The 72,089-nt window shown below is 34.1% G+C and overlaps 1 long non-coding RNA gene across 1 annotated transcript; it reads left to right on the top strand.

Annotated features, from left to right (window-relative positions):
- The first annotated feature begins 52,630 nt into the window (after positions 1 to 52,630).
- LOC128555388 (uncharacterized) lies at positions 52,631 to 60,522 on the top strand. Its single transcript, XR_008370027.1, has 2 exons — positions 52,631 to 54,688; positions 57,630 to 60,522. It is a non-coding gene; the product is annotated as an uncharacterized LOC128555388 (long non-coding RNA).
- The last annotated feature ends 11,567 nt before the right edge of the window (positions 60,523 to 72,089 follow it).

The following is a 72,089-nucleotide window of genomic DNA, read 5'->3' as shown; positions in this document are numbered from 1 at the left end:
TGAAAGCCATTCTTAAGCCTTTCATAACGCTGAAATAATTTTTAAAATCGGACCACTATTGAAAAAGATATGGCAGTTTGAAATTGAGAAAAATGGCAGATAATGGAGTCCGTCATTTTTAGTGTGTATATGATGTCATTTACACACTGCTGAATTCTTTATTTAGCAAATAACCTTTTAAATAGCTTGATTTCAAATATTTCTTTAGTGTAAGATGTAAAAATGGTAATTCCTTTCAATATAGCTGGTAAAGGTAGAGAAATTATTTTACAGAAATAAGTAAATACAGTTCAAATATGTATCTAGAACTGAATAAATCCGCCATTTTGTTTTTGTTGCCATGCAAACAAAATGACCGCCATTTTTATCAAATATTTAAATGCTCATAACTTTCTTATTTGTAAGCCAATTTTGAAAATTCTTTCACTTCTTTAAATGATTTAAGAAACCCTAGCAGACGAAACTATCATGAGGACAATGCCTTTTCATCCCTCTAAACTGGCTTCCCATCCAAAGCGGACAAAAAGATCGTTCCCAAGGCCTTTCGGTTTAGAGGGGTTCTACCAGTATTATTCCATTTTTCAGTCAGACAAAGACAATTTAAAGCGAAATCCCTTCTTCACCAGACATTAGATGCTGCTGTTCCATTTATTTAATGAGGGACGCTTTGACAAAACAACTGTCTGTACTTCCATCAATCTGGACATTTTTGTGGAACAGTATCATGCTGTTACGAGTCCAGGGCATCTGTAATATTCAATGTCACACAAAAGAAGACATAATCCTCGCAAATCGGGGGGCATATTGATAAAATAACATAGTTGTAAAAATAAAATATGACAAAAGACATATAATGTCTAACACATATATGTGTTTGTCCTAGATAAGGCTATGGTTTAACAATTAGCATTCACGATACAACCTATAATATAACTATAATGCAGCATGAGTTTCGATTCTTGTATTATGACAGCCTACTAGTCTAAGAATGAATTGTATCTGATAAATTGTTCAGATAAACAAGACAGGATTGAATCATGATTCTGAACATTTCCAATTTATAGCAACATTCATCACCACATGAAAAAGAAGAGTAACAGAATTTTTCCCTTGGGATCTAATCTGAATAATGTGCAATCAGAATAGGCAAGTACATAAATCGTGTGACAGATATCTGTTCGTTTTAATTAAGGACCCATTCTGTTTAACAGTGACAATATTTCGTCAACAGTATCGCTGAAGAGAAAAATTCAGGACATAGGAAAGTGTTGCTCGTTGAATGCTTATAGTACAAAAATAGAAACTATCCGAAAGTTTAAACAATGATAAATAAGGTTTGAACTGAGTGTTACCAACAAAACCAGTATGTTCATTCAAATAAGGCTACTTGCGATAGTTAAAAGCAATTAATATTTCTAAATATTCTGTTTACAATGTTGTGTTGTCATATAAATACAACAATGCAATATAAAAACCACCTGTCTTGTTTTCTTCTGCTTTAATTTTAAATCTCAGAGAGTGAAACACATAGTTAAACATCCCTTTTATTTATGTTGCAAAACAAACAAACAAAAACAACAACAAAAAAACAACACAAAAAACAACAAGAAACAAGAAAACAACAAACAATTGCGATGTGGTAAAATATGTTTCGGAAAGTCGACAATTTTTATATAGTTTCAAAGCTATGGTTTTTATAAATTGTCATGTACACATGGTTTTCTGTGTGCTTAAGTAAATAGCATGCCTTTCACGTGTTGATGTTTTGGTCCGCGCAAAGTCTACTCCTCAATTAACGCAAATTTCATCATTTGTACTGCCACGTGACCGAACTTGTTTGTAATTGTGTTGGACTGATAATTTATATCATGCAGAAATTAGCTCGCTAATGATTGTTAAGATAGGAAATTTCATTTTTATAAACATTTTAGTTAAAGCACGGATTATACTAAAACTTAAAATAAATGAAAGCATTCTGTAGGAAACGCCGATAAGGTACTAACCAAATAACACAGATCAGGAAGGAGACGTAAACTTTTTGATGATATGAAATTCTTACTTACATAATGACCGATATTATTCAGCAATAGGATCAATGGATTATCAAGGGAAATAAAACGGTTCTGTATGCATGGTCAACTGTAAAATGTTATGTCACTTTATCTGACCCATATGATTTGAATGTCATTTGGCTTGGCTGGAGAAGATGCTCGAAACAAACATCAAGGTGATTGATTGTCCAATAACATATCGTTGCGACACGACGATTTACGACATGACTGTTCTATTTTTGGATAATGGAGACCTCAAATTCTATTGCTTCTTGCACCCATGTATATATTGCACACTAATAAAAATTCTATTAACATTTAACTTATTCGTCAAACTGTAGTGTTTATTTTATGTAACAGTCCTTTTAAAGGTTTTCATTTTCGGTTTCGGAAATAGGTTGACGTGCTAAACTATGTTCCTGAGATATTAAAAACAAACCTGAGATGTGTCCAAAACTAATTGTAGTATATTATGAATATCAAGCATATAACATCATCAATATTAATCATATCATATTATCAATATTCATTTATTATTCTCTGGCCACTGCTACTAGGTAGTGTGTAAAGGAGTATGAGACAGAGTTAAAGTTTTTCCTATAGATACGGGAACTGATAGAAAATATAAAATATGAATAAATATTCGGTAGCCATATATCTTTATCTTTCTTCGTTGAATTGTCAATTTTGATGCACTACTAAACTTTCTAGCAAGGCATCATAGAATAACTGTTAAGTTAAAGCCATGAAAAAATTTTCATTTTCTATATCGATGATAAATAGTTGTGAACAAATGTCTCTCATATTTTGTCTACCTGGTCAGTTCTTGGGATTATGCTGATACCATAATAATATTCATTTTTCTTATAGATAGCAATTTTGACGCTGAACTGACAACTTTTAAAATTGATTTTACATCGGTATCTTTCAAAGGCTGTTCTACTGCAGTACAATAACCACCGGCTTTATTTTTAACTCGCATAACATAAATGTAAGAAATGTTTTACCAAGAGATGTGCCGATCACTCTATACTTGGAATATCAGCATCTATGTCAGGTTGTATTCTGCTTCTTGTAGGGTGTCTGTAATATCAGTGCCTGGTTGTGACAGGTTTCAATTTAAGGGGATACCTGTAACTTTACTGTCAAGCCAGAATACATTTGCACATAATTACTGTCATACACAGCTATGGCTGCAATCTGATTTTGACACATCATACGCAGATTTATGTAAGATACTATAAACTGAAATGTTTGATAGATTACAATATAAAACTAGACAACAATCACAACAATAAGTCAAATTCATATAAAACTGTAAGCCGTGGTGGAACCAGAATCTGTTTAATGCTAGGAATAACCTTCAAACAGTAGAGTATAAATTGTTGAGTTGTAACAAAAGAGCTCTATCATAATCCAGTTTTCTGTTTTAGTGTTACACGTTTTTACCACGGAAAATGTACATATTGTAAGTTTGATGGTAAAATTCATGTTTTGACGATTTGTCACATATTTTACAAATTGTCATATAGCGAATTGTCATGGAAATGTATAATGCTGTAAAAATTCCCTTTTTTTTTCTTCAAGTGACTGAGTAAAATCGTTTTATCTCACCTTTGGTCTAGTTCTTGAACAAAATATCTGAATATCCCTTTAGTACTAAGTTTACATTTTAACGGAGTGAGTTCTGTACATACTCTTACTATTGTTTAGATATTCACAACAAAGTCACTCTTTTGAATTGTAAGCGGAACTCAGTTACATAGATATATATTCGTTCGTTCAGTATCACTAGAGAGAAAATTTTTATGACTCTCATTTACGCCTAAGGAGAAATATTGCCCCATTTGTATTTGTTCTTAAATGTAATATCGTCTTATTCATTCATTCATCTTTTTACTGTAATAAGGCTTTCAAGTAGTCGAGTGTTGTTCAGCTCCGAAAGTTGCTGATCTTCTAGACATGAACACAATAAGTGTCAAGATTTAATTAATTAAATTGCAGCGAGAGTGAAAACCTTATGTTACTATATAAATGTCTGCCTTGAATTAAGCAGGAAACCTCCCATTGTTTTAAAGATAATTCTGTTGAAACCAGTTGTCATATATGTTGCCATAGGATACACAATTCCGGGGGAAAAAGTTTTATAGTTGCTTTAATCTGTCAAATATTTTATATTTACGTCGGCGAAAGTCTTTAATTTTAATTCCATTTGTCAGATCACCCGAAAAGATAGGCCTCTCGTTTTTAAAAATCAAATACTCAAATTATTTGTGGAAAACAGATAGATCGATTCTGCTTTTCGAATTTTAGAGAAATGAAATGCAGCATTTTAAAGAGTTTGCGAGTTTTTTTACTCTCTGATGTTCGTTCTCCTACTAAACCTCACGCCGTTGGAAGTTGACAAACTTGATAATATCATGCACTGGGTCCATCTGTCTTAATCAGATCAGGTAGAAGATGATAATATGATAATTGGCATATACTGTATTTTTAAATTTAGTCTGCCAGATGTAAACAGTGCGGTTTCAAATACTGATAATACATCAAGAATGATATGGAAATGCAAGATGTCTCAGAGTTTACCACAGTGACTATTAACAGTTAAATACCATATCGCAAAAATCATGAAGTAAGAAAATCCGCATCACAAAGCAGATCCTTCACACGCATGTAAATCTTATATAATATATCAGCACTTTTACATATATACAGAGTCATTTAGAACCAAACAAAGCCTCAGTGACAATCTTATTGCTCTTATCAAAACCAGAATGCTACATTGCGGAAAATAGAAAACATGGAAATCGTGCTTTTAATAAATGAAAACGAAAGGATCTTGACGTTAAAGTATGTTTAGAAAAGCGTGTTGTCGTCACAGCAGCAGAGAGACAGCTATCCTGAATCCTGTTTGACGCCATCGGCTTTAGATATTTCGTCGTGACCGTCATTGAAATAACATTAATATAACATAAATTGCCACATTGTCTGGAACGGAAGTGGAAAAGCAAATAAATTCAAGAATTCACTGATAACCTGCAGATAAAATAACGAGTTTGATACAAGGTTATTGGTCTAGCCGTTTTTTTTTTTATCTGAACTGATGTCAGTTGATTAAATTTTAAAGGCATACTATCAATTGAAACACATCAGTCTGTCACATATTAATTTATTTTGACATAGCTATTACAACAAAGTAGTTACAGCATCAAAGGCTAAATATAACCAATAATTCAATTGAAATGAAATATGTGATTCAGTGATTAAGTTCTGGTTAATATCAGATAAAATATGTAATAACGGTTAGTAGTTAAGAAATAATAAATATGTTCCTATATTTTATCAGTTAATAAAATATGGGCAGGAGTTTGGATGCGTAATAATTAAATCACGAGTGCGTAGCACGAGTGGTTTTATTATTCACACCCAAACGACTGCCCATGTTTTATTAATTGATAAAATTATTGGAACATATTTATTATTTCGATTCTAACAACGCAAATAATTCCCATTTTACAGTACTACATTTTCAGCGTAATAGGTCATTCGGGTCATATGCTGTTACAATTTACCCCCTATGGTTAGAAAGTGTTGCATAGCCAATGGAACGTAAAGATATTTGTTTCTTTTTTGTCAGAATTTTGAGAAGTATTCATAAATTAGTAATCTAACAGCTCGCAAACTAATTATGAACAAAATCATGAAATTAGGCGAGTTGACCCTGTGTTACGAGTGACGAGCTTAACTTTTATACGACGTCACATCATTATGACGTCATACTTTATGTCATACATTTATGACGTCACCGCTGAATCATAATTAAGCTAATTGAATTCTCTCGTAGAGATCAGAACGTGTTTTACGGACCTACACATAAGTCAGTATGACTTTTTATTATATTTGTGTTTTTGAAATGCTGTTTTCAACCGTTTGGCCCTGAAATAATTCGTATGTAATGGAACTGAAGTAGAATCTCTTATGTTACAATCTTAGGAGGGGTGAAATGTAACAGCCAACCATATTTTGTCGTAGATTCATGTATAGGCGATTTCGCTATATGTTTATATAGCAATTGCTGCGGATCGTGTTAGAATTAATGTTTACAGCAACATGTTTCTAAAACAAATATATTTAAGGAGACAAGTCATAAGAATCTAGGTTCAAATACCAAGACTAACTGGACCTTCTTGTTGGAAGTACATTACGGTATAACAATTGAGATGAAAAAAAAATTTCACTACATTCTTTGTTTATTTTGTTCATCAATCTAACAAACCATCACAGTTAGGTTCGCTGTGCCGGTAACCGGTTTAATTTAAAATGTGCCAACACGACCCCCACTGCGTTCCTTTATTTGTTAATTTTGCGTGTGTTTTCTATCTTTTACCTTGTCTATGTATTTTTGTGTAGATCGTCATGGCGTTCCAGATATCTTTTAGTATATTTCTGCTTAAATATTGAATATATATTCATTGTGGTGTATATATGTTACAGTTACTAGTAACCGTCTGGTATATGTCTGTTGAAAATTGTGTATATTCTTGGTAATGTATACATCTCTTTCAGATATCTGACTGGTAAGTTTATGTTGAAATATTGTGTATATTCATGGTAATGTATATATCTCTTTAAGATATCCGACTGGTATATTTCTGTTGAAATATGTTGTATATTCATAGTAATGTATACAATTCTTTCAGATGTCTGACTGGTAAATTTCTGTTGAAATATGGTGTATATTCATAGTAATGTATACATCTCTTTCAGATGTCTGACTGGTAAATTTATGTTGAAATATGGTGTATATTTATAGTAATGTATACATCTCTTTAAGATATCTGACTGGTATATTTCCGTTGAAATATTGTGTATTTTAGGGTGGCGGATATCAGCTTCAGTTGCACTATGGTCCTTTGCAATACTTGTACTTTCTGTTTACATTGCTCTGAATATGTTTGCTTATTTCCTTTTCTTTAATATATTACCTAAAAGATTTTTCCCGTCTAAGACATGTTTATTGGGTCGACACAATATATTTTTTCCCGTTAAATCTCGGATCTTTTTGGATTAGGTCTGTTAACCCCTTTGCTTAAGCTCACACATCTAATCTCTAACACCCAGACACTATATATCAAGAAACACATCGCCTTTTACACAAAGTTTGACAGGAAGAATCCGAATTAATGCAGTCAGTTGGAATAGGTTGATTACTAGAATTGTTATGTAAAATAAATAATGAAAGAATATAATGTTATAGAAAATTAGCTTTTAAGACTCAACAAAGTTAAATAAACTTGCCAAAGTTTAAGGATTTCCTAGGTCAGGTAGACCTCGAGCAAATTCGTTTAATTGTCTTCCTGATTTTACGTGACAAGTTTACACGTTTCAGCTTGTCCTCCAACCATACCATACGTAAATGATTCAAACACCAAGTTAGTCCAATTAAAGAATGCTGCTCTAATATGACACTTCCTACCGCTAGCAAGTCTACAACGTCAGTTGACGGATCAGGTGGAGGACTCTATGATTAGTAGTTCTTAAATCCCACCAGGACTGAGCTATTTTGATTTCCGTCTTCTGGCCTGTTCCGTCGGGCCCTTAAGGGTGTTTCCCTTGTTGCTCTGTCTTCTGCAAAGGCATTTAGTACATGCGTTTAAGGTTCTTAAGGATTGCATTTTTATATTATATCTACAAGTGCATCTTTGTGTTTTACATTACGTACCTTCAGTTGCCTTTACGTATGTTAGGGTTTCACCTGGCGGGGATTACTTTTATTTACACTGTCTTGTGACTTTGGAACATGGTGGGGGTAAGAGTGAGGTTAGGTGCACCATAAACCGGTTTAAGCTCCCCAGTGGTGGTTTTGCCACTGACCGTTCCAAGGCGGTGCCCCACTGTGTTCCTGTATTTGTTTGTTTTGTCCTTTTGTGTTCATGTTTGTGTATGGTGTGCAAGAGTTGTTCCTGTGTGTCTTTGGGGAGGCTGCGTTTTTTGAACGTGGCTTTCCCTGTTGGATATTCTTCCTTGTTTTTTATTCAGTAATGGAATATGGTTCCCTTGCTTTTTGTTCGTTCGTTTTATATGTTATATATGTTGATGGTGTTTCTGCCTTCACATAACCCTTTCCTCCTTTATGCGCCCATGTTTAATTTACTTACAGAAATTTACTGACCCCCCCCCCCCGCCCCCTCCTTTCCCTTTCCAACCCCTTGGTTCTCACTTTCCACCTTATCCCGAAGATTAATATATTTCATATGATTAAAATGTACATTTACATAGATATTTGAACCGGCTCATTTGCTATATTTGTCCACTACTATTTTTGTTTGAAGTTGATCTACTTGTGGCTCTGGCTGTTAAACTAAATGCTTCCAGAGAGTTTATTATTACCTTTAAATATTTGATATCAACAAGAAATATTTATCGATTTGTTTTGAATACTGCCCTCAACCATACCATTTTCATTTCTGTAAAATGAATAAGATTTTTATCAACTTTTCTTCCAGTTACCCTGACAACGCGTCTAGAGCAGAAGATAGAGAAACCATAATAATGCAACATTCTGGGAATTTGTTACGATTGCTCAGGTTATAATTCAACATCAACATTAAAATTAATGGGGAAACATAATTATTGCCTTTTCTTTAGGAGAATGTTTGACCAAATTCTTTGGTGACATGTTTCTCTCAAGGATACGCCGGTCTTGTGTGAGGCAAGAATAAATCTTCGGTAGGTTTTGAATAAAAGAACACTGACGTTCATAGTTTGCAGCTTAGACTGTCTAAAAAAACGATGCAAGTCAACACATGTAATAGAATCAATGACATTAAAGGAGAAGAAAATATAAAACACAGAAATGTTCATATCATTTGAAAGGGGTGACGCTTTACTTTATTTGAGGTGCGACACAGCATTATGACAATGCGACACAACATGTGGCAACCACGAATTCCAAGTAAATTAGTCCCTTACAGAATCTAATGATTGCACAGTATACTTATTTTTAAATCAATCTTCCCTTGAATTCTGTTTCGCAACATTGTTTTGTTGCCATTGCGTGTGTTACGGATTCATCTGGCGGGGTTTACTTTTATTTACACTATCCCGTGACTTTGAAACATAATGTAGGTAAGAGTGAGGTTAGGTACGCATAATAAACTGGTTTAATACCCCCGTAGTGTTTTTGCCACTGACCTTTCCAAGGCGCTGCCACACTGTGTTTTCGGAACGTGGCATTCCCTGTTGGGTATTTATTCTTGTTTCTTGTAGCTTGATATTAGAATTCTGTCAGAATTTCGACATACCTATCCTGATTTTCTGACAAGCCCATATGAATATAGAACTAGGTTTGTCATTTCGTTGCCTAAATTATCGAAAAGTATCACTTACAGACTGAACATTGCTTTGCGACCTTATTATGTGACAACATAGCAATTAATTGTGATTGAGACGTTTGATGGTCTGTATTAGGTGCCTTATAGGAATTTGAAGTTATATGTTGAGACTGTATTCTTACAACTTTGAAAAAATACCTCAATCTGTACGAACATCGTTCATTATGTACCATCTTGTATTTATGTAGATTTAGTCAAGAATAAGACCAGTCAAATTTGAATGATCAGTTACGGCATAAACTACATTGTATATAACGTGCTACTATTGATATTCAGCTAACAGGCGGTGATAACCACTGGGTTCGATGTGAACACATTGATGATTTTGCGTGTAACTACATTTATTCTGCCAAAATGAAGTTCATTATAAAACTGATTGCCACAGTGAGTAAAACATCAAACAATTAGTCTGTGTAATCTATTCCCAAACTGTTTTTAAATCATCTTACACACACATTCCCTGAATAATGCTGAGAATTATGGAAAATAACGGAATCACTCTTGTAAACATCAAGTTTAAAAAGGGTCTTTTGCTCGTAATTAAACGTAAAACTTTGTCTTAATGTTAACCAAGAATATAATACTTATAATACATAGAGATTATGGTAAATTTAGTGATATATGATTAATAAAATGATGTACACATATTTTTAATGTAAGTGGAACTTAGTAGAACAGTCGCTTTTTTTACGCTGCACACACATTAATATACATTGATCTGATCATGTGATATAAAATCAATGGAGGAACGCTAGAACTAAAAAAGTGTAAGTATAATCTAAATAACTTTCAAACATATAATTGAAACTCTATATCTTGGACTCGTTTATATCGAATTCTGACTATATAAGTCCCGTTCCAAGAACAAACACATGCACAAAATACTATCTTAAGTCGAATGTTGGTTATCTCGAAGTAAAACACTCGATCCCTTGGAGTTCGAGATACCGAGTTTCAGCTGTATCTACTTTTGTAAATAAGAGCCAGACAATGTTCATGTACTGTCAAAATATAAATAAAGTATTTCTTTTTATATCTGTTTTGGGTTTCTGTTGTATACGACATAATGAACCATTCGAATTTCTACACAGGTAAACAAATGGAAATAGGTTTGTTATTTTGTAATGGGTTGTAATTTTAGTGTAGTAAGGTTACTGACACAAGTTGTACAATTTGAAAAAGGAGCTCGATTATTGCAACATGTTTTAGAGAGATGTAGGCGAAAACTGGAAATGGTAGTTCATCTCCATCTGACACATTTGTCACAAACATCTGTATTCATACTGTCCACAGATTCTGTTTTTGATAAGATCAATCGAATGCATCTATATACAGATCATACCGATATGACCTCTGATATTTTAGCACACCAAGCAAACAGATTTTTGTCAGTCAGAAGCAATATGAAATTTATGAGATGAGGTCATGTAGTTGACTTGTTGTACCATTCGATTTTCTACTGTTTTAATAATACATCACTTTATAAGCCCTGTAATGAGACCTCTCTATGTGTTCTCCACACATGGCGAGTTAGTAAGTATATGCTTTAACGAACATGTAAAAAAAGTTTGACAAAAGTTACTGATGGAATTGTTAAAACATCTGGATTATGTTTCTGTTTACAATTTCAGTTAGCGTAAATAAATCTATATGTAATAATACACCACGGGTCGGAGTATTCCATGCATGCTCTTGTAACAGAATCATTTCAGTCAAACTGTAACATAGCTGTTTTTAAAAGCTACATTAGATCATTGTTAAGCAATCCGGCTATTTAATGCCCAAATTGAAAACTTCCAACAATTATGTTTGTTTGATATTTCTGCCATAAAGGTCCATGCAGACTTATGTTTCCTTTGATCATATTTTTCTATATTACGAAAACATTCGGTGCTAATGACCATCCACCGTTGATTAAAATAGTTTGTATATAGGAAATCTGCATGCATCTAAAATCAAGAGCTGTCTCTGCTGCATAAAAATAAATCAATGTCAGTTGAAAATATATTTTCAGTAAATAAAACTGAATTTAAAAACAATTTGATATACTAATCGAAAGTTCGAATGCCCCTTTGATGTCTGTGGCAATATATTTCATAACTGTAACAGTACATGTACCAAATTACTTACATCTTAATGCAGATACGTTATTTATAACATTTCAACAAAATCAAATTCTTCAAGTACACGACTTCATTCATTTTACTACCCCAGACATATTCAAAAATTCATAACAAGTACATATGAAACTAAAGTTTTTATAAAATGAGCAAATATCATATTTAAGGATGCAGAGCTGTAGATATTGACACTGATATTAAATATGAAACAATTCTAAATTATAGATATTTATGTGCATCTTGTGAATTTTTGAAATTAGGTTGAGGCCGTAGAATAAATAAAATGGCATCATAACATCACTAGATTTGACTGAAACTTCCGTATGTATTTTTCAAAATGATTTTGAAAATATAAGAGAGATGTAAAAATATACTGTCAGTTATAAGAAAAGTACTGAAAATTACATCGAGGAGGCATTAGAAGTTTCGTTAATTGTATTTAATGACATTCACATTAATATCAAGACTCTCTGATCATACATACTACTTGCCTTTTACATGTACATTGACATGTTAAATTTGGATCATTATCTTAAATCAGAATTAATGTACTTTTTTCTGTTTCTTCTGTCCGTTTTTTTTCGGTTTCCCAATTCAAATCAACCACTCAACACTACAATCCAATGTTTTCTTTATTCTTAAGAACTTCAATATATTAATTTTCAAAATAAAATTTCAAGTTTTCAAAAGAAACGATTCTGATATTATTCTTTCAGCCAATTTCCGATACCAAAACAATACAAAGATAAAATATTATGTTTGGCTTTATTTGATGGTCTAAAGTTATCTACTATCTATGCATTACTTCACATGTCAAATGATAGAGTTTGCAAAATTAAAAAAAAAAACAACAAAAACATTAGTTTATTAATGTTTGGTAATAAAATTGACATTATCAAAATGATATCTTACGACTGTTCTTGAAGAGGTAACTTATATCGAGATCTTCGAATAACATTACCATATTCAGGAAAATCCCTGGTACGTATTGAACAGATTAAAAAGTATTCAAAGCCCTTTACAAATAGAAACTTTTAATGATTCGAATGAATTATACAATGCATCTATTGAAGACAATTATCTTATTGGCACTAAGTATACATTGCAATGCTTTATGTTAAATTTTATTTGAATTTATCAACTTGTTTCTTTTTCTATTCTTCTTTAAGTATCATATATTTTATCTTAGATATTTTTCGATAGATAAACAATTAGAATTATCAATCAAAACAGTATAGTTTTGTAATCACAGGTCACGTTGTAAAGTATAGAGTTGTTACAACGAAAACTGCGCAATTACATCATGCATATGGCCTTTACCAGAAAGGTCATTTTAACACCGTGCCAAGCTACTCTTTAGCTAATCTGACCGGTGTTCCTAGTGGCCGTATTAACGTATATTCCGCTCTTCCAGCATTACAAATTATCGTATAAGTTTATGTATGTATTCTCGTATTTAAGAACATGTTTCAATCATGCACAGACCATTGTCACAAATTCTTATCCGAAACTCTGATTTCTGTTATATAGGAACTAATAATTGTATTCATGAAGGCTTGTGACAATGTAATATTCATTAAATTCCCAGGAGAACAATAGCTGTTCCTTTAGTAGTCACAATAACGAAGACAGAATGGCGTTTTAGTAATGACTTGTTATCTTTCGTAACTATCTGTATGATATATGAATTATTGTCAACTTACACATAATACAAATGATAAACATATAGCTAGGCGCATTCACTACTGGATGCACATACCATTAAACATGGTTTAAAACCCTGTAAAATATCCATTAAAATAGGAAAAACCATTAATTAACCCCATTAATTCTTGCATCACTTTATTTAACATGTTTCACAATATTAATGGGTTACATGTTAAAATACCATTGAAACACCCATTTTGACCATGAATCATGCCGTTAAAAATTTAGTTTGGTAGGTAAAAAAGTTAATTGCTTTGAAAAAATAGTGAAATTCTGTATATTTTGAATTCAACGGGATTATTCATGGCCCTTAAATTTGATTTAATGCCAATTAAATGTTCAGGTTCTGTACGATTTCATTTAAGAGTAAAGTTAATGGCCCTTAACAGCAATTTGATGCCAATTAAATCCTACATTCTGTAAAATGTGATTCGTATATTTTCAAAAACACACAAAAAATATTTTTTGTTTGTTTTGGCTTGCACTCATCCCATTAAACACCTATAATTCCAGTCCCATATTGTTCTAAAATGGACTTTAATCACAATAAATACATACTACGCACACATTGTCTATAATATATCATGATGTTATATTTAGTTGCATTAAAGTTATTTCCCCTTGATGCAGTTACGCCATTTTTTTTTCAAATGTTTGCCAAATTGTGTTCCTACAAAAAATCTGATGTATTTCAAAGAAAGTCGGATGAAAACATATTAATTTACTTGATAACATCAATCTACATTATTTTGGTAAGGGTAAATATGTATTGATGCATGCCACTTTTTCTGTGTTTTGTTTTTCCTGTCCAAATAATCAGCATTTGTATAAGAAAGTGGGTGGGGTAAGGAATTTACATGAGAAAATGTGTTCAGACCAATTTAGATTTTCAAATTTTCCAATCCTTGAGTAGAAACTAAGGTTCATAGAGAAGTGAACAGTACACATGATTGTGAATATTTACAGTCTGATTTAAATTCATTTGGGGCATGGGCAGATCAGTGGCTTCTTCGTTTCAATGAATCAAAGAGTGTGGTACGCTTTACTTGGGGAAGCTACTTGTGATGCAATCCCTTAAACATTTGCTCTTAGCTGCTTAAGTGCATGCACCTGAGCTCAAAGTACTGAAGGAGAGCTAAATTGTGATCGCCAATTGTGCCCTGTCATTGTCATCAACAGTCGCTTTTTGAATACACCTGATGCCTAATGTCTGTACCAATAATAACTTGGTCAGAATGTTTGTCAAGATAAAAATGTTGAATAGTTAAAACTACCAACATGGTCACTTGATCTATTGAACCGGTACCTGTAAACCCTTCTCAGTACAACACAATGCAATACAATATCCATTTATTTTCTCATTTCATATGAACACATGACAGAATGAGGATACAATATGACAAATGTTTGTACGAGGCTGTTACATGTGTTAACATTACAAAATAATGAGAGAAAAAAGAAGAATAAAATATTCTAGCATTTTACAAAACAGTACATATGTATAGATACTATTACGTGTGTAGTAATACGTAGTTCAAATCAATACGGCAAATATCAATATGAAATTGTTTATCTTAAGATGTCTAATTCTGATGGCAACTTTTCATGGCCCTTAATTTGATATACCATTCAAAAATTACAAACTCATCAAAATTGAATTTGACATATTTAATGAGACCATTAATCAATTTTTGATAATAAAAGGCCATTAACACAGTATTAAAAAAAATTAATGGGCCCATTAGTATTTACTAATTAATGTGGAATTAAGGGGTACTTTTTACATGCTAATTAAAAATTTTCATGGAGTTTTAGGAGCCAATTAACTTATTTTAATGGTTTATTTTAAGCAGCTTTTCATGGCCATCAAAGTCATTTTAACAAGATATATTTTACCACGGTTTTAATATACTTATTTCATGGCTTTTTAATATATGGCATTAATTGTTTGTTTGTTTGTGTTGGGTTTAACGCCGTTTTTCAACAGTATTTCAGTCATGTAATGCCGGGCAGTTAACCTAACCAGTGTTTCTGGATTCTGTACCAGTACAAGTAACTGCCAACTTCCCAACATGAATTATCAGAGGTGGAGGACTAATGATTGCAGACACAATGTCGTTTATCAAATAGTCATGGAGAACAAACGCCACGCTCGAGGATCGAACTCGCGACCCAACGATCCGTAGACCGACGCTCTACCTACTGAGCTAAGCGGGCGGGTTCTATATGGCATTAAAACTATGGTCATGAAAATCCCATTAAATAGTAAGAAGTAATGGGTGAATTTTAATGGTGACCTGTTAAAAGTCTGTTAAGAACGTTTGAAAAAATTAAGGCCAATTCCATGACCCTGTTAATGACATGTGCATCCAGTAGTGTTTGTTGTAATTAGTCTGGTGTATTGTGATGGTGATTTGTCCCAGTAAATTATTTCTATCTATAATAATTTAAACTGTGAATTTGCACCCCACAGATTTAACGTATAGACGGAAAACTGTTGTAAATTGAAATATTCACCGTAATGCACACTGAGAAATTCAATGTATCACTGTGATCAATGTTTGCTTTCAGAAAGAGCAAATATAGCGTCTGTGGTCCGAATCAATTAAAACACACAAAAATGTCATAGCCGATTTTTGTTAGACTTGTATATATGCAGATGTTGAAGTATTTGCAATGTGTAGTGCAGTTTGGGCGTGTATAAAAAGCAGGAATGAATCCATCTTTACTGAGTCAATTTGGTGGATTTGTGGTCAAAAATGCACACCCGTCTGTACTGCTAAGCACTTTTGTGTGGTGCATCGAGATGGTGATTTCTTCGTACAAAATCTGTTTATCCAGTTATCAACTAAAGTGTTTTGTGACTTTCGGGCCGACATAGACATTTCGATTCATCGCTCGACGAAACAATGATTTTTCATCTAGACATAGCATATTTTTCCCTTTTACCGTCTTCATTTTTCTCAGCAGCTATTTAACATTGGGGTATAATGGGGATGGTAGATTATCAAATCAATTAATATGTAGAAATTAAAGCGTGAAAGGGCCTTTGACGTATATCGCCACATCTAAAATGCCGATTCTACTTTCTTTCTAGTACACGATTGTAACAGTTTTCATTTTTTTGTCAAATCTGGTCAACTTTTTAACTAACACGTCCAATATCGTATACATTTGTTTGACCATCCTGAAACGCTTGTAAGTGTCATGTGTATTGAGCCTACTCTATATATTTTGTTTTTTCGTTAGATGTCTAGTCTTTTTAGATTAAATCTGTTATCCTGTATGCTTAAGCTCACATATCTTACTTTCAAAGTCTACTCTCTGGCACATGGGCAATATATATCAAGAAAAACATCGCTTTTCACACAAAGCATGACACAAGCAATCCGAATTAAGGCAATCGGCTGGAATAGGCCGATCACTAGTATTGCCGTTGTAAAATAAATGATGAAAGATTACGGTGTTGTAGACTCGTGGTCGGTTAGCCAAGGCCAGGAAATTTGTTAATGGTAACCCAGATATCAGACGAAAGGTTAAGAAAACCCTATCTGACTGCACAAGCAACAATGAGCAAAATGTTCATGCTACATACATCTTTGATGTATCTTACATATGCGGATGTCTCTAAATAATATTCTTGTACTTATTACATGTTGAGTTCTGCTCAACCCGGGGCTAGAGGGCGCGAACGGTAGCTTGCATTTTCACTACCGTCCATGAACAGGCTCAGCCAAACCGAGCCTGCAACATTTTCGTTGATGTCGTGGTTCTCCACTCTTTTTATCCTATATGCATGTACATTTTCTGTGTTACTTTAACGTTTATCTATCCTGTTTTAAGTCACTTTTTAAGATTAAGTCTTTAGGTATATCACAATGTGAAATCCTTAATAAAACATTTCAGTGGGTAGACCTTTAAGAGTATGCTAAAGAATTATATATACATCTCTAGCCATGATCATTTTATTTGTTTGATATTGGTGAGCAGGGAGTAGGGAGTGTCACATAAATAATATTGTCGATACTGTTATACTTGGTATAATCATAATTAATATTTTAAGTAATGTGTTTTGCAATCCGTGTTTTGATGTAATATCAGTAAATGAGCCTCATGTTATTGCTACAGAATAAATCATATCACACAAAATAAGTAAGAAAATATTAGACAAAAGGCATAGGCCTTGCAAGCATGAACATATACAGGTGAGCATTTAAAATTAATCTATCCTGTTTTCCAAAACTGACTTTTCGAAACCTCGAATACATCAAATTATAATGCCGTCATGAGTGGTACCATTTATTGAAATATAATGAGAAAAAAACTGACCCGTAAATCCATCTGACGGTGTTAGTGTTATTTATTTAAAATCGTAATATTCAAAAAACATATCTATTTGACGAAACACGTTTTGGACTAAGTGTTGATATATTTTCTGGTAGTCCATTCAACTCTACTATATTAGGATTAGGCTTGTAGTATTGCTATGGGGCGTAAGGGGTGTCTCATATGTCATTAACTCACACGGACAGACTGAGTCTGCTATATATAGCTTGGTTGCGTTTAACGCTTTCACTTAACTTACTTTTTCTTGGCAGCCGTCGTAAAAAGATAATATATATTCTCTTAAGCTTGTATATTAACTTGTAACCCATACTTAGAGATGTAGTGTCATTCTTCTGTCTATGATAAACGTTTATTCCAAGCCGTTTTTGCAAAATAATTATGACAATGTTTTGAATATGATGTAACCACCAATATGTTTTTGATAATTTTATGATATCAAATACGTTACTTTGAGAAAGTGGTGATTTTGTCCGATTTCTAATATGGACTTATTTTCGAAATTTGGGACCTCTGAGGCCGGGTGGTAAAGGTCGGTGGCTTTGAATCACTTGCCCTTCACCAAATTTGGTTCAACACTGCATTTTGGATGTAGAATTCTTCATCTGAGGAAGCCACGGGCTTACGGAAGGTCAATGGTTCTATCCAAGTGCCCTCCTATGCCTGACAAAATGCCTTGAGGGGCACCTGGGATCTTCTTCCACGAACAAAAGATAGAAAAGTCCCTAAAATACCTGTATCGTGTGAATATAACTCTAGACCCAACAAAATAAATAAAGAAAGAAACAATCTTTTCGACGGTCATAATTTTTCTCTCAGTATTTACATCTTTACTGTTTCAGAAATGTCTGCCAAAATATCTACGCTAATTACACCCCCTTTGCCAAATGTTTCCACAAACATTCTGAATAAGTTGCTTGATTTAAAAATAATCTAAAGAAACCTCTGCGACAAGATATATCCTAAATCGAATTTTACGGAGATGAGATGTTATTACAAACTTCGTAAGACTTCCGGACAAAACTATTTCCGACCTTAAGGACGCTCGCTACAGTTTCGTAATTTTTTTCTCAATAATACGTTTTGATGAAATGTTTTGTATTAAAAGATCATGTTATGGTGTATTGAAAAATGAAATAAAAATACTAGGTCACCAGCTTTGTTTCAATTTAATTTACCCCTAGATATGGTGCTATTTTAAACATTTTTCAAAATATCTGTAGTCCTAAAATATATTTCAGTAAAGTACAATAATCAGCTTAAATTTGATTATCTAAGCATTTTTATAACGGAAAACAATATATCTTTTTGAAACATGCTCAGAGAAATCAAAAGAACATGATTTTGTAAAGAAAGGGCTACTTGTTCAGCAGACCCAAGGACTATTTTTACATATTTTTTGTCAGTTTTAAGTTGGTACGTCTGCTATTTTATCGAGTTTCACATAATAGAATTTAATCAAACTCTGCACATACCTTTGGTTATGTCTACCTAATCTAAAACAAAAAGAAAATTGATAGGTCACCATATTAGATTTCGCTTAAATCAAATTACAACGAGGTGGGGTGTGGCGGGCATTTATACAACCCAGGTTGGTACGAAATACTCTTTCAGTGTTTGAGCAAATGACTTAGAAATATATATATATAAAATTATCAAACGGCAGATTTCTTAATAAGCGGATTTTAAGGTGTTTTTGAAGCATTTTGATGGCATAGAACGACGAAAGTTTCTGCCCTTTTTTTAACAAAACCTATAGTTTACGAATGTACGGTACGGGATTAGAAACAGCTGTGACTCAATGCAAAGTTTGAGCGCTGGTATAAATAACAGACTCCAGTATATGTCGGATTGAAGCAATTTGAACTAAAAGTACTTTAAATGTATATATTTTGTAACCATGGTAATACTTACCCTTACCTTTAGTCAGTATATTATACATTTTGTACATTAAATGCATGCGAACATACAATAATTTGCGAACTTTTGCCGTACGCGACATTAGATAATCACTTCCGGGCATGCGCAGAAGACCGCACCAACTTTGCAGTGAGCTACATCGATTAGAAACACAACCAAATTGGCACGGTGTTGGGGTAAATATCGACCCGTGCGGAAAAACTGTAGCGAGTGCCTTTAAATAATTTTTATTTGAAGAGACCGTGGCTGTATTGTTTTTAGACACGCTGCATGTTTAGTAATAAAATGAGTATTATATTTTATCAATATGTAATAAATTATTTATTTGTTACCAATACAAAGTTTGGATAATGTCTGAAAGTAAGGTTTTGTATGTACTAGTATTCAACATACACATTAAAATGGATTAGAAGAGTTAGTTAACGCATACTTATATATCTGTAAGTTTTAATATTTTCCAACCCTGTAGGCTCATTTGATATATTTGAAAACTGTTAATTTCATGACTACATTAAATCATAAAATTGCTAATTTAAATTCAATTACCCGTCCAATCTCACTTTGATTATGCAGCATAAATATTTTAAAATATTTTTACTTTCTGATAACTGAATTAAATTCACTTTTAATCAGTCATGTGTATACCGAAACATTTACTATTATGTACAAGAATTCGTTACAGAGAATTATTCTGCGCTAGAAAAAAAAGCAAACGGTCAATTGTCCAAGATGTTAGACAAGGAATACCTTTTCTAAATAGGCAATTATTTGTAATACCAATCACTCCTAGAAAAAAGACAATTATCGTAGAGAGGCTTTCTCTTGTCGTACAATCATCATACCAGATAACTGTGTAATTTAGTAGCGCCGATCGTATTCTTGGACGTCATGTAGGTCTTGGTTTTAATGATGTTCGCTGGACTATTAAATCGAGCTGCTAACAACTCTCTCATTGACTTCAGTGATAGTATTCTGGGTACAAGGAAAATTACCACTGAAATGAACAGCAATGCTTTGTAATCTAGAAATGATGAAAGCAATAACTGAAATTGCACTACATATTTATCGTTAGTTATTCTATCGGGAAGTATTAAATCTATATAGTTCAAATAATTTTAGAGGGAAAAAGGCATAGGCTAGAATACAAAAAAAGAACTAGCATGGCATTAACATTTCATCTTTTCTCGACATGAACGTGAGATTGTTTTCATTGCCTAATGCTGTTAAAGTATCTGCGAGTGCGTGTTTGGGGTGTGTGGTGGTGAAGGGAATGCAGATGTGTGTGCGTGTGTGTGTGCGTGCGTGCATGTGTGTGTGCGTGCGTGTATGTGTGTGTGTGTGTGTGTGTGTGTGTCGCGTGGGGGTGGGGTAGTGATTTTTACAGTTTTTTAAATCATAATATTTGATAATGTCACATCCATTTCGATTGTGTGAGAATGTAGCTTATGATTTGTTTGAACTTTTATTCATCATGACCACAAATAAATGCTTCAGTGCGTCTTCCCATGAAATGCGCGAACTCTGCTGTTCACAACGGTTTTCAATTCACTTATAAAGTCATGTCACTGGCGACAGTACACACACTCGAATAAATCTCATGTGTGTTCAAAGGCAATAATGTTCAGTCATAGTGGTAAATTAATGATGACAGCAGACATGTAATGGTATGCAGCTCTAGCAGACGAATATTGCCGTTATTAAAAGAAAAACATCAGTGACATGACATTGTACAAATGAATCGACGAAGGGGTTAAAATGTCATTATACCCATTGCATTTAAGTTTCAGCAAGAAATGAGGAACTTTTGTCTGTCTCCTCCCTCAGGATATAATATAGACCCTTAAAAATATCATGCTTTTAAACGTAACAAGAGTGCCAGAATGTCACAATATACGCCCGTCACAGCAAATTTCTTTACACTAGCACCTGTATTTGCAAATGGAATTTTAATTTTGTGGTTGTTCAGTACTAATAGTAATTCTTTTGTTTTTCTAAATACACATAAAAACTCCTTACCAGGTAGAGATACCTTAAAATACACCTAAAATTTGAAAGTAACATCTATGTTGTACCACAGAAAAGTGGTCTTGGTTTTTCCCTACTGTCAATTATAAAAAAGTTACAACATAAGTTATTTATAGCAACAACTAAGGGAAGTTTATCTTTAAAAAAAATTGAAAGTCCACACAAAAATCCTTACCAGGTAGAGATAGGTCAAAATACACCTCAAAATGGATGTAACATGCATGTTGTACTACAGAAAAGTAGTATCAATTTTTCCCTACGACTAGTAATGAAAAAGGTACAATATAAGCTATTTAAAGTAATAACAAAGGGAAGTAATTCTAAAGAAGGGACCTGCGCATGACACTTCGTCTCATGATGGTGTACAATTGTGCCAAGTTACATCAAAATCCCTCCATGCATGAAGAAGAAATGCTTCGGACAAAGTCATTCTTGTATCTGACCTTTGGCCTCTAAGTGTGACCTTGACCTTAGACCTAGGGACCTGGTTCTTGCGCATGACACTCCGTCTCATGGTGGTGAACATTTGTGCCAAGTTATATCAAAATCCCTCCATGCACAAAGAAGAAATGCTTCGGACAAAGTTTTCACTCTTATATCCTTTGACCTCTAAGTGTGACCTTGACCTTAGATCTAGGGACCTCTGCCTCATGATGGTGAACAATTGTGCCAAGTTTCATCAAAATCCCTCCATGTATGAAGAAGATATGCTCTGGACAAAGTCATTCTTGAATTTGACCTTTGCACTCTAAGTGTAACCTTGAATTTAGACCTAGGGACCTGGTTCTTGCGCATGACACTCCGTCTTATAATGGTGAACAATTGTGCAAGTTTCATCAAAATCTCTCCATGCATGAAGAAGATATGCTTCGGACAAAGTCATTCTTGAATTTGACATTTGACCTTTAAGTGTGACCTTGACCGTAGACCTAGGGACCTGGTTCTCGCGTATGACACTTTGTCTCATGATGTTGAACAACTGTGCCAAGTTTCATCAAAATCCCTCCATGCATAAAGAAGATATGTTCCGGACAAAGTCTGTGGACGCCGCCAGCCCGCCCGCCCACCAGGGGTGTTCCCATAATACGTCCCGTTTTTCAAACGGGCGTATAAAAACTAAACGTTGAAAGAGAATTTTCCAAAAACAAAGCCATAGTTCATTCCCGAAAACGCCATTGACGATGCGAACATGTTAATGATAAACATGCCTGTCGGTGGAAAAGTGTCATGGCGGCGTTTTATAATTAGACGAACTTGATGTCGAAATCAACAATGGCGTGATCTTCACACCGGTCAGTTGTATGAGCATCTTTCGTGAACCTGAAGCATTTCATAACGTCACAATTTACTTAACCACAACGGTCTAACGTTCTAGGTTCAGGTTCTGATCGTTAGACACTGTTGACATTTTTTATTTCATTTGTTAAGTTATATTTGTATGACAATTTAATCTGACCAATTGTAGCATCCGCGCTATTCACGTGAAAGAAACTGACTGTATTAATTCGGATTGTTGCTATCATGCCGCTCATTAAAAGGGCATTTTCCTTGATATATACTGTCTGAGTGCCAGAGAGTAGTTTTTAATAGCATGATATGTGAGCTTAAACAGAGGGGATAACATATTTAATCTAAAAGACTTGACATCTAATGGAAAAGAGGCAATTCTTGTGTATGCCCCAGTCAAGATGGGAAGAATGATGTTATAAATAAGCGTGTGAGCGACATAATAACAGATACCAGCTTTAACATTTAAAAAAATGTTGAAAACAACAGTTAGTTACAAGATGGAGAACAGAATAGTTGCAAAGATCCGCAGCATGTATTTGCAATGAGGGAATAACGACGAATTTTTATACATTTTAAGTTTTCTTTGTACTTGAATGTCATAAATGGTTCGAATTGAGATTATGCATTAGTGGCATAATGAAACAATTGTTTTTGAAAAATACATTTACATATTGAAGAAATTACGTAATTTTAAACCCGCCGAAACTTATGTCATTATATATAAATAGCTTAGTCCTGTTAAGTCAGTATTTTGATCTCAACCCACGAAATTACTTCTTAATGTATTGTTGTTTTGACAGTAATGTATGTCCTTCTATATATTATAACAGTCACGGAACATTACGAACAAACACATGTGAAGCGAATTGTATGCTCACTCTGGCGATTGCATTTTATACGTTTAAGACTATTTTCATCAATTTTTGGTTCATGCTGGGAAGAAGACAGGTGTTATCCGGTTTTCGCAGTATATTACTTGAACATTAGAAAGGAACGCACTTGTAGATACGTATGTTATTAATATCAAAACACTATGGAGAAAGGTCGTTTACTTTGAACCAAGAATGTATGTTTTGTAAATCTAGGGAGCTGTCATTTGTCGTTGTAATAACTCTCTTGCCATTACTGTCATGTAAAAAAAGATGCAGCTTTGCGATAAATGAGTGCTCACTTCAACAGAAAGGGATATATTCTTGACCCTGCAACATTAAGCATTTACTTAATAGTTAATATCATCTTAACACCTTATTTCTTTTCATCAGTCACTTGGTATGCAAGTAGTACATACGTAAAAAAAGTATTTTTCACTAGGACTACTATATTTTATACGTTGACAATAAAATTGCAATGGAAATTTCCGTTATGTTTTGCTAAAACTACTAGAACCGAATTCTGCCTCAGCACTAGTCTACTAAACAGTCTGAGCAACTCCGGTAACGGTCCTCGTTATAGAAAATCGAGTTTTTAACGCGTTTATTCCGGGTCAGTATTACGATAGAATTTTCGTTTGAAAACAACGAAAATAACCGAAGCTTCCGAATCCCATGTAAGCTTTGTTTGCCTTGCATTCTATGCGAGTAAATGCAAATACAGCGGAAGCTTAGAATCAGCTATGATTGCAATATGCAAACCCAAAGAAACTCTTTCTAAATAAAAGTTGTTTCTTTTTGCGTAACTAGTATACCAGTGCGTGTACTTCACAGATCTTTCCGTCACAGTAATGCCAAACATTTGTATATCAAACGTACAACTGACTAGCTACAACAAAAAACCAACCTTATTTGCCGATTAACATCACACTTCGCCAGTTAATAAACGTATTGAACATGCCAGTGAACATAAGTTCAGGGTGCTCTCCACCGTGGAGTGAGTAATGTCGATGGTTTCAAATCACTTGCATTTTACCTATGTGGTCCCGATCTCTTCGAGTTGTTCCACCACTTTAAAAAGTCGCAGTATAAGCTAAATTGTATCAGAAAAAACCGTCAAAGCAAACTGTCAAGCTATGTCACTAAAGAGCAAAATACCCGTTTGTATAAATGATAAACAGTAATTGAGTCAGTCCGAGATGAATACACTAACTAATCTGAATTCGGTGTACTATGAGCATGAGAGAAATACATAAAGTCTAAGGTGCGTGAGCTTCGTCTGTTAGAAGTATAGTAATAACCGTTATCATTAATATAAAAACAACGAAGTTTAATGCCACTCGTAAACACGTTAAAGTGTTATCAGTTAGTTAGTTAGTACAAGTGTTCAGGCTTTATCCATGAACAGGCTCAATCAAACCGAGCCTGCAACATTTTCGTTTTTGTCGTGTTGAACGACCTGTGAAGTTTCCACTTTTTGCTATTTTATTAAGGGGGCAAGGGACAGTAAATTTGAAAACTCCACAACTCTGCGCTGATACCAGTGCGAAAAAAATCATAAAAAATCCAATTTCGAAAAACTCAAGGCAATTGTTGAGCGAATGTCTCGCATAGACATAGCACTTCATTATGTGACATTTTCACACTGCGATTCTGTTGCTTCTGTGATAAAAACAAGTAAAACGCAGGTTTCAGGACACTAAAGTTTTAAACAAAAATGGCCCAAAATGCACTCCTTGCGCGACCTGTACCGTATTATCTGCAAATGACTGACCTAAAACACATGCATATTTGTAAAGCATGTGGCCAGACGAAAATAATGGTGGGGAGAAAAGTATCTCATGACCGTTTACTTTTTCCGCAAATTTGAGCTGAAGCTGGATGGATGGAGGACCGTTTCCAATTCGTCTCACTTCCGTTACCTCAGGTAAAGTTTTAGACCCGGCCGTCTACATGGAGCTAGGAAAATCGATACAGGCACATATTTATTTTACACAATAATCACTCGTACGCAGGAATCCTTAGTTCTATAAACATCATTAATAACCAGTTGAATATATATGCCTGTAAAGTACATATGTCTATTTTATTTAAAAAACGTACCCGGGCCAAATGCGAAACTGGCCCTGCCACTTAAGCAGACAGTTAATATCATGATAAATGAACCAACGTGAAGGCGGTATTGTATTGTGGAAGCTTACGAATTAATTCAACGCAGAAACACTTAAATAGAACACAAAGCGGCTTTATCTGCTTCTGTTAAATTGGAATTTCCTGTCGTAGACTTTTCACCATATCAGTTATTGTCATTGAATAAATTTTGATTAATTCTATAAAACTATATCTATGGTTTTTCAGGTAAAAAACTAGAGAATATGGTAAAGTGTCCCTACAGTCGGTTTATCAGAATTTCTTAGTTGTAAAACATAACGAAAAAGCTTAATAAGAAAATTTATGGCATGCTCTTTGTATTTCATTCGCTATCAAACAGTGTTTCTAAGTAACGTGCAGTGCAATATTTCCGTGGCACCTTATGTAACACGCAGCTTAGCATCGGCAAGCAAAGGCATATAGTATATCACCTAGAAGTTAGTCATCGGTCAAAATACCGCCGAAATACAAGCGAAACTGGACATTAATTAAATAATTTTTTAGGAAATAACACACTAAAAACGATAAAAAAAAACATTTGTTAGAACAGTTATATATCACGTTCACCTTTAGTTTATACTAATTCATTTTAGTTTGATTGTGATAAAAGCTTCAAGTTTAATTAGATCACACTTCGGCCCACTTCCTGGATTCTCCAGCCTGAGTGCTGGTGTCACATGAGAAGATGTGGTCGTAATCCAATGTGGCTCGAACACACGATTGCCGGGTGGAGCGGATAACAAATTAACCGCTAGACCACCGATTCCCTATACCATATTCACCTTTCAATAAGAAGTGTTTTATATGCATTTTTCTTTTTGTATTTTAAGGGACATATAGAGCAAATTATGGTCGAAATGAACAGTTTTAACACTTTCAGCTTCCAGAAATGTGATGAACATTATGGTTGTTCACTGTGTTTTCTTATCAATATTTGTGCATAAGTGAACTTGTAATTTACACGTCAAAATTAACTTTAAAAATCTTTAACATTCAGTATAGCCTGTTCTCTGCGCCAGCAATGATAACATCAAAGGCCTGAAGGGCCTGAGAGTCGGCTTATGATTGATGTACTGGTAGTATAGTCTACCAGTTTCAGTTTGGTTTTAGTTTTTTTCCCCAACTGAACAGAGATTTTGTTACAATAGATGAAATGGACATTCAATCGATGCCTAGTAAAACTTTGATTGACATTATACAAGTATTTAAACCCAATATATTTCTCTAAAATTGAAGACTGGTTCGCAAAAATAAAAATGTTGAAAGTACGAACTACAATTTGACAAGTGACACTAAGATACTGCCCATGACTATAAATATTTTTCCAGTAAACATTTGCCTCCGGCATTACCAAAACAGGCAATTATCGGCTGGTATATATTCGCACATGATAAAATTTGAATATGAAAATTTATATATTGAAATTTTATAGCGCGGATTGCCACATATAATTTGTAACGGATGGACGAAAGAACTGTTCAAATATTTTACAGATAAGAGGCCTGGCAATAACCGTGTCACACGCTAGGTATTGTTCAATCATATTATAAGGGATGTGAACTTAAAGTATACTTACTTTTGCGTTTAAAGATATGTAAATGTTGCTGAGTGTCAATATATAGTGTCATGAATGTTTACACTGACAGGAAAATTGCGCATTCGAAACTAAGAGAAGTTACTCGGACTAGCTACCAATTTCGGAAAAGATAACCAATATTAATAAATGCAGTTCTTTTTTAGTTAAAATCATCATTTATTCTATTTCAGACCTGTTAACCCCTTCAAAGCTATGTCAGTAGTCCCCAAGTCTATGTACTTTCAATTATCCGTTTTGATTCATGTAGACAGACATGCCCAGACTGGGCTGAAAAAAAGTTTGAGCCATTTTTACGTGGTCGGTAGCAGGGTGGGTTTGGGGAGGGGTGTTCCTTCCCGCTTTGAACTGCAGTCAGATTTTGAAACGGGCATTGTGGCAGGTGGTAAAAGGGCAAATGTATCAAACTGTAAAGTGGCAATATGGGGGGAGGGTGTGGGAGGATACCCCCTCCTGCAATTAGGGTTTGGGGTATCACCACAAGGAAATTTTGAAAACGTAGACCCTTGATACAGCCTTTGGTGCGATTTCTAACTGAAAATTTTATGTTTCAATTTCTAAATATTACCTCTAGATTCTTTTTAGTATTACAATATTCAAAGTATGAATGACTGTCACTTCATATTTTTACTTTCAGGTCATGCCTCAGCACTAGAATATAAGTCTGAAATTGATTCTATGTATGTATTATAAAAATAAATTCTAGAATCATTTCTGTTACAATAATATCTATCATGTCTGTTACTTTAATATTTAAATTTCATAACACAGCTCGATATTTACCCAAAATATTATATCCGGATATGATTACACTTTCTTTTATACCGCCAAATTCTCCAGTTTCAACAATATGTTTTACAAATTGTGATGATATGAAGACAGTTTAGCAGCAATTGGCAGTATCTTACATTGAAGTTTACGGTGAAATTATTTAAATCATTTCATAAAAAAGATTGTTTCGTTTCGTCAAAGCACTCTTACATAGACGATCTACTTTCGATTTCAAAAACTACAAGAAAATACAATTTAATGTTTCGCCGATTTGTTTATTTCTCGAAAAATAAGAATTCAAATCATTTTTAATATCTGTAGTAACTAAACAAACCAGTAAGAGCTTCTTCTTCCGATAATTTATCCGTTTACTGACTGCAAAATTCATGTGTGTGTGTAGAAACCCACGCAAAGTTATAGAAATCATACGATGCTTGTATACGTTCAATGTGGGAGAATTAAGGCTGGTCGGGATCGGCTATGTTACCTAACGCATCCAGACGATTCAGATTTTGTTTTTAAAAAAGCATTGTGTGCATTTCTGTAATTTTATATACGTTTTTATACGCTTAGAAATTATTAGACATGTGTATTTGCATTATTTCTATACGTAATTTACATTAATACGCATCTTATCTGGAGTCCAGGAACTATTTTTTGTCTTTCGCTGGATGTTACGCAAGCTTTGTAAGCCTGCGCAATTCATAAAATGCACACTTATGTTTAATGAGTTACATTCGAGTATTGCACAATTACAAGTCATAAATATGACAGATTACATCGTATATTGGTCATAGCAAAGGGAATTCACACAACTTAACTTCATTCATGCAGTGAACTGTTTGAATTTGAGAAATCTAATGGAACTACATCCCTTCACTGTGTTATTTGGTCCATTTAGACTTAGAGAATCGCTGGATAGCAAGGACTCGTCAAAACGATTTCATCGTTTAGCCGACTCAATAAATGAATGTTACGCATACACATTTCCTAGACGTCTAATAAATAAGACGCTACATGTGTGCAATACACTGGAAATAAATTACAGCAGTAAAATAATTTATTCCTACAGTTAAACTCAAATTGAATAATAGAACTGCTGAGTAAGCTATTAAGTAAATAAGTAAGTAAGGAACGACTTTATTTCTAGAGGCTACATATTGGGTTCCCCAATTTACCATGTGGTCCTCAGATATGAGTATATGCAATATCAGTTCTTAATGAAATTAGAATAAACAAACCATCTAATGTGTCTACGTACAATATTAATATGAGACATGTTTTGAATTCCTATTTATTTTCTTTACAGTAGTGAGTTATCATATCATGTGAACTGTGACAAAACTGCTTTAAATATCATTTCCTTTTAGGCTGCAGGCAACGAGACACAAAATTGTACACATATGTGTTGATCAAGATAATACAACCAACCAAGCACACATTACACACTCCCATGCCTCGTTTAATTCTTATCCGAATTTGTTTGCAGTTCACAACTGACACTCTTGTTCCATTTTCCAGCATTTGAATCGCTATTTATCATTGCACAAATAGTCCACACTATCAAAATGTCTGTTAAAGATAAGTCTCATCCTTTTAATTAATCTGAGTTTCCTTGTTTTCTCATTATTTTCCTTGACAACTGCCAAAATTTCTGACAGGAAACACTTTGAAACTTGAAACTTGAGAATTTTCTTAAACACCTATTTCAACACACAAAGCATCTTCAATGGCGTTGTACACTCATGCATTCAAAACAGTAAAACAATTCATCAGTATTAACACAAAGTCTTGATTTGCTTCAATGTAATTGCTGTAGTATGAATTTTAGAACAATGAATAGTAATCTTTGAAGAAGTGAGTTTTCAACTGCTTTTTGAAGATTTTAACTGATTCACTTTGTCTGAGATTTAATGGCAGTTCGTTTCAAAGTTTTGGTCCAACCGTACTGAAGCTTCTGTCACTGAATGTTTTTTTCTTGTTATAAGGGACAACGTAGCATCCTACTGATGATTCTGACGAACGTAGTGTACGTTTTGAAATTTTACTAGACAAAAGTTCTATTAGATATTGAGGAGCATTACCAACAAAGCAGTTGTACATATAATTTAGGATCTTAAAATTGATTCTTGCCTTCACAGGTAGCCAGTGCAAGTCATATAATGCCTGTTTTGAACTATCACGCATCTTACGGTTGAGAACAAGTTTGGCGCACATATTCTGAATACGTTGTAATTTACCTACTTCACAATTAGCAACACCATAAAGAATAACATTACAGTAATCCAAGTGAGAAATTACTAATGACAAAACCAATATTTCAGTGGCTTCTTTGGTTAGGTATTTATGGATACTTTTGATCTTGAAATAATTCAACATTGCAGTTTTACATTTCCTTTATATATGCTCCTTGAAATTAAGTGTGTCATCTAGAAAAGCGCCTAAGTATCTAATACAACTCTGCACTTTGATTTTATCACTGCATATTTCAATGTCTGTGGTAGAACACTTATTCAACTGTTGGCGACTACCAAACATTATAAATTCTGTTTTAGATGTGTTCATTTTTAGTCTTTTACTGTTCATCCAATCATTAATAACAGTAGCACAATTTTGAAGGTCTTGAATTGCAGTCTTTTCTGCGATGATTGTTGGCTGAAAACGAACGTTCGCAGTATGGTCATCTGCAAATCCAGACACGGAAATAGATGGGGGTACAATGTCAAAGAGCGTCCCGGCATAGGTCAAATAGAGCCAGGGGCCCAAACAACTTCCTTGCGGAACACTACATGTTAGATCACGCTGAGATGATGATGTTTTATCAACCCTCACACTACAGCTACGAGGTCGTAGGTACGAATCCATCCATTCCAGTGCTGAACCACAAACACTATATTGATTTTTCAATACTTCGACTAGGATGTCATGATCAACGGTATCAAATGCCGCACTAAGGTCTATAGCTATTAAAGCTGTTACCTCCTGATGTTCCATCCCATCGAGCAAATCGAGCAAATCGTTCACAAGTCGGAGCAAAGCAGACTCACACGAGTGAAACTGTCTATAAGCAGACTGGTTCTTTGGGAGGAGGTTATGCTTATTGACATGATGATTTAGTCTATAAAGTGCTGCTTTTTCAATTAATTTTGATAAGAATGACAAGTTGCTGACAGGGCGATAATTGGCAAATTTCAGTTCAAGGCCAGACTTTCAAAAGTGGTCTGACAGTCGCCTGTTTCCATTTTATCGGAAACACTCCTTGTGTCAAGGAAAGATTCACAAGCCTAGTGACTGAAGGCAACAGCTCATTATCGAATGACTTTAAAACATTCGTAGGGAGAATGTCAAGTTCTGATGATTTTGTTTGTAATTGATTGATAAGTTTTCTAACTTCCTTATTTGTGAGTTCTTCAAAGTTTTCAAAAGTTGGCACATTTTTCACAACCGGACTGAAGTTTTCAAAATCTTTCAAAGACTCTCGTATTTTCTCTATTTTATCCATAAAATAATCAGCAAACTTATCAGCTAAGTTACTACCGTCCTCCACAGTTGGCATGGGGTTCTCAGACTTGCTTCCAGTTAAGTCTTTTACAAAGCGGTAGAGTTTCTTTGAGTCTCCCTTGGACTCGAGTACTTTCATTTGCATTTTACGCAATACCGAATAAGCGAAAGTATCATTGTAATCTATAAAAACGTGCACCCCGCTCAGTTATACTTGGTTATTACATGAACATATTAAATGATTTTTTGTCAAAATGTGAAAGAAAAAATGTTATCTATAACTCTGATGTAAAACAAAAATGGCGTCATTTAAAAATCTAACGGAAGTGACTTCTCTTTTGAACCAATCAAAATGCTTGAATTCCGTATTGGCCCTGTTTTTCTCGTATTGGCCCTGTTTTTCTCATATTGGCTCAGTTATGTTTTGTATTAGCTCTGTCTGTTTCATATGATGTTTGCAATTGGTCTAATACAGTGTGTAATATTGTAAAGTTGAATAATAATTGGTGTTATTTGTATCACGCAGACGTCATTACCTTTTTTGGACAACATAAATAAATAGACATAAATACAGTGTCTGCTATAGCATCATGTGAAGTACGGGGTGTTTCAAAAATTTTGATACTGACACATAAGTTGATTTTTTCATGTTTTAATAACTCCCTAAACTCGAAAAACTCTTAGAAATCGGGAAAGAAATGAAAAAGTCATACGCATTTAAAACAATAACATTGGCTTTTTTCTGTGTATTAACATGGCTAAAGCAGTGAAAGGTGAAATAAATGCATGTATAAAACGGCGTGTTGACATTGTCGACCTATAAGAATATTCATGCTGTCTATTTTGTAATCGTTGAAGGTATTCTGTGCAAGAGATAGCTGATAGAGTAGGGCTGCTTATACGATTCTGACCATGCATTTAGGTATTAGAAAGGTCTGTGCCAGGAGAATTCCTCATTTATTGACCCTTGCTCAGAAGAAGACTAGATTGCAGTTCCGGAAACCTGCGATAACAATGCACGGTACACGGTAGAAAACTATCTAACTTATTAACAGGATGTGTATATGTTTAAAACTCAAAGAAATCTGACAACAAGCAACGGAGGAGAAAAAATGAAAAACACCCGGTAAAAGAAAACGTTTTGTTTACCTTATTCAAAAATATATGTTTTCTTAAATTATGCAGATCGACTGACAAACAGGAACACCTCTTACCAGAAGTTTTCGCAAGAACACATCAGTATTAAAATCCATCAAGATAAATCGCACGAGTACTGTTTTAAAGGGCATTTTCCTCGTTCATTACAACACTCCAGACCATAAAAGTAGTATTGTCATCAACATTCTGCAAAACAAAATGATAAAAATAATTAAACTCACATTTAAATCCACGTGACATTTTTCTTTTTTCTCGCCCAAGAAAATGTTGTCTAGGTGACGTTACAGTAAAAGTGTGCTTGGAGGCGCAATCTATTAGTGATTGAACTGAATATAAAGGACAAACTACTCCGACGTTTTTAGACAATAGATATCACATCTACAAAATTCTGTTCCACAGTTACTTTGAGGGTTTGTATAAGAGGTATAAGCGGTATTCAGGAACATTTTCTCTTTACATATTTTAGGGCGAGTAACATAACTTTTAGAAGCACCATCGTGTATAAAACATATATTTCTATGTTGTTGTGTCTTTCAATACATTTCGTATACGGCTTAACTGAATGTATTCATGCCTCTGACAAATATTAAAACAATCTGTGTAACTCGTGAAAAAAGCATTTTGGTACAGAGTATGAAAGAAATCACCAGAAAAAAATCAAACTCTTGCTCAAGGATTTACACTTAAAGTTACGAGATCCTTCCCGCCACAGACTTGTGGGATTGCTTTGTCTTTATCTTTCTATTTTGATGAAAGTGTAGGCATTGTTTTGTAGACTGACTACAATCAAAGAATAATGATTATGTAGGCGATGGCAATAAATTGGAAACAGTAAATTTTCATTTGCTTTTATCAAATTATTATCATTGGCATGAGATATTTGTGACGGATGTGATTAAGGGTTCGTTTGGGGCGTTGACAAAATACGTCATCCTCATGATAATAAATATCAGACTTTCAGTTCGAATATCAAGTTGTATCACTCAATCATTTAAGTTTTTTTTGGTTATAGTTGATTTAAAAAGTATTAAATACTGACATTTCCCTTAACTAAGTTTTTTAACTACACCGTTTCTAGCATATTGCAATAAAACCATTGGCTATTATTTTTCAAATTTGTAGCTCAGTGTTTTTGTATTCATGTATAATTTATGTATCCATGGATATTTTATATCCTTAAACTTCGTTCAAAACTTGTATGCATGTTTAGTAAATTAATATTGCTATCTGACAGAAGCAATAAAATATGATGAATGAAATTGTCACGAATAATTATATTTTTTGCGAAGTCCGGACTGTGACTGCGTTATTCAAGATGGTTGCAACGGAAACTACTATTTAAAATTCAAGTAAAAGAGAAATCTTCACATAATATACAAATATGCTAGAAAAAGGCATTCATTTAAAATAACATAAGTGTCACAGAAAATGCAAAGCTAGTGGCGAAATACATTAAAAGTATAATGGCATTAAAGTCAATGCATTACATGTCACTTTGTGGAAACTATGCTCATTTTAAGAAATCCGTCCACCAAAGAAAATCTATAAAAAAGATTTTCATTTTTTTTACGAAACAACAATGAAAATGAACATGTCGAATAGAGCCGCAGGGATGAAAAATGTGGAAGTAGCTCCATTTATATAAAATCTGATTTTACTTAAATGGGTTGAATATAGGCTCATAGAATGTTTCAAAACTTTCGTTTGTGATATTACTTTTGGTAAATGCAAATTTTATTTTGATGATATATTTCAGTTTAAAAGTCAACATATAACAATAATGGTCAATGTGTTTAAGTATATCGAAAAGAACAATGATATTTGCCGGATCGCTTGCCCTAGCGTAAAAAAAAGCAAGATTAATATTGAAGATCAAACTACAACATTTTGTGAAGCGCGGTGAAATATGTTTCAAAGTTATGTTTAAAAGATTTTTTTTTGCGTATTTGCGAAAACGGATGCGGAAAAATGTGTACGAAAAAATGTCCTTTTTATCTTTTAAATTAATTATTTTTATACTGGAAGGTTTAATTGAAACGATTTTTAATAAGGAAGAAATTCAGAAGAATCCGTCTCCGCTGACTTTCGACCTAAAATGAGTATGTCTTTCCGTTGTAGACTATGAATATTGAGCTGTCAGAAAAACTGACATATTTATCAGGGACTTGGGCTCTTTCATAATGTATTTGTCTGATTGATAGGAGCCTGCACCATGATTCATAGTGACGTATTAAAAAGCTGATATCCAGAGATTGTCTGATAAGATTTACATTGTACGGTATATAGCTACAGCTAATTCATGACAAGCAGACCTTTGTGCCAACATTCAAAACCGTCTTTGTTAATTTCTTATATAGATACATGAAGTACACTAAATTCTTGAACAAGTTCCATTTTACACAAAACAGCTTAATTGCATTTTTTATTTTGCTCACTTAAAATATCTTCCTGCAATTTTACGTACACTTTGAAATGTATGTTGTTGAGTTAGTGTCGAAATATAAACATAAGATACGACTCGGGTTTTTGAAAATTCATGAAAATACACTTAAATGTCTAGAATCCACAAACTAGCGAAAAAGAAAGAAACTGACAACACAAGCAAAAAAGCGTTGCTGTCTGCACTACTGGAAAACAGCATTTAATGTGTGTGCGATATCTAACAATTTTCCAGTAAAAATGGAAATCTACACCATTTTTTTTCATACAGATGGTATAAACTCCTTTTCTAAAAACATCTGTCTAAACAGCTAAACATAGGAAGTGGCAGTAAAATAAATAAAATTGTATTTTTTTGTGTAAATCAATATTTTTGTAATTGTTATAAGTTCTTAATAATATATTGATCTAAATATACATTTAATATAAAAGTACTTGAATGTATTCATTGGTTTTGATGACGGATATGCTATTTTGTTCAGTGTATCTCGCAAATCAGAGAAATTGTTATACATGTACAATGCAGTGCATCACTTGCGGTCATTGTCTGGTAACTAGTCCTTGCAAGGCGGTCGCCTATGTTTTACCGTAATATATTGCGTGTTTATTATCAAATAGTTCTGTAGATCGATTCACAATGATATTTCGAACATATCAGAAATACAAAAGTGTTTGTCAGAATTCTGACAGTTAATTTAGCCGTGATATATTCATTGGAGAGTGATATTACTTGAAAATGGCTAGTTTTATGTCTACATATTACATTAGGATAGCCGCCTTTTCTTATTATAACTACTGATTATATATCGCTTTAACTATTATATTGGAAAGCAAACAATGTGTTAGAAAATGAATCTAACGAATCAAAAATGATATTTCGAAAGCCACTCAGTTAAATGTAAAACTGTTAGTGCTAAACCATAATTACAGAGATTAACTGATTCAATAGACAAATCGTCAAAGTCTTTGATATCTTGTTCAAAAAATTCCTATTTCAAAAATGGTTTTGACAAGAATTAAAATAAAATAAAAGGTAAGGGTAGATTTTTAAAGAAGCACAGGACACCCCACACAGCCAAAGATCAATGCATCGAAAAGTAGGCCAGCAACAAAAAGAAACTGTTATAGAAAAATATAGCAGATGGATTGCTTAAAAAATCTGAACAAATACATTGACATTATATGCAAAATACAAAAATGGTCGAGGGGTAGATAAAAGGGTGAGGTGTTGGGGAAAGCTGAAAAAAGCAAGGCAGGATATTTAACATGGGAAGCCCTGTTCCAAAAAAGCAGTCTCCCTACACCACAAACCACGGCAGTGAAGACACAAGAGAGAGACACACGCACGCACGTACTCAGAGCAAACAGACTAGCAAGATGGATAAAACACAGTAGGGCAACGCATCGGGACGGCCGGTGGTCAAAAAGATGGTAGGCACCAAACCTACTCATAGTAAAACATGTAGTTTGATTATGGTTTAGGACATCATATCCACATTAAACATGTACAGTCAGAGATGTGTTATAAATCTTTCAACTTAGCAAAATAATCTTATGGATTTGACTTCTTGAACACTTGATCTTTTGTATATAATGTTACTCGGTCTTGGGCTACATAAGAGTGACTGAACCAGATACTAAACTTTCAAAAGTATGTTTTCTTGAATTTATATTGTACATGGATATTACTTAAGAGTAGCTGTAAAATAGTTCTTTGATTAATTGTCATTAACAAACTTAGTCAAATCGAGTATGCCGTTATTTTGCTTGGCTGCGTTTATGCTTCTAAAGGAACTTATAGATTCTATTAATTATATCATCTTTAGGAAATCAGTCGTTGCAGAAAGTTGACATTATGATCGGAATTAAACAGTTTTACATTTACTGTATTAATACATCTTAAACAATCACTCTGTCTCATCCATCTTACAGATCATATCCGTGAGCAGACTTCTAAGGGCCTGTTTACGGGTATGATAATGCTGGACCTGCAGAAAGCTTTCGACACAGTGGACCATGATATCATGTGTCGGAAGCTTCGGGAGATGGGCGTGGAGTCGGTGGAGTGGTTCCGCTCTTATTTGTCTGGCAGAACTCAGTCCGTTCATGTGAATGGAGCAAAGTCTGATTTCAGCTCGGTTGTTTGCGGTGTTCCTCAGGGTAGTATTCTTGGGCCTTTACTGTTTTTAGCCTATGTTAATGATATGAAAATAAACATAAGTTCTTTTTGTAAACTAATTCTTTACGCAGATGATGGCGCCATTTTGTTTTCTCATAAAGATCCTTCTTATATCAGTCACGTCCTCGGCAAAGAATTTGAAAACTGTAGCAAATGGCTGATTGACAATAAACTTTCTTTGCATCTTGGGAAAACGGAATGTATTCTTTTTGTATCCAAACGAAAACTCAGTAAAGTCCCAAACTTTAGCATTAAATGTAATGGTCACGAGATCAAAATAGAGAAAAGTGGAAACAAGTCTCGAACTTCAGTTAAGTACCTAGGTTCGTGTTTAGATGCAGACTTATCCGGCACATCCATTTTAGAAAATATTGTCAAAAAAGTGAATAATAGGATTAAATTTTTATATCGTCAACAAAGTTTTTAAAAACATCTCTCAGAAAAACTCTTTGTAATTCTTTGATACAATGCCATCTAGATTATGCATCAACCTCGTGGTACTGTGGTCTTACTAAAAAGCTGAAGAGTAAGCTACAAGTGGCTCAAAATAAAGTAATTCGTTTTATTCACAATTACCATTGTATAACATCTCTTTGCGTCGCAGATTTTAAAGATCTTGGTTTGTTGAATATTGAATTCAGGTGTAGACAACTGAGACTGAATCATGTCTATAAGATTTTCCATAACAAGTCTCCCAGTTACTTGCATGAACACTTTACAAAATGCAGTGATATCCATTCTTACGGGAGCAGATTACATTTAAATTTTTATACGCCACAAGTTGATGGGTTTACATCAAATTAATTTTATTACAATGCAATTAAGGACTGGAATAAGTTACCAGCTGACATAAAATCAGCAAAGTCCAAGGCTACTTTTAAGAAACTTTTAAAGAAACATCTATTAACAGAAATGGAAAGAGATGAGATATATATATATATATATATATATATATATATATATATATATATATATAACTGGTTTTGTTTTAACATTTTTATGGTATTTTTATGAAATTAGTGTTTAGTATTTGTGTTATCATGTCAATTCGTGTAGAAAGTTATTAGAATCTTAGTTTCTGCATATGTTTGTATCATGGTATCATTGATTTTGTAAGACCTATATAATATGCTTATGACACACCTAAATCTTTAAAGTCACTCATAAGATCATGACGTGTTAACACCTTTGTATTCAAAAAAGGAATACTGTTTTAAAATGGAATGTATCTACCACTCTATAATATGTAATATGACAACGTAAGATCATTATCTTATGATTTCATTATCACTTTTATACCATCATGTGACAGTTCTAAGAAGAGTAATTAGTCACTTAAGATCTAAATGTGACAGCATGGACCCCGTTGGAAATAGTGATAATGGTTTTGCATGTAAAATGCGAAGTTTACGGGCATCAAGTGCACTATCTTCTATTAAATAAACGGAACAGTTTACACTTTAGGTGATATCAAGTTCATAACTATATATTCAAAACAAGAATAACATCCTGTGATAAATTATAAATCAATATTATATGACAGATGACTTTAATATTACAACTGTGATATCTGTGAAATACTGTGATAATTCATTATGCTATGTAATTTGTATTGACATGAAGTGCACAAATAAAATTATTATTATTATTATTTTATACGCCACAAGTTGATGGGTTTACATCAAATTAATTTTATTACAATGCAATTAAGGACTGGAATAAGTTACCAGCTGACATAAAATCAGCAAAGTCCAAGGCTACTTTTAAGAAACTTTTAAAGAAACATCTATTAACAGAAATGGAAAGAGATGAGAAATATATATATATATATATATATATATATATATATATATATATATATATATATATATATATATATATATATATATATATATATATATTTAACTGGTTTTGTTTTAACATTTTTATGGTATTTTTATGAAATTAGTGTTTAGTATTTGTGTTATCATGTCAATTCGTGTAGAAAGTTATTAGAATCTTAGTTTCTGCATATGTTTGTATCATGGTATCATCGATTTTGTAAGACCTATATAATATGCTTATGACACACCTAAATCTTTAAAGTCACTCATAAGATCATGACGTGTTAACACCTTTGTATTCAAAAAAGGAATACTGTTTTAAAATGGAATGTATCTACCACTCTATAATATGTAATATGACAACGTAAGATCATTATCTTATGATTTCATTATCACTTTTATACCATCATGTGACAGTTCTAAGAAGAGTAATTAGTCACTTAAGATCTAAATGTGACAGCATGGACCCCGTTGGAAATAAGTTTTTGCATGTAAATGCCGAAGCTTTACGGGCAATCCAGTGCACTATCTTCTATTTGAAATTATAAATACTGGAACAAGTATTACAACTATCTAGAGGTGATATCGATATCTTTTACATTTTTTGTTTCAGTAACTATATATTCAAAACAAGAATAACATCCTGTGATAAATTATAAATCAATATTATATGACAGATGACTTTAATATTACAACTGTGATATCTGTGAAATACTGTGATAATTCATTATGCTATGTAATTTGTATTGACATGAAGTGCACAAATAAAATTATTATTATTATTATTATGTAAATGGAAACAGGGCAAACGAAAGAAATGCAGGAAATATATAAACAAACACGTTTGACAGGAGGACACTGTCAACGTATCATACAATTTTAGACGCTGCTGTAGCTGATGCTACAGATTAATTTCTCGTTGCAATAGATATAACGAACAGTTTTTTAATCAGGAGATTTTTCCAGTAACAGACACTGTTACGAGTTATAATATTTTGCCAAGTTGATTAAAAATGAGCAAATCTAAAAGGTCAAAACGAAATTAAAAATACTTTTATTTTTGAGAAACGATTTAGCATATGAGTCTGTTTGTGACAAAGAATTATAGAACGGGAGGAGTACAAGTGTTCGTTTCAAATATGAAAGTGGATAACTTGTACTGTTGCAACGAAGTTTACGGCGATGACCAGATTTGCCAGTCTTACGATTCAGTCACAGCAGCGAAATGACAAACCGATTCCCCTGCCCTTGTGAATATGTCAAAAAACACGAAGCTGCCTGTTTAATTAGTTTGTATGACAAGATTCAATCATCCTAAAACAAAAATCATATGTCGACTTCTATCTAAAATAAAGACTTGATATTTTCAGCCTATTACAAAATACGTACTGCATGGCAGCTAATGATCGATGGGTACAATTATAGAGTGTCCTATTGTCGTTGGATGGGCGGGCGACAAACTTGGCTTCCGTACAATAATTTTAGTTTGGAACAAGCTATAGACACCAAACTTGGCCTGTAGATAGACGGTAAGGAGACAAAGGTTAGGATTGCATTTGGGGTCATTTGGGTCAACCGAATATTAGATTGGGGTTTGTCGTTGGATGGGCGGGCGGTTGGGCAGGCGTTAAATTTGGTTTCCACCCAATAACTTTAGTTTGAAACAAGCTATAGACACCAGTCTTGGCCTGTAGATAGTTGGTATAGAGACAAAGGTTGGGATTGCATTTGGGGTAATTTGGATAAAGGTCAAGGTCGCTATTGCTAAAAATAGAAAAAATGGTTTCCGCTCAATAACTTTAGTTTGTACTGATGTATTGAAATTAAACTTGGCCTATAGGTAGTTTTAGAAAAACCAAGGTTGAAACTGTATATGATGTCATTAGGGTCAAGTTCAAGGTCAGGATAACTTATTTAATCTTCACACATAGAAAATTCCACGCTGGCGCAGTGGTCTAGAGCCTTGGGCCAAAAGCTACATTTTATTCAGCGGGACGGAAGGGCGTCGGTTCAAATCTTACTGAGATCCATTTTTTTTGCAATAAAAATGGTCAAGGTCGAGGTCACAGTTACTAAAAATATATTTTTTCTCTGTAAGTAGATTTTTTTCTCAATGTGATCATCAAAAAGGTGGTTTCCGCTTTATAATTTTAGTTTGGACTTACTAACTGCCACCAAAATTTGTGTACAGCAACCTTATCTGAAACATTAGCTTTGAATGATATTTGGGGTCACTGTTACTAAAAATTGAAAAATGGCTTCCATTCAATATCTTTAGTTTGGGTACACGTATTGTCAGTATACTTGGTGTGTAGATAACTTTTATCAAACACAAAAGGTTTGGAATGCATTTGAGGTCACTTGGATCAGGGTCAAGATCAGTGTAGCTAAAAATAGAAAAATGGGGTCATATTTGAAAAAAAATAGATTTTTGTGCTTTGGAATGGAAGGGTGTCGGTTCAAAAAAACAAAGAAAAATATCAAACAGGGAATGCCACGCACCAAAAACGCAGCCTCCCCAAAACGAAACCCCCAGCACGCAGACGCGCGCACCACACACACATACACACACACACACGCACACACACCCAAAGCCAACACATAAGGACAAAACGAACAACACACACGCACACAAAGCCAACACATAAGACGAAACGAACAAACAAAGGAACACAGTGGGGCACCGCCTTGGACGGTCAGTGGCAAAAATACCACTGGGGAGCTTAAACCGGTTTATGGTGCACCTAACCTCACTCTAACCCCCACCATGTTCCAAAGACATGGGACAGTGTAAATAAAAGTAATCCCCTCCAGGTGAATCTCTTACACACGTAATGGAAACAAAATGTAAAACACAAAAATGCTCGTGTATAAATATATATAAAAAAACCTTAAGAACCTAAAACGTATGTACTCAATGCCTTTTCAGAAGACAGAGCAACAAGAGAAACACCCTTAAGGGACCGACGAAACAGGCCAGAAGACAAATATCAAAACAGTTCAGTCCTGGTAGGATTTAAAAACTGCTCATCATAGAGTCCTCCCCCTCTTCCGTCAGACGCAATCAAAGAGGGAAGCGTAGTGTCCAACTGTAAACGGGTTGAACACTAAACATGCGGTATGTCTCAAAACAGTTGGGTCGTAACCTCTTTTAATAAAACGTTTGATAATCTTTCCAAATACATTTGGAAAATTACCGTGACCCAAGATCTTACGAAGTTTGTAAACCACATCCCCATAAAAAACGGGTTTAGAAATACCTTCTCGCAGAAGTGTCTTTAAATTACTATTGAATTTTAAAACTAAATCAGAATTACGATAATAAAATTTAGCAAAATATTTACGCACTTTGTAATAACGGTAGCCTTGCTGAAGAAGTTTACCTGAAATATATTGATTACGTTCATTGAAATGCTTGACTTGACTACACGCTCTGGCAAACCGAATTAACTGAGAAATATATACCCCATAAGATGTAGCCTGAGGTACATCCCCATCCAAATGGGGAACATTTACAATACTAAAATTAAAATCATCCCTCTTGTCATAAATTTTGGCATGTATAAAATTGTCATAGATAGAGAGATGTCAATCTAATAATGAAGCATCAGTATCCGAAATCTCAGTGAGATCCAAATATTTCTTTTTTTTTCTTGTTTTCGTTTTTTTTTTTGGTGACAAAAAGGTCATTTGCTGCTGGCTTCGGATTGTATTTTAGGTTACTTTTACTAAAATTAAAAAAAATGTTTATGCTCAATATCTTTAATTTGGGTGGTGCACCTATTGTAAGCAAACTTTGTGTTTATGTAGCTTTTATCAAATAATCATAAATTACATGGGGAAATGACACATGCACTTTTCTTATACCTGTACTTCTGAATGGTATGATTGGTTGCAGTCTGATATGTATAATAGAATACGACCATTTTTTAAAGAACCTGTCGGCGTGATGCAAAGGCAGTTTTGCCCAAAACGTATTAGCAAGAAAACCTGTACTGCAAAAGCTTCTTTGGCATCAACAAGTGCTTTTATAGAATTTATGCTTTCTACTTTACTAGAAGCTATACTAAATATGCTTTAATTTATATATTAATGATCGCATGCATATTGCTATCACCGCAGTATCTCGGTCAAATTAGGGCGCGATTTCTTAATTTCAGTTAGAAAATTGCCACTTATAAACTGTTGCCTGTGAAGCACTCTAGTGCCGTTAAAGACGTTGTAACGTAGTCAGAGTACATGTAGGTGTTATTCCGTATTCTGCACAGAATCTGGTGACTTTCCTTGCGATATCTTCCAATTCCGCCAGTTTTACAGGATGCGTTTGATCGCTTGTTTTCATGAAATGAGTATTATTCATCAACGTATGAAGTCACCATGACAACAGAATGATTTACGCTGACATATATATACACCATAACCGCCGGAAAAATTGACACTTTGCGTTGTTACAACAGTTTGAGTGTGTGTGTGTGTGTGTGTGTGTGTGTTCTGGTTTAAGGTCTTTTTCAACAATTTTTTAGTCAGATAAACGACGGTGTCTACTTGTAGCAGTGAGCACAGTGTCCAGTTTTATAGTGCTGCCTCACTGGAATATCACGCCGCAGACACGTGGCATGATACCCTTCCCAGTCACATTATACTGACACCGGGCCGACCAGTCCTAGCACTATCCCCTTAATGCTGAGCGCCAAGCGAGGAACAGTTTGAAGACGGATTACAAGTTGTAAATTGTTGGGCCCGTGTACATGCTTCGAACCTCAATGAAAGCTAAAAAAATATTGTAAAAAAGGAAAACATGTTCAAGTTTCTTGGAAAAGACAAAATATACGGGAGTGTAAAATAATTACAATCGGACGTCAATAAAAGTGATCTAAGTCTATGATTTATTGAAACAGTCCTCATAAACAAACATACATACTTACTTGCATATATCCATCCATCCATCCCGTTCATTCTGCCAGCCAATTATTCATATATACACAATCACAGGGTTTTGGTATAACTTTCTGCGTTCTTTTAACATAGTAGCTTCCATTATTTCTAGTCATTCTTTGCTTCTTTTTGCCAGGTCACTTTAACATTTTATGTAATTACGCAAGATAATTATCAGCCCTAGTTTGAGTAACCCATAACAGACTGTCCGGCACAAGTCGTCATTAATCACAAAACTACATTACGAAATTGTACATTTACATAAATCACAATGTCACTCCATCGTATAAAAGATAATAAATAGTCTAGAAATAGGAGTACGTCGAGCATCTTTGATAGTTTTACAGCTTTAGATCTACAAGGTTTGTGTGCTAAAGTCCAGGATGAGTATAGAATAAAACTAGTGTTGTTAATTTATGTCAAAATACACATGATTTTCAGCTAGGTTTTCATTGTTTCATTTGATAGGTCAAATTCAGTCAAATGCCAGACATGCCGATTGATTTAATCTTTATCATAACCAGTCGGAATATAACAAGTGATCATAAAGTGTATAAAATATTTGACAAAGTTGCACAATTACTTCTCTGTTGGCAATAATATAATGGCTTCATTACCTCAGATCCCCTTCCTAAATTCCAGTTTGTTTAGTTCTGCCCATTGTTTTCTCGTTTGGGGCAAACTCTTTACTTTATCTGGGGACCAAACGCCGCTCTTCATGGAATTACACGCCTCAACACGTGTATCATTGAAGGTTCCATGTTCACCGCCGTTTGAATACATATGTGGATGTCTCTAAATTGCTTTTTTTTGTACATTTAGCATGTGTAAATGTTGAGTTCTGCTCAACCCGGGGCTAGAGGGCGTGGACGGTAGCATGCATTTCCGCTACCGTCCATGAACAGGCTCAATCAAACCGAGCCTGCAACATTTTCGTTTTTGTCGTGTTGAGCGACCTGTGAAGTTTCTACTTTTCTCTATTCTATTTCTGTTATTTCCCACACAGAAACATGGATTTGTGAAATGTATGATTTATAAAGAAATAACATATTGCGGAGGGGCGTTTCATTTAATTCAAATTGAAGAAAGAATTATTCGATGCCGTAAAATATCAATTTAGAGTGTTAATAATAATTAAAACATGCTTCCTACACTCGTGATCAAATATAGTAGTTATGTGTCCCTGAATAGGTCAGCTTCACACCTAGTGAAAATACACGAATTATGATGTAAATAGCGTAAAACAGCTTGCAACTGACTGGTGCAACGTAGTCTTTAACCATTTTATGCGTTATTGTTATGTGTTATTCTTCGCTTACAATATTCATTTTAATTTACGATACTTTTTTCTTATTCCTATTATCCTCAAGGTCAAGGTCTCCGTAAAATGGTGTGTATTTATTTTCTATTGATCTATGAAACCTTAAAACGAGTCTTATGTGAAAAATATCTACAGTAACCTTAAATGTATTCACATTTAAGAGTAATACATTTTTCAACCTGTTTAACCACTTATCGTTTATTTATAATCCAAAGTGATATAAACCTTACATCTTTGTTTTTTTACATCATTTAACAATTGCTATATGAAATGAATGAATGCAAGCAAAATTTGCTGCACAATTGTTACAGCCGATGCAACTATTTTGAAAGAGTGGTAGATGATATTTTAATTGTCTGTCTGTCGCCAAAGACAAAGGTGTAACGTAATAAAATTGAAAAACATCTTGGTGAATGTGATAATACGGTCATGAACAAGAATCATTATAACACATCAATTGTCCAACTGTCTGGCATGGAAGTAGACAAATAGAAAATATGAAGGACGAAACTGATCAAATGAAAATTACTGAAACAGTTTTAAATGTCAATTGCCACTTTTCTGTAAGACCTGTTATTTGTCATGCCATATACTATATATGCAATAACCATAAAGTTGTCTTTAATAGGCTATATTGTGGAAACTTTTTAAATTCTAATTTCTAACTAATTCAAACTAATTGTGAAATCATTAGGTTTCCACCAAGTACTCTTAAGCTAATAACCTCTTCGAAGCAGAACCATCTTTTCTTAGCTAATTTGTTTTAAGTACAGACAACATGGGGGAGAATGAGTGATGATCAACCGAAACAACAAGTATTAAATCACTAACAGAAAAGAAAATATCGTAATTCAAATATGCGACATTGTAAAGATACGACACTGAATGATTTTTATATATAAACAAGCAAAGAAAAAATCAACAAACAGACAGATAGTTTTCAGTGTCCAGTATATCTTTCTATACCATCACTATTTTGCTAGTATCTCAGTCTGTCAATGTTAAGATATTTGTTACAGTGTCAATGACTTTCTTTTTAAAACTTCCAGTCAACATGACTGGACATCCATTAAAACCGTCCTGAAGTATTTCTTCACACGGACTTTTACTTGACAGCCTTATATAAACTTTTAAAATGTACGTATTTTCATTGAAACAGTAAATGTATCTTCATTAATCATTACCTCAAAGACACTTTTTTTTACGATATTAATTTCAGCTGAAGGAAACAAATTATTGCTTTTATTTCGACCTCTGGTGACGTAATTACCTTCTCATAACAACCATGTCAAAGTTGTTTTCTCCACAACAGACAAATGGGTTTCCAATGACACTATGCCTTGAAAAGCAAATTAGTTGACATCCCTTATGACAGAAAAATAGCCAGGGTATTCACCTTGTATCAAAATCATTCATTTGTTTTGCAGGTTGTCAGTAAATTATTTCATTTGTTTGCTTGTCTGGTTCGATACCAGACAATTTGTTACGTGTTGTAACACTGTGCTTTTCCATGCTAATTACATCAAACATCAAGGTCGCCCAGTCTTTGGTTGCCAGGCAGAGAATCAGGAGACGTACCAATTTAAGACATTGTCGCTGCGAGAGAACACATGTACGAAGTGGTATACAATATTGAATTAATTTACTATTTCTTTTGTAAAGCTTGTCAATTAACGCAGACATTGAACAGCCCCGAAGAGTTCTTGAGTTATATGAATGCATAATAAGGCAGGTGTCATAGGCATGATCAACCGAAAAAATCATTTTATATGTATAATCCAATAAACTCAATTATCTTACTCTCGTGATTAATATTTTGACAACTTATTTACGTAATTGTTCATAGTAAATAATCTTACTAAAATTAGTTGCTTACCCTTTTGTACTTCATTCAGTAATAAGAAGGTCACCGCTGTTTTCCGAATTTTACTGCTGTCTGACTTGCCAATCATTTGTAACGCTAAAATGCGTTTACATACGAAACAGTGATTCCAAGGTTTTCGACTAAACAAATAAATATTTTAAATAAATTAATACTGGACTATCTTTTAGGCATTCTTAAACATGCTATCTTATTCCAGTTCTAATCAAATAATAACTGATGAGAAAAGTACAATTTGAGGTCCAGTGTTCATGAAACGTTGGAGCCGTGGCCATTGCCGTCGTTTAAAGAAAGAATGGTTTAGTCAATCACTCAGCTTTATAATGAATCTTAATGACGCCTGAGAAAAAACCAAAGTAACTTATTTTCTTATAAGTTTGCTATTTCACACAATGTAGCAGTCTCGCTGGCAAAATGTTTTTGAATTATTTTGTGGAATACATGCATGTCTAACAGTAGATAATATGCATTTATTTCTTTAGATTTTTATGCATATTTACATATTTAGCGGCCATTCAAATATTCATAGTTAAATAAACCTAGCTAATTTCAAACTAATTTTAATATGATTGTAGTCCAATAAGCAGCTTTCATATCTCCATATCTAGTCGGGTGACATGAATCATTTTATTCAACTGCGCGCTAACCTTATCTCATCAATCAATTTTCGTTTCATAATATATCGCACCATTCTAAACACGTTACCGGTAATATCAAGTGCGTTCTCGTTGTTTTAATGGCTGACAAATTAGTAAAACATTACTCAACACAGAATGTGTTATTTGGAAAGAATCATCGCGACAGAAACTTGCTTTTTATAAGTCATTAACTCTGACTGAACGATCATTTATTTGTAAGAACTGTAATGCCATTCATATAAGACTAAAACATTTCAACTACATTTGCATTACATTAGTACACCGATACAATTATAGGTTATATGGCAATTTCCCAGCTTTGTTACAACTAATTTTGTAAAAAATAACAAATTTGTCTGTAATAATGATTTTATCGGCTTTTTCGTAGACGAAGACTCTATCAGCATTTTAGGCAAGGGCAGGCATCGCGTAAAACCACCGACCACTTTATCACATGAACGATTTCTACCGACCATGCGGTGCAACACCTCTCACGCCCCCTAGCACCGGCTTAAGAGGAATTCTATTACACAAAGTTGAGTAGACTCCATGATCCCAAAGGACCAGAGAATATAACAACACTGAATCCAAGTATGGGTAGACTTTTTACAGCCGCCACACGGCACTTACAGATTGCTGTTGTGGTAGCTAATAAAATCTGTTAAAATATCCCTTGGAAGCATAGAATGCAACCAAGAAGAATAATAGCAGACTCGGTTTGATTAAGTCTGTTCATGGGAGGTAATGAATGAAATATGCAACACCTCTCACGCCCACTAGCACTCGCTTAAGCGGAACTCTGTTACACAAATGTTGAATAGACTCCATGATTCCAAAGGACCATGAAATATACCAACACTGAATCCAAGTACGGGGAGAGTTTTTACTGCCGCCACACGGCACTTAAAGATTGCTTTAGTACAAAACAAAATGACAGGCATCAATGAAGTATGTTGGTTCATATTTATTTCAAGTTTCATGAAATTCTACCAGCTTGTTACCGAGAAATTGCTGCTGACGTGGATTTTTCATTAAATCAAGGGCAATAAGGGAAATTGACAAATAAAAATAAACTTGACGGGCATCATCGCAGTATGTTGGTGCATGTTTATTTCAAGTTTTATGACATTCTACATGATAGTTACTGAGAAATGGCTGTGGACGGACATTTTTAGGCATTTTTCATTAAATCAAGGGCAAAAACACTAAAGAAAATTGACCAATCAAAACAACAAACTTAACGGGCATCATCGCAGTATATTGGTTCATGTTTATTCAAGTTTCATCAAATCATACCTGCTAGTTACTAAGATATGGCTGCGGACGGACACACGGACGCACGCACGGACGCACGGACGTGACGGACGGACAAAGCCATTTCAATACCCCCCTCCCGATTTCATCGGCGGGGGATAAAAAATGTTGAATATTCAACAGTGCACTGTACTTTTGCATCAAGATCTGTATGGACTGTATGGTTTTTTTTCTTCTTGTCGTAGGTTTCTTTCGGGGTTACCTCATCCTTAGTTCCGAGTTAAAACCCTATCCTGGGAACACAGTTTATTTTCTAAAACAATTCTGTCCAACAGACACCAACATCTGTTGTAACTAGATGCATGTATATGATCTTTCCAGAAAGCTTTCATCACCCAAGCAAGAACAGGGCACAAATGGTCATTGCTGAGGTTTCTTTGTCAGTGTCCTATTTGATTGAACCAATTTGTTCTGCCTTCTCTGACATTAATTACTAACTTACGAACCTAGTTGCATATAATGGATGTACATGTTTTTGTTTTATCACTCAAATGTTCAATGTACACAACTACAAAGACATTGCCTTACATTTCTTAGGTAAGAGTGCAAATCAAATACGTATTTGCCCTGTACCTACAAAAAATCGTATATTGATAAATGTATTTGTAAAATTACAGGACCCGCGTTAGAGAAAGAGCTGTTGTTATGTCAACAAAGTAATGACGGATTCAGTTTAATTGACACTGTTTAAGTTATGAAACGGACACCCTAATGTCACCTAGCAGTAGGCACTAGAAGTGTATCAAAACACAGTGTCGAAAGGGTTCCATGATTAAAAGGGATCAGAAATTAAAAAGAAAAAATCCAAGTACGTGGTGACATTGCATGGCCACTGTACGTTTATTTAAGACAACAGTTGCAATTTTTATAACAGAAGGTCCTTTGGAAGTAAACAACGTATCAAAATAAGCCAGTAACAGTTGAAACAATTTGACTAAGGCTCTTATAAAAGTCAAACACAGTTCTTGTCCACTAGTACAGGCTAAATCGGAACCCTATGAAAGGAGTCAATTTCAGTCAGAGAACGGAACTTAAGATCTCGTGGAAGGATTTAATGTCACAGAGAATAGAAACTACTACCGTCCTCTGTGAAATATGTTCACATTATGTCCCCAAATAGACAGGCATTGGCAAATTATTCAGCTGCAAAATATATGAATTACAACTCATAATTATGATATCGTGCCTCAGGTCTGGCTTATTTCTGGACCATTTATTTTGATAAGTTTATTATGAAAATATAATTACACAGAGCAAACTCTCTGAACTGACCGTCACTTAAGACAGGGAAAATTTATATAAAATCAAAATATATTATTGAAGATGACTGCGAATGTAAGTTTTCTTTTAAACTAAACAGAATGCTTAAAGACAATAATGGGAGTATACTTGTCATTTTAGCACTTCTATCAAGAATGATGAAATCCTGTCATTTCTAGTTATTTCCTATTATTGCGTCCACGTGCAATGGACTTTGTGTTCATGCTTGGCCTATGCCTTTTTCTAGAAACATGCAGGGACATTATACATTACATTTAGATAATATATTCATTAAAGTTTCATAGGTGTTTAGGTAGTTGTTCTATGTAGACCCTCATAAACATTCCACATCAAACAACTCCTTAATTAGTGTTAATTAACATTGATAAAGAGTTATATACTGTCGATTAACCCACAGAGGCTTAAAAGAATGGACCTGAGCTATATTTAGAACAAGGACAAAGATTCCATAGAAACAGCCACGTTAATTGAATACATCCTTAGGTACCTATAAACCTAGAGTGGTGGAACCTATGCTCGCGGTATTCCTATGCTCGCGGTATTTCGATAAAATATGCTCTCTGCAGAAGCACTGATAAAATATTTCATCATGCTATGTTCAACACCGACCAGTGGTGAAATGCCTTTGCAACAAACGTAGCGATAGCCGCGCGTGCCGCTCACGTGACGTATACAGCAGCCGATACATTTTACGCAATCTGTATCCGTCGCACAAATCTCACACAAATATGTCAAAATTACTAAACTAAAGTTAGTTTTTAGAAATCATGCATTACATTCAGATATAAGATACATTTAAGAGCAAGATGTGATGAATGTGACGCCTGGCTACACTACGAGTGCCTTTCGAACCATGAAAAGATCGATGTTGATCTTAGTATTTTGACAAAGTCCAAATGGTTCTTTCTGAGATGTAGGGAGGAGTAAATTTCCTACACACAAAAGAAATGTAGAAAACATTAGCGAGTTAATCACTGTCGTTGTTTGAATCTTTAATACTTGAACATTCTGTTTTTAAACAACATTATTATACGTTTTTAAGCTTTGTTCTAATAGTGACTCCATTTCTGACAGGGAAATATACACATAGAGGCACATACTAAATTTTATCCCCATTTATTTTGTTTTTCACATAATAAATGATTAATGTTCTAAATATTATATTCGCATATGCTTGTTTGTTCATTTTTAGCCTGCTGATTTTTTTTTTCGTCCTTAGTTTAATCGATATTACATACCGCCAGCATAGGTTCCCTTCAGGGAGAATTTTCACCTTTTCACGTATGCCGTGTCGATAGCTCACAAGACGACTAAGTCACGTGATGACGCACATCAACAGTATGTTTCGATAAAAGGAGGATATCTTTATGTTTTTGCATAGGCAAATCAAATAATTATTTTTTCTTGCTTCTTAAAAAAGATTATATATGTACAAAATACCGCGAGCATAGGTTCCACCACTCTAGGTTAAACTATTTTTTACAATCAACGTCTGTGTATACAAATAGTTGGGAATTAATACTGATGGTACGGTAGTGTATTTTAAAGTGGCGTTGATTTAAAATATCAACTTCCAGTGTGGAATAAACAAAAATATCTCTTTCTAAGAATGTATAAGTGAACAATTTGGTAGTGAGTGTGAAGCCAAAGCAAGCCAAGGGAAAAAAAGAAGCAAATTAACTTAAATGATGAATTGAAACTAAACTGCAAACAAATGCATGGGTGTTACACCCAATAAATATGTTATAAAACTGATTTCTGTTTTTTTTTTCACATTTATAAATTTTTAAGAGTAAAATTACTTGTAGTCAATTTCTGATATTACCATTTTACTCATTCACAATAAAATATGTTGAGTAAATACTCATTGGCCAAAAAAATTATCTAGCGCTCTGGTTTAGAAAAAAATCACAGTCAAATCAGCACCTTTAAACACACATCTGGGGTTTATTTTTGATTACACCAGCACATAAATTTGTGAAGTTTCAATTTCGAACACTGCGAATTTTGCCTTTGGGGACATGTTTTCAAAGAACTATACAAGTGACGTACTTTAGGGTTATAATATACCCCAAAAATAAGTCGACAATTCGTTTCTCTGCCTTTCTTTCAATTCACCGGAAGCATTTTGATGTTGACCGGTACTTTTCCATCATTTATTTTAACAAGCTGCATGCTAATGAAATTGAATGACCATATTGTAAACCTGTCAATCGTGACCTTCACCTCGGAAATGAAAGGAGAAAAATTTCGACATTATTAGTTGAATAGTTATATTTTGACGTATTTATAGCATTTGAAACTGTTAAACATGTGTATGTGGTTTAATACAGATTTGCTTAAATGCAGTTTATTTTACAAACACGTCATGGGGCTATTGGCTATATCCTTTCCGCAGCCTTAACGTAATAAAACATATTAGCGTCTGATGACCCTTTCACGCTTCCATAGAATCAACATTTATTACACAAAATTAATTTTGAAAATATTTCTGAAATGTCTAGGTCTGCAGTTCTCAAATATGGTTATATCTTAAATCCAAGGCATACATGTATACAGACACTCTCAGACAACATCAAAAACAACCTTTTGAATGATTTGATGAAGTTCTAAAATTATCAGTGTACCCTTGGTCCGTGACGGACCCATTTGGGATTTGTGGGTATCTGAGCTCAACTATCATTTTGTAGATGAAAAGCTGACATGCCGTACTAAAGCCCAGGTAATTTTAGTTTCAATTTGTTACCATGAGCGTCCAGATGGGGTGACCCCTGCGCGTGACCCCTGACTATCTACGAATCAAATATGGCTTTCGTTTTCAAGCTTAGCATTTCTACTTTCATTTTCTTTTCTTCCGCAAAAAGCTTAAGGTCGAGTGACTCACTTTTTGTGTTGTCAAAAACATATATATATATGCCTGGCGAGATTGCAATGCATAAATATGTGCTGGCTGTCCTAAGGTTATGAAAAAATCTCTCAGTATTTCCTAGGATCACATCAAATTGGAGTAGCCCAGATCTCTACTCTAGACCGAATTCCGGTATTGTATGTTATGGTATAGGACTTGAATATTAAAACAGCAAGAAAGAATGTAGACGGCCGTGTAGCTCAGTCAGTAGAGCATCAGAACAGTATTATGAGGCCCCCAGGTTTGAGTCCTGGTCTGGCTGCACATTTTTCTCACCCTTTGACATTTGGCGCCCAGCTTTGGGCGGTGATGGTATTACACTGGCTAGTCTCCTATGCCTGTAATTGCTTATATATACTTAAGTACCTGCTGAAAAAAAATTTAAGGACAAATTTCAAAATGGTGGGGAAATATGTCACGGTATAGGACTTGAATATCTAAACGGGGAGAAAGTGTGTAGGCGGCAGGGTAGCTCAGTTGGTAGAATATCTGAAAGGTATTCCGAGGCCCTGGGTTCGAATCCCGGTCTGACTGCACTTATTACTAACCTTGTAACATGTGTTCATAACCAGTGTTTAAAGTAATTGCTCTACTAGTATTAGTTATGACTAGTTGTCATAGGATTGTCATTACGGGTTGTTTTTGTAAATATTTCATCTATAACATTAGCTCTTGCTGATGTTTAAAGTATATTTAAATATGTAATTTTATCTGAAGAAAAGTCTAGTTGAATTAAGAGAAAAAAGTCTCTCAGTGAAAATGAAAAAATCTGTTTTAAAGCCTTACTTGATTACAGGCTGATAAATAAAATCTATAACTCAGTGTAAGTTCTGTAACTACCATTTATTGTCATGAGTACATTAGATTTGTTTTGACTGAATATTAACATTTTGGTATTGACTAAAAAGTTTATTATCAGCTTTGTAGGTTAAATTTATATTTGATGCATTTTTTTTTGTTACAGATGTGTGTGCAATTCCACATCTGAGCACTGTAAGGTCTGGCAGCAAAATAAAGATATATTCAAATGGATCTTGTGCTGTGTCTCACATCTGACATCATACTAGAAAAGGGTATAATCATATCTTTCTTACTATTGCTTATCATGCTTATATTTTACTGTAACTTCACATAAACATTTCCAGCATACAAGCAAAGTAAAGTATGTGCAGGGGCAGGGACCATTATACATAAGGACAAGGTCACCAAGGTGTTATATTTAGGTTATTTTTAAGGCTAAAGTTTTTCGACAATCTTTGTTTTTCTGTCATATCTTTGTTACTATTGCATATTTCTTACTGTAACTTCACATAAACATTGTCCAGCACACAAGCAAAATATGTGCAGGGGCTGGGCCGGTATACACAAGGACAAAGTCACCAAGGTGTTATACTTGGGTTATTTTTAAGATTAAAGTTTTTCTGCAACCATTGTTTTTGTGTCATATCTTTGTAACTATTGCTTACATCTTACTGTAACTTCATATAATCATTGTCCAGCATAAAAGCAAAATATGTGCAGGTAATGGACCCATTATACTTAAGGTCAAGGTCACCAAGGTGTTACACTTAGGTTATTTTTAAGGTTAAATGTTTTGACAGCCTTTGTTTTCCTGTCATATCTTTGTTACTGTTACTTATATCTTACTGTATCTTCACATAACATATAGCATAGCACACAGCATACAAACAGCTGCGCCCTTATACCCAAAGTCAAGGTCACCAAGGTGTTTATACTTAGATTATTTTTAAGGTTAAAGGTTTTCGGCAACTTTTGTATTTTCTGTCATGTATTTGTTACTGTAACTTATATCTTACTGTAATTTCATATTAACATTGTCCAGCATACAAACAAAGACTGTGCATGGGGCTGGTCCCATTATACCCAAGGTCAAGGTCAAAAAGTTGTTAGACATGGAATTATTTTCATGTTATTATTTTTCAAAAGCTTCGTTTTATATAGACATATCTTTAGCTGCTTAAAATTAAAAATATTTCTTTATTATTATCACCTGCATGTGTAGTTACATTCCTCATAGCTCTGATTGTATTTTTACAGAAATATGCCCCTTTCATTCTTAAAGATTTTTTGCAGTCTTCGCTCTGTGGATATAACTTTACTACAACATAAGATAAAGATTTGAAACTTAAGATGTATCTTTATCATCATCATCTGCATGTGTGGTAACAATCCCCATAACTCTGATTTGTATTTTTGACAAAATTATGCATCTTTCATACCTTAATTTTTGGACAAATTTTGTTTTCTGGGCATAACATTGGTACTTTATAAGATAATGACTTGAAACTCAAAATATATCTTTACCATCGTCATCTGCATGTCTGGTAACAATCCAAATAAATCTTATTTGTGTTCTTGACAGAATTATACCCCTTAGTGTATCTTCCTTTTAAAGTAGAGGTCTCTTATTGAGATATATATTAATTTTACTGTCAGATCGCCGAATAGTGGAGCGTGCTGTCTTACGGACAGCTCTTGTTTAAAATTCTGTTTTAAATGTAATACTTTGTCACAAGCAAGATCTAATTAGGTCAAATTTTGCTTCAGTTGAGCGACCAAGGCCCACTTGGGCCTCTTGTTTTCTGAAGTCTTGTTATAAAACTTACTGAATGATTTTCTAGTCAGTAGTCGGTAAACAAACAACAGGTACAGTAAACAGGTAAATTTTAACTTCTAAAAAATTCTTACGCGTAATTGAGGCGACGGGTACACAGGATTCGCGTGTAAAACATTTATTAATGCATAGATTATCTCCAAATTTTCAGAATCGCTAAAGAACATATATAGCTATATGGCCAGAGCATTTTTAGTAAGATAATTTATTTAAAATAAGCAAAATCACATAGAAACGGTCGAATTTTGATAAAACCAACCGCATAATTTCATACAGCGCGATCGTAAATATATTTTCTATACAATATGTAAAGTAATTAATATTGATATAATAATTAAACTTAGACTTTGGACTATAAAGTGCAAAAAACAGACCTGAAAAACATCAAAAAATGACAAAATGACAGCACATAGAGTAAAACGGTATATTCAAAGTTTACGAGTATATAGAATAAGCATATTTATCGATATGACACATTTATGCAGTAGGCGTGGCGTGTAATCTATAAATAACCTGTGTACTGTCAACAATCGGACGTATATAAATGCTATGTTTTAGATGTGTTTTTAAAGTTTTAACAAGTTTACTGATAATAAAATAAAGTAGTAGAGTGTGGTCAGTGGCAGTTCATCTCAGGCGTTTCAGGAGTGTAAGAAAAGGTACTCGCGGCTCTTACCTGGATGACAAAATTTAATAAATTAAATATATATCTCATAATCTATTTATTATTTTGGCAATTTAGACACAATTTAGGGGGATATAACATTTAAAAAACATTACAATAACAATAAATACTCCAGCCAAGACCCAGACATGTTCCAAAACTAACACCCGGGCCTTGAATTAAGGCATCCTTTTTATTATATCGTATAAATCTAATATTTTGGAAATAATCCAGACACCGACCTGTATCTGGCAACGGGTCTCAAAATTCAAATATCACTGGGCCTACGTTTGATTAGTTTGACTGGAAACAGTCATAACTACGCAGCGCAGCGTAAACAAATAAAAATGATTAAAACAAAACAAAACAATCCAGTCAATAATCTAAGCTGTGATCTTTCAGTGCAGACTTCGGGCAAAACTTTTGCACACTGATCTTAAAACTGACTTTCAGTGACCATGAACGTGATTTACTGATCAACTTTCTAATTCTTTAGCATCAGTTTGCCTAAACATGTGGCTCATATTACTTAGGTGAGCGATTCAGAGGTATGACCATGTTGTTTTGTAAAAAAGATATTTAAATAATTCGTCCTATAACTGATTCTATTTTCTGGTGTAAGTTTGTATTCTACTTTATTTATTTTTTCTATTACTCATTACCTGGGGCAGGTCATACAAATACAATATTTACGACATTATTGTTCTTTTTACAGGTCATGTAAACGTAACAAAAAGTCATGCGAATGGACATCAAAATGTTGACACAGATCGGTATTTGAGACTTAAATATTCAGGATATAACTTCATAAAACTGGCGGATAAACCAAACTGCGAAGGTGCTTTCGAATGGCAAGTAAAACAGTTGTGTCTCTTCGTAGGAACGATGATACAATATTTACGTATGCATTCAAATGATGCTGTTCAAGGTAACAAGAAGAAGTTAACATTTGGCAGTGTGAGAAAGGAAATTTACTTCTGCATGACGGGAAAATGATATTTGCATGCATATTTTATCGGAGGCAGCTGCAAAACCACCAACAGGAAACTCTTTTTGATATTATGTTGTGATAGACTATTTGACTGTTTTCGGCCCGCTTTGGCGAGACGGTATTACGATAGTTTTATAAGAAAATCTGCGATAAAGTCCGGAAATCTCGCTTGTGGAGAGAAGAAACTCGATTATGATGTTCCCGCTAAGGAAAAAGAAATCTTGCGTCGAACCAGAAGCTGTGTGAATACATCCCCGAGAAGAAAGTCACTACGTCGGCCAGCTGCAGTTTTTTACCATCATCTGAAGATAGTGTCTTTCAGGAATAAAGGCTTTTGGCTGGACCAGCTACTCTGCCTAACTGTGACCTCATTTTCTCTGTCTCTCCTTCCGGTGGTGCTCAAATTCCGGAGCTCTCGATCCATAGGCAGACGCCATACGACTGAGCTATCATGGCACACGATTCCGTTAACAGTGCTGTGATTGTGTCTAATTGTAGACCGATGTTTAAAAATGTTAAAATAATTATTTACGACGTTAAGTCAGCAACAGCCACATGCTAGCGTTTTTATAAAACTAAGCTTGTTTTACAATTAATGTGCGAAGCCACTGCTGCAGACGACAATTTATATTGGAAGCGAGACAAGAACAGACGAATACAATACATATCACTTCGCGCTAAGGTAACCACGTAGACAGTTTGTTGAGGTATTGACTCATTAAAGCTATTTTGACCTTGTCTGCACAATAGCAGCTTCATTTACGATTTGACTCTAACTAAACTTGCGCACAACTTGTAACACCACAAGATCTTGGTTCCATTCTTGAACTGGGCAGATTCCATCATGGATTCTATAGAGTTATGGCCCCCCAAAGGTCCCAAATTGGCTATGTTGGCCTTTCCAACCATATAGAGATTTCTTTTATGGTTTGACTTGATACGAACTTCCAAAATAGCTTCAACAACAATAAATCTTGGATTCCATGAGTTATCTTATATGTGATTACCTCCCCTGATTGTCATCAAAATGGATTTATATCAGTAAGTACTTATAGGACTTATTTGAAATTTCATTATTGTCTTACTGGCTTACGGAAGGTCGGTGGTTCTACCCAGATGCCCGCTCCTGATGAAATAGTGCACGGAGGGGCACCTGGGGTCTTCCTCCACCATTAAAAGCTGGAAAGTCGCCATATGACCTAAAATTGTGTCGGCGCGACATTAAACCCAACAAAATAAAAAAATAAAATCATTATTGTCATTAATTGGATTGAGACAATCAGGGTAGGTAACTATGGACTGATTTCAAATTACCTCCCTTTATTTGAAATTAAAATGGATATATCTCCGTAACCAACAAAGATAATGATTTGAAATTGCATTTATGTCAACAGACAGACTTGGACAATCACTGAAGATACATATTGGCTGAATTTTTGACAAATTACCTCCCTTTATTTTTTATCTAAATGAGGACACCTTAGCATCTTCAAATGAGATTTGTTTGAAACGTTATTTATGTCTTTCATGGTAAGAAATAATCGTATTAGGTAACTTTTGATAGAACATTTATCGATATAAATACTTTACTAATATATTGTTGTATAGGCTTGTACTCTGTATCTTCTACATGCATATACCAATGCATCATTACCTCCCCTGATTTTAATAAAAATGGATGTTGATAGAACTCATTTGGAATGTCATTATTGTTTTTAGTTTGACTAAGGCAACCAGGGTAGATAGTGTGGACTGATTTTATATCAAATTACCTCCCTTTGTAGCCCGCCCGCTTAGCTCAGTAGGTAAGAGCGTTGGTCTACGGATCTCGGGGTCGCGAGTTCGATCCTCGGGCGGGGCGTATATTCTCCGTGACTATTTGATAAACGATATTGTGTCTGAAATCATTAGTCCTCCACCTCTGATTCATGCGGGGAAGTTGGCAGTTACTTGCGGAGAACAGGTTTGTACTGGTACAGAATCCAGGAATACTGGTTAGGTTAACTGCCCGCCGTTACATGACTGAAATACTGTTGAAAAACGGCGTTAAACCCAAAACAAACAAACAAAAACCTCCCTTTGTTTCAAATTAAAATGGTTGTATCTCAGTAACCAATGAAGACACTGATTTGAAATGTCATTTGTGCCATCAGATGGACTCGAACAATCGGGGTAGATAACTTTTGACTGAATTTATGACAAATTACCTCCCTTTATTATTTGTAAACGAATATATAAGTATGTAAGGAATATCGTGTTAGTAAAAAAAATGCAGCATTTGAGCCTAGGACCCTCTATGTCAAAACTTGATAATATCATTTTGAGCAATGGTACTCCGGTGAGCGATACAGGGCCATCATGGCCCTCTGGTTTATTTTTGTAATTGGAAAACGCACCACGTAGAGGTTGCTTATTACGAAAATGATATTTTTGTTTTAAAAGATAATTACTTTAAAATATTTTGTGTTTTTAGGATAGATGATACATTGGGTTTTATCACATGACGTGTTTAAAACATGTAAAGGTAGCTGTTCCTGTTTTATTTTTCTTCTTACTGTATTTTCTTTCGATATAAATAATATTTTATAGTATCAATAAAGTTGATGTTTCATGTTGAGATTTTAGATATTTATATCGCTTTGTCTGTCCGTTCGACCTTTACTAACATTTTGCTACTGATGCATTTCCAACTTTTAGAAACATCTCTAAACCAATAAAGCGGGACAGCTCTATCTATCACGACATCAATAATCCCAATATCAGCGCTACCAGATGCATTCGTCGATTTCCGTATTAATTGTTGTTGTTGTAGTAACACGGGAAGGGGGTCGATAATTAACAGCTTTGATCATTTTCTGATGCATTTCTAGTGGGCGGTTTGCGAAACTTGAATGGAGTTTTGATAATATTAAAGTGTCGAAAATTTATATTATACTTTATCAGTTGTCAATAAAATGTGATATTTAAGAATACGAAAATCAATATGTTATCTAAAATATTTAGAAATTGTTACATTTTATACATCAAACACATAAATTTACGTTCTTTTCAATACATGAAACATCATGTTAAACATATTTCTATGTACAAAAAAAAGAAATGTTTACACACAAGAAACAGTCTGTAAATAAAATAAATATTCAAGAATATTAATAGGCCATCTAAAGAATTTTAAAAGCGTAACATTCTTTAAAAAAATCTAACACATAAATTTACGATCAGTGTAGATCCGTGCAGACTGATCATGATCTGCACTGTTTGCCATTCAGCCAGTAACTTTTTGGTATGCACCTCATTTCAAAATTTATGGTACTGTCCAAATTGAAGGATAGACACGTTAAAAATAGAAATTTAGCATGGTAAGGATTAATTTTCTAATATCGTGCTTAAATAGAAATATCATATTTGCGTGACTTGAATAAGTACTGCTGACAAATACTACTACCATAGTATATTTTAACTATAAATACATTAAAAAATAAATCAGCATTAAATGACAATAACTTAAACAATAGCTCAATTTTAGAATAGTAATTACTTAAGTTTTTTTCATGAAATTTGGGCCAGGATCTTTACTTAGTAAATATTTACGGAACAAATCTATTAACGATTTATGGTATAATCTAAATTCATAGATGGACAAGTATAATATATTGCTGTGAATTCTAAATTTCCTACTGTCATACGATTAATACGATAAGGGTCAAAATCATAAAAATAACTCCCGAAGGAAAGGGAAAAGACTATAGAAACGACAGAAGAAAGTGAAATATATACATATCAACACAAAAACCATACAAATACCTAACAGTATCACTTAAGGTAATTGGGGTGACGTATTTTTATGACCCGATTTGAAACAACACTGACCGGATATTGTTTACCCCTAGGCAATATTGTAATCATTCTCATCCATCAGAGGTCCGTCAAAATCCCGAGACGTTCATCCGGGAAACCACGATATACCTCTGGTATGCGAGAATGTATTGTAATACACAGTAAATATCAAAGGGTAGTTTTAAAACATATGTTACAATTAAATTATATTATGCTAAATGTGTGCAATCTTTGGACTAAAAAGAATAATAGATAACGCAATTTGTAAACGAATAATTAAAAATGTATCAAAATTACGCATTAATTTAAGAATACAGAATAAAATATAGCTTATATAGGCAAATTTATCGGTTTTCCGACAGATCGATGTTGCAAAAAGTTCGTAATGTACAGCGGACATTTCATTGAAACTAAAGATGCACATAGATATCGTTGAGACGAAGTGCATCTTACAAGAACCTGATGTCTGTGTTGAAGAGTACTCGGATTATATTTCCATTTATGTAGCTAATATTTTCTTGTCCAAAAGTACTAAGAACATCTCGGACAGTTTAACTTACATGAGATGCAGAGCAGTACACAAGAACAGTTTAAATGCATTTAAAATTATCTCCATTTTGTACTTAATTCTTCCCGGTCCAATGCGTCATTTTCGAAAATGGTAAGTTGAAATCGTGATGAGACAAGTAAATTGCACGGGAATCTTTATTCAATATAGGTCATATCTGAAACTGTTTCCTTTTTGCCAAAAGCGGAAGAATATTGTTTTTGTGTTGCCCGTCCGGCTGTCAGTCTGGGTGTTTATAATACTGATTGTATTTAAGCTAGAATCGCCACATTTTACATCACGTATTATCCCACTTGACCAGGTAAATGCAGTTTATGCCCTTGATTTGTTTAATAAACATGAAAATAGTATTCAAGTTAAAATCACCAGATGTCATATAAGTGATAATTTAGCATAGTGCAACTACACATTGGTTGATCATGATGTGTGTGCAGGGGCGGGGATGGTGGGGCTCTTTGGCCGAGTGGTTCGTGTCGTTGAAGTCAACAAATATGCGCGTGCGTTACAATCTGTATGCTATTTCTAGGGTACGCCCCCTCGGAAAGAGATAGATCAAAGAACTATAAAAATACATTTATTTTATAGCTCTTTGGATAGATATATCTCAAGTGGTGCAATCCGACGTACATATCATCTGATTGAGCCTTCTCTTTTGTCACAATATCATCTTTGAAGTCTGTAAATTCTAATGAAATCTCAAAGAAAAATGAAAACTATATAATCGAACCTTCGTTACTGGAGAAATTTCTCGTTCTGCGCCGCCCAAACACGACCAAATACACAGAACTATGAATAGCAATTTAGATGGAAAAAGCAAATGGTAAAATTTGCTGTGGCCGAATTATTACGGTTCCCCTCCCATTTTTTTTGTATCAATGAAATATACATTACTCTGTATTGCAGAAATAGGTCTACAACTGTTTGAAAATTTTAGGAAATATATAAGTCAGGTATGTAATAGTCTTACTAATACGTTTACCGGTATATTTTTATTAGCCAGTAAAGCTTTTCGTCTGACGAGAAAATCATCCCCCAACCCGCGTTTTTCTAATGTTTGAACGTAATTTCCGATTTGACAGTAAAACTTGAAAACTTGATAATTATGTTAAACACACTAAAACACATTTTTGTTAAAGTTTAATGAATGACTTTTTCGGACCTCGGACAATATTTTCCCACTTTTTTACCGGCAAGCGATCCATCAAGTTTCTAATTGCATCAGGTCAGAAATAAATTTCCTTCAAGTTACGAGTTCAGTACAGGAAAATATACCGTTGTACTTTAGACCAGTTAATAGCATAAACTGTGGACCGACGACTTAAATAAGGTGATATTTTATAAAAATTTATCCCTACACGAGAATGAAAAGGGTCCCCATAATACGAACACATAGTCAAAATATATTTGGTCCGTTTTGACATTACTTATCGCAAAATTTTCCATTCTTTCACATAATTTGAATTCCTTTCCCCAAATATATGACAAAGTGCACCCGCATGAACACTATGGTGTTTAATTACAAAAAAGAGTGTTTTTTTTTCTTTTTTTTTTAATTGATACATAGACTTAGTGCGTTTATTCTATTAGAAGGGTTCGGTTTTAACTGCATGAAGATAGTTTTAAACAGCTGTTCTTCTATTTACCCCAATATTTGCAATATAGAGATATTGCCCGAAGCTATTCGAGACTAAAATGTACTAATTGTGAGACTCTCATTCTGATTAGGTAGATCACAAACAACACATAACGTTTCGCCAATGGCGGTATTGCACTTTGATCCTCTGACTGGCAGGATGGGATATTGTGTCATCCGGTTTTCATTAATTTTTTAGCGGGAGTAGCATTCTGCGCATGTTTAAATGTGTATAAGTTTTAGTAACTATGATAGTGTATGTACAATTTTGCGAAAAGAACTTATGTTTCTTCTTTTTATTACGATATTTTTTAGAGACATGCCTTATGATAAATTTTCTGATTTTCGTTGAATATTATAGTTGAATAATAAATTACGTATTATAATATAAAGTTACGCATTTCTCCCGTTCTTTTTTGATTGATTTTTAGACAGATGAGAGTTTATAGTACATACTAGGAAGAAAAAAATGTATCTAGCTCCCGTATAAAAACTGTATTTTTCCCCTAATGTGAATAATCTAGCCTGTATTCTGTGACAGAGTTTAGTCTCAGCGTAATTTAAATATTTATAATTATTCAGCCTCAAAAGTTATTTAAAATATTTCATACAAGAATAATTTTGATAACTAGGTATACACTCATCCTTGTAACAGCGGATTAAAAACGCAGCAAAATCCATTAAAAATGTATAAGATCATCACCGAGGCATTTGAAAATATATGGATAATTTCATCTTGTACTTCTTTTTATTATCTGTTCATATACAGTATGTTTCTTTTGATTTCATTTTTGTTGTGCGCTTGTATGTTCAGTCTGTGTTTAAAATAATAGAGAAGTTCACGGAAATGGAATTAAAAATGTATTTTAACACTTGTTTAGAACGAAACGATATGACATAAAAAACAAACAACTTTTATATTTGTTCTTAAAGACAAAGTTTTAATCTGTAATTAAGGAAGACCAATTAGTAAATATGTTTTGATTCCATTTAAACTTTGAAATGGAAGCAACAAAAGTTAAAAACATCCACTTGTGATCATACACAGGCATCATGCAGACGACGCAAGCTGCGCGTGCGCTTTACCATCTCCAATCTACACGCTGCGCATGCGTATAATGCAAAAAAATTCGTCTCTCGCTTTCGCACGCTTACACGGTTTAAAACTAATTTGATTGGTTGCACGATTAACTAAGCGTGTAATGTGAAACGTTTATGAATGGTGCCACGCAAGGGTTTAATCGTGTGCACGGGGAACCAACACGCGGGCGCCACTGTATCTTAAAGTTTATCAATACGGGTAATTTGAAAGACAGCTGTATGTTCAAAATTTAAAGGGAGAACTAACATAAAACGTAACACAAAAAAATTGAGGCAAAACTATTGATATGATTTTATTTTACTTGACAAGTTTATGGATTTTTTATTGTTTTCTTACGGTTATGTAGCTTATACAAACCAATGTTTTCCGAATCATGACGGGAAAGCCGAAATCGCGTTTAGCAGAGGAAGCCGTCAACAATGTCAAATGGTTAGGGGTCCGCTTCTTTATTTCTTTTAACAAGTTAAAAAGACAAGACATTTTCAGAATAGCTGCACTAATCTAGCCTCAGTGCGTCGGCAAACCACTGTACATGTATACAGGTAGACACAATTAGACAAATACTGAAAAGATCATAGAGTAATAAATAAATAAAAATAATAAATGGCATAAATGTATGCAAAGAACGTGATAGACTTTGTCTTGAACCTTACCAAAGTTGATTAATTTCAAGTTTATTAAATTTACCAATGGCCATAATTATTTCTTTAAAATACCTTAAAGAATGAATAAAGCTTCATTTCTCAGTTTTCCTTAATGTCGTTCTGCCCGATTGTCATACTCCAGAATAGTACATTTCGAAACGGTATTCGAAACGGTATATTACTTTTATTTCTTTTACGCTAAAATAAAATACGAAAAAGAATCAAGTTGTTCCGGTTGAATTTTGCTAACACTCGAATTGAAAATACACGTTATCCTTTAATAGTTCATGATTAAGGATATGATTAACACTTCTTACAGTTTCTTTGATTTAATCAAAATAATTTATACTTTCCGTTTCGTCATAATGTAGATCATCAGAAAATTAATAAAAGCCATGTAACGGGACATATATATTGCAAGAAATACTAATTTAAGTTAATTTATATTCTGCTCTTTATATTTTTTTCCTTAGTAGATGAGATGTACAAAATCTGGATCTATAATGTATTGAATATAATCAATAACAGAGAACGAGCGACTGACTGAAACTGCTGTAGCCACGACTCATCAAGCATTTCAAGACATTTCCAAACACTTTTCTGTTCAATATAACGTATACACAACAGAAACTGGCGTGGCTGTATATTAAATTCTAATATGAAATAAAAACTATGCAAATTTTCATCAAAACATGGCAATGTTAACGTCACATCAATATATTATTTGGCACCATGAACACGTCGAGAAAGAGTGCCACCATTATTTCATACAAAAAAAGTTTAAAAATCTCCAAATCGGTTATACTCCTCGTGAAATAATCCACTCGGGCTACGCCACGCGAAATTATTCTGAAGGTGTTCAACCGCTTCCTATTGTTTCGCTATATTACAACATGCTTCTGCTATATATCATTTCTCAGTTGATACGCCAATAACAAAGTTTCTGTACACCACCGCTTACATGGTGATTCATTTAATCACGTAAGTCTGGCCAAAGTTAAAGACATTTATTTTCTAGGTGGTTACTGTAAATAAATTAGTGTGTTATGAAATGCTTCAAAAACATTGTCTACAGATAAATCATCTGATTTCTTGGAAGGAAAGAAACAATTACTAATACGGAGCCTTCCCAGGGTAGAAATATATTCTTTCATAAAACAAAAAGGATTAAAATGCATTGAGAACCCTCAACCAAAAATGACATAAAAGTAACATTACTGTAAAAATAAGAAATGTCACACTTAGGTCACCAGGAAAAATCTGATATAATGGAAATATTACAAGAAAATTTAATTTCCTTGTAATTTACATGCATTAGTCCTAGACGTCTCAATCTTTGTAATACATAAGACGCTACATGTGCACAATACCATGGCAAGGAATTAGAGCAGTAAAATAATTTATTCCTACAGTTAAAGAAATGACAATATGAAATAACAGGACTACGGAGTAAGTAAGTACGTAAGTAAATAACGCATCATTTCTAGAGGCTACATATTTTGGTTTCTTTATCTACCACGTGGGCCACAAAATAAATCAGTACAGTTAGAATCACCAACCATTAAATGTGCCTACTTGCAAGATTCATACAAAGAGATTTACAAAATGGAATAATGTCCCTGTCTATTCCTATAAGTGTCTTATCTTTTTCAGCAAAAGTCTCAAATACAATTTGACTTAAGTCTTGCAACACATAGACAGCCGAAACAATTGGTGTTATTTGTATCATGTAGACATCGTTACTTCTGTATGATAATATAAATGGACATAAATACAGGCAGTGTCTGCTATAGCATTATGTGAAGTACGATAAGCTGCCAAACATAAGTACTTCACCTTCAGGTTTAGATCCATGTATCGAAAAGTAGGCCAGCAACAAAAAGAAACTGTAACGGAAAAATATTGCAGATTGATTGTTCAAAAATCTAACAACAAGTACATTGTAATTATATGCAAAATACAAAAATGGGTGAGGGTAGATAAAAGGGTAGGGGTGTTGGGGAAAGTGGAAAAATACAAGGATAGATATTCAACCGGGAAGCCTTGCTCCAAAAACACAGTAACACTACACTTCAAATCACAGCAGTGAAACACGCACGTACACAATACACAAACACACACACATGCACATACGCACACACGTACACAGAGCAAACAGAAAGGATAAAACACAGGATAAAACACAGGATAAAACACAGAAGCATATTAAAATACTATAGTTTGATTATGGTTTGGGAAATCATATCCACATTAAACATAGAAAATCACATGTACAGTCAGAGAATAAACTTAGGAAAATAAAACTGTTAGATGATATTATGAAGTTGACTTGTTGAACATTTGATCTTTTGTATATAATGTAACTCGGTGTTGGGATACCTAGGAGTGATAGAACAAGATTCCAAACTTTCAAAAATCTGTTTTCTTAAATTTATATTGTACATGGATATTACTTAACAGTAGCTGTAAATTAGTTCTTTGATCATGATTACCTGTCATTAACAAACTAATTCAAACCGAACCTGCCATTATTTTCCTTAGTTGCGTTTATGCTTCTAAAGGAACTTATAGATTCTACTGATATCATCTTTAGAAAATCAATCGTTGCAGAAAGTTGACGTTATGATCGGAAGTAAACGGTTTTACATTTACTCTATACATCTTAAATAATCAATCTGACAGATATGAATGGAAACAGAACAAACGAAAGAAATACAGGAAATAAGCAAACACTTTTAACAGGAGAAAACTGTCAGCTTATCATACAATTTTAGACGCTGCTGTAGCTAATGCTACAGATTATTTTCTCGTTGCAATAGACAAAAACAGTTTTTTAATCAGTATTTTGTTATTTAAGAGATTTTTCCATTTACAGATACTGTTATGATTTACAATATATTGTCAAATTTTTTACAAACTCTACAAATCTAAAAGATCTTTACTAAATTAAGAATACTTTTATATTTTGAGAAAGGATTTAGCGTATTAACCTGTTTGTGACAAAGAAGAAATCAAAAGATTACTGTCACATACAGAAATATAGAGCGGGAGGAGTACGAGCGTTAGTGATAATTACGACACATGTAAGTGGATAACTTTTTTCTATTTAAACTAAATTTACGGCGATGACAAGGTGTGTGTGTGTTGTTCGTTTTGTCCTGATGTGTAAGCTTTGAGTGTGTGTGTGTGTGTGTGTGTGTGTGTGGTGCACGCGTTTGCGTGCTGGGGGGTTCGTTTTGAGGAGGCTGCGCTTTTGGTGCGTGGCATTCCCTCTTTGATATTTCTCTTCGTTTTTACCAGTCTTCAGTATGAGTCAGTCACAGCAGCGAAATGACAAACCGACTCCCATGCCCTTGTCAATATGTCAAAAAGCACGAATCTGACTGTTTGATAAGTTTGTATGACAATATAGTCTTCATTTACAACAACACATAAAATGGATACAGACTATGTTGCATAAGTCAATCAATTACAAGCTTTTTAAATTCGAGCTACTTACATCATAATTTGTATATTTTCACTAGGTGTGAAGCTGACCTATTCAGGGACACATAACTACTGTATTTGATCACGAGTGTAAGAAGCACGTTTAAAGAACGTGGCTTTCGGTGCTTCCGAGGGATCTACTTTCCATATTTTATTTCCCTGTTGAATATTCTTCCTTGCTCCACCGTCCCCCAACATCCGACCCTTTCATCTACCCCTTACCACACCGCCATTTTTCTGTATTTTACAAATATTTACAATGAACTTGTTGTTTGATCTTTTAAGCAACCCGTCCACAATATTTTTCCGTTACAGCTTCTTTTTGTTGTGGGCCTACTTTGCGATGCTTGGCTCTATGGCTGTGTTTGAGGTGCTTCCTGGAAATCTACCCCTACCTTTTATCTTTTAATTAATTTAACACTCCAAATCGATATTTTACCACATCAAATAATTCTTTCTCGATTTTGAAGTAAATGAAACGCCACTCTGAAATACAGTTTTTCTTTAAAAATCACAAATTTCACAAATTCATGTTTCTGTGTGAGAAATAACAGAAATCGAACTCATTGTGCTGTAGCCAAACAGAGAAGTACTTGAGCCCCTTTTTCAAATATTTTATACACTTTATGATCACTTGTTTTATTCCAACTGGTTATGATAAAGATTAAATCGATCGGCATGTCTGGCATTTGATTGAATTTGACCTTTGAAAGGAAACAATAAAAACCTAGCTGAAAATCATGTTTACTTTGACATATATTAAAACACTAGTTTATTCTATACTCAGCCGCGACTTTAGCACACAAACCTTGTAGATCTAAAGCTGTAAACAATCAAAGAAGCTCGACGTACTCCTATTTCTAGACTATTTATTATCTTTTATAAGGTAGAGTGACACTGTGATTTATGTAAATGTACAATTTCGTAATGTACTTTTGTGATAAATGACGAGTGGTGCCGGACAGTCTGTTATGGGTTACTCAAACTAGGACTGATACTTATCTTGCGTAATTACACAAATGTTAAAGCGATCAGGCAAAAAGAAGCAAAGAAGGACACAAAAATAATGGAAGCTACGATGTTAAAAGAAACGTAGAAAGCTATACCAAAACCCTGTGGAAGTGTATGTACAAATAGATGGCTGGCTAGATGAACGGATGGATGGATGGATGAATGGATGGATTGGTACATGCATGCATATTTGTTTACGTATGTATATATGCAGGTAAGTAGGCATGTTTGTTTATGAGGAATGTCCCATTACATCATAGACTTAGATTACTTCTATTGACGTCCGATTGTAATTACCGGTATTTTACACTCCCGTATATTTTGTCTATTTCAAAGAAACATTACTTTTTTACAATGATTTTTTTAAACATTTATTGAGGTTCGATACATGTACACGGTCCAACCCATGCGGCCCAACAATATACTGTATACAACTTGAAATCCGTCGTCTCAAACTGTTGTAACATCGCAAAGTGTCAATGTTTCCGGTAAACGTGCATGTATATGTCAGCGTAAATCATTCAGCTTCATGAATACAAGCGATCAAACGCATCCTGTAAAACTGGCGGCATTGGAAGATATCGAAGCGCATGGAAAGTCACCAGATTATGTGCAGAATAAGGAATAACTCCTACATGTACTCTAACTACGTTACAACATCTTTAAAGGTACCAGAATGCTTCCCAGGAACCAGTTTATAATTGGCATTGCAATTTTCTATTTGAAATTAAGAAATCGCGCCCCGATTTAGAATCGAGAAGCTGCGGTGAAAGCAATAAGCCCTCTATCATTAATATATAAATTAAATAAGCAAACAGCTATATCACTAACTGAGGAGGGAAAATCTTATATGCGACATCATACAGGTACGATTCTATGAATGATTTTTGTATATAAATAAGCAAAGAAACAAAAACAAAAATAACAAGCAGACAAATAGTTTTCAGTGTCTTGTATATCTTTCTATACCATCACACTTATTTGCTAATATATCAGCCTGTCAATGTTAATATATATGTTACAGTGGCAATTTCTTTCTTTAAACTTCCAGTCAGCATGACTTGAGATTCATAAACACTTCTGAGATGTTTCTTAATGCATTTGTACATGACAGTTTTATATAAACATTTAAAATGTACTTACTGTCATTGAAACAGTTAATACAACTTCATTAATCATTACCCCAAAGACACTGTTTCACGATATTAATTTCAACTGAAGGAAACAAATTATTGCTTTCATAATGACCTCTACTGACGTAATTACATTTCCATAACAACCGTGTCAAAGTTGTTTTCTCCGCAACAGACAAATGGGTTTCCAATGACACTGTGCCTTGAAAAACAAATTAATTGACAACCATTATGAAAGAAAAATGGCCACGGCATTCAACTTATATCAAAATCATTCATTTGTTTTGCAGGTTGTCAGGAAATTATTACATTTGTTTGCTTGTCTGGTTCGATACTAGACAATTTGTTACGTGTTATAACACTGTGCTTTTCCATGCTAATTCCATCAAACACAAGGTCGCCTGGTCTTTGGTTGTCAGGCAGAGAAACAGGAGACGTACCAGTTTCCGACATTGTTGCGGTGACAGAACATATATACATACAATATTGAATTAATTTACGCTTTCTTGTTTTCATGCTTTCGTAAAGCCTGTCGATTAACACAGACATTAAATACAGCCCTGAAGTGTCCTTAAGGTATATGAATGCATAATAAGGCAGGTTTTACAGGCATGAAGAACCGACAAAATAATTTTATATGTATACACCGATGCAATTATAGTTTATATGGCGATTTTCCAGCTAAGTTACAGCCAATTTTGTAAAACAAAATGTAATGATGTTGACACTAGCAGCATTTCAGGCACGGGCAGGCACCGCGTAGAACCACG

The sequence above is a fragment of the Mercenaria mercenaria genome, chromosome 2 (genome assembly GCF_021730395.1).
Source record: "Mercenaria mercenaria strain notata chromosome 2, MADL_Memer_1, whole genome shotgun sequence".
NCBI lineage: Eukaryota > Metazoa > Mollusca > Bivalvia > Venerida > Veneridae > Mercenaria > Mercenaria mercenaria.
Note: the sequence above shows the minus strand (reverse complement) of the source record. Positions and strands in the feature narration are given on the sequence as shown.